The 57,792-nt window shown below is 35.0% G+C and overlaps 6 protein-coding genes across 6 annotated transcripts; 2 read left to right on the plus strand and 4 right to left on the minus strand.

The window, feature by feature from the left end:
- Nucleotides 1-21,071: 21,071 nt before the first annotated feature.
- LOC122605689 (UDP-glycosyltransferase 75C1-like) lies at nucleotides 21,072-22,573 on the minus strand. The gene has a single exon (XM_043778643.1). The coding sequence runs from the start codon at nucleotides 22,526-22,528 to the stop codon at nucleotides 21,140-21,142; it is 1,389 nt and encodes a 462-aa protein (XP_043634578.1). The 5' UTR covers nucleotides 22,529-22,573; the 3' UTR covers nucleotides 21,072-21,139.
- Nucleotides 22,574-30,997: 8,424 nt separating this feature from the next.
- LOC122602571 (cysteine-rich repeat secretory protein 38-like) lies at nucleotides 30,998-31,714 on the minus strand. The gene has a single exon (XM_043775175.1). The coding sequence runs from the start codon at nucleotides 31,673-31,675 to the stop codon at nucleotides 30,998-31,000; it is 678 nt and encodes a 225-aa protein (XP_043631110.1). The 5' UTR covers nucleotides 31,676-31,714.
- Nucleotides 31,715-35,119: 3,405 nt separating this feature from the next.
- LOC122604390 lies at nucleotides 35,120-36,216 on the plus strand. Its single transcript, XM_043777285.1, has 3 exons — nucleotides 35,120-35,582; nucleotides 35,820-36,038; nucleotides 36,119-36,216. The coding sequence occupies exons 1-3, from the start codon at nucleotides 35,120-35,122 to the stop codon at nucleotides 36,214-36,216; spliced, it is 780 nt and encodes a 259-aa protein (XP_043633220.1).
- A 6,553-nt stretch (nucleotides 36,217-42,769) lies between these two features.
- Nucleotides 42,770-43,600, minus strand: LOC122604391 (serine/threonine-protein phosphatase 7 long form homolog). The gene has a single exon (XM_043777286.1). The coding sequence runs from the start codon at nucleotides 43,598-43,600 to the stop codon at nucleotides 42,770-42,772; it is 831 nt and encodes a 276-aa protein (XP_043633221.1).
- A 6,900-nt stretch (nucleotides 43,601-50,500) lies between these two features.
- Nucleotides 50,501-52,087, minus strand: LOC122603887 (UDP-glycosyltransferase 75C1-like). The gene has a single exon (XM_043776732.1). It carries the CDS (start codon nucleotides 52,052-52,054, stop codon nucleotides 50,576-50,578), a length of 1,479 nt encoding a protein of 492 aa, XP_043632667.1. The 5' UTR covers nucleotides 52,055-52,087; the 3' UTR covers nucleotides 50,501-50,575.
- Nucleotides 52,088-55,264: 3,177 nt separating this feature from the next.
- LOC122605901 (UDP-glycosyltransferase 75C1-like) lies at nucleotides 55,265-57,012 on the plus strand. Its single transcript, XM_043778860.1, has one exon. It carries the CDS (start codon nucleotides 55,423-55,425, stop codon nucleotides 56,734-56,736), a length of 1,314 nt encoding a protein of 437 aa, XP_043634795.1. The 5' UTR covers nucleotides 55,265-55,422; the 3' UTR covers nucleotides 56,737-57,012.
- Nucleotides 57,013-57,792: the final 780 nt, after the last annotated feature.

Raw genomic sequence — 57,792 nt, forward strand, 5'->3', positions numbered from 1 at the left:
GGATACGCCATCACCCCTTAAAGTCGAACCAACAAAAAACCCGAAACCCTTTGTTGTTTGGTGTTTCGCCCGAAGCCAAGAAGAGGGGGAAGAGAGGACAGAATAATGTGTGAATAGAATGCTTAAACCTTTAGATTTAAGCCTCTATTTCTTTGTGATCAAGTCAAATTAAGGCCTCTAATTAAGCCTTCAAAACCGGCCCCCTAGTCCAATTAGAGTCCAACCCTAATTAACTTATTTCACAATTAAACCTCCTTCTAATTAATTTAATTACAATTAACCCTTGAACTTATTTAAATTAATCATATAGTGATCAAACTAAATAATATACTACTTTAATATATTAATTAATAATATAGAGTTACCGTGTCATTTTATGTGACCCCGTAGACTTAAATCATTTCCGGACATACGTTCATTTTACGTGAGCATATACTAACAGCTCCCACTTGAGCTCGTAATAAATGAAGGTTATAACATTGGTTAGCGTCTAGCAACACGTCAATGCTCCCAAAAATATTTAAGATAGTTTCTTAAAGTATATTTAAATGGTTGAGGCATTTATGACCCCTTTGTTCAGATACCGTGTTAAACATAAATATGGATCAATGTTATTTCATGATTTAACGATTATGTTTCTCATTTCATCACTACTTAAGATTACCAAAAATAATCGAGACACGTCTGGATTCATTTGGACATGGCCATCATCTTAAATAATCCCAATGAGGGGCCCAGTGGTATCATTCTGCAACTATCAGTTGAAGGAACAAATCCTGTATTGAGTACACATGTCAGTCATCATACTTCACTACACTTTCTGAAAATAACCCTTTATGTACTCCCTTATTCAGGAGAGTTAGAACTATATCAAGTAAGTGCAATCCATACATGCTAACCTGCTTGTATATCAAGTCAAATGATCAATAAAGTAACCATTTACGAATTTCACTTAATGACGTCGATCCATAAAGTGATAAATTCGTTAGTGGGGTAGTCCGATATGCATCATATCGATATCATGTGAGTTTGGTGGGACCAACCATTATATATTCAAAGAATATAACCAATCGCTCAGATTTGTCTTAGTTTAATTATATTCCCATATAATTAATTGACAATGGACAATTTAGAATATTTAAAAAAAATTTGAAGGATTAAACATGCAAATATATGACACAATTTAATATTAAATGAAATCAAACATATCAAGTACTTTATTTCATTATGGTAAATATAAATTGTTTAACATCCCTTTTCCAAATACCGAAACAACATATTTACATGAAATAACTAGCTAATTTAAGTCCTATGCCCTCGGCATGCCTTTCAAGCTTGGTCCTAGCCAAAGCTTTTATGAAAGGATCAACTAAGTTAAAATCTGTGTGAACTTTGAGTAATTTGATCTCTCCTAGATCGATTTGCTCACGAACATAGTGATATCTTCTAGCATAATGTCTGGCACCTTTCTGAGCTCCGGGCTCGTTGGCAATGATTAATGCATCAGTGTTATCACAATACATATCATTGGGTAAGTCATTCGAGGGGATCACGTCAAGCCGCTAATGAACTTCCTAATCCATATTGCTTCCATCACGGCTTCTGAGGCAACAATGTACTCAAACTCTGTTGCAGACGTGTTTAGCTTTTAGCTCCTAGCATTCCACTGTGCCTTCATTTAAATAATGAAATCCAACATCACAGTATCTATCCACTTTGAATTCCTGATCAGGATTTCTTCTATACACCAAGAATAATTCTTTAGTAGCACACGTGTACTTAAGAATATTCTTTACAGCAATTCAATGATCCTTTCCAAATATTTGCTGATAGTGGCTAACTATATTTTGCGCAAACACAATATCAGGTCTAGTGCATCTTACCGCATACATAATAGATCCCACAGCCGAAGCATAAGGGATTTTTCACATACGCTCCACCTCATTAGGTGTAGAAGCACCGTTCTTGCTAGATAAGTTAAGTATTTCTTGCATAAGTGTAAACCCACACTTAGAATTCTCCATCTTGAAACGCTTCAAGATCCTCATCAATAAGAGCACTTTGACTTAATCTAAACAACCGCTTTGATCTATCTCGGTAGATCTTGATTCCAAGAATAAATGTCGCTTCTCCTAAATCTTTCATGGCAAAACACTTTCCAAGATGGGATTTAACATCTTGTAACATTTGAATGTTCTTTCCTATGATCAATATGTCATCAACATATAAGACAAGGAAAGTAACATTACTCTCACTAGCTTTGCAATATACACACGGCTCATCGGGTGAACGAAACCAAACCTTTTGATTTATTCATCAAACCACTTGTTTCAACTTCTTGATGCTTGCTTTAGACCATAAATGGACCTTTGAAGCTTGCATACTTAGTTGGGATGTTTTTGGATCAATAAAACCTTCAGGTTGATCCATATAGACTTCTTCATCCAAGTAACCATTTAAGAAGGCAGTCTTAACATCCATTTGCCATATCTCAAAGTCATAGTACGTAGCTATGGCTAAGAGAATCCTAATAGCTCCAATGTCTGTAACTGGAGAAAAGGTCTCATCATAATCAACACCGAAACATTGAGTATAACTTTTCTCCATGAGACGAGCTTTATAGGTGTGTACATTTCCATCTATGTCCGTCTTCTTCTTGAAGATCCACTTACACCCAACAGTTTGAGCATTTGAGCATTTTGTGGAAGATCAACCAAGCTCCAGACTTGATTGTCTTTCATAGATTTCATTTTCACCTTCGTAGCTTCAAGCCATTTGTCAAATTTCGGATCTGATAATGCAGCTTTGAAATTCAGAGGCTCATCAAGATCTCCTAAAACGTTTTCTTCTACCATCAGACATAATCTGTCAGTAGGACTTCTTGTCCTTTCGGACCTACGAAGTGGAATCGCTTCATCATCATCGACTTGAGGTTCATCACTTTGAACATTCCCCCCCCCCTCAAGTTGATGATTGCTAGGAGCTTCAGAAGGTGACACATCTTCCTCTTGAGTCTTAAAAGTTCTACAACTCTCCTACTGTTCTCTTGAGCTAATTTCTTTTCAAAGAGTTCAGCATATCGAGCAACACGAACAATGTTTTTTACAGGATCATAGAATTCGTAACCCATCGTTTCCTTAGGGTATCCGACAAAGATGCACTTAGTAGTTCTGGGTTCAAGTTTGTCAGGCGTATCACGCTTCACAAGTGTCTCACATCCCCAGACTCTTAAGTAAGACAGATTAGGAACATTTCCATGCCATAATTCATATGGTGTCTTGTCAACCTTCTTGGTTGGAACCATATTGAGAATGCGTACAGCAGTCTCTAGGGCATAATCCCAAAACGAAAATGGGAGAGTCGTAAGGGTCATCATAGATCTCACCATGTCTAGCAAGGTTCGATTTCTCCTTTCAGACACTCCATTATGCTGAGGAGTGTATTGAGGAGTAAGCTGTTGGACAATTCCACACGCTTTTGGATAATCCTTAAACTCTTGGCTTATGTATTCACATTAGGAATAGCGATATCTGAGTTTCAATGACACCAGTTTTCTTTTCAACTTTTAGAACAATTCTCTATTGACAAAACAACCATTGAAATTGGTTTTAGAAAGTTTTCCCTTTCTATCATTGACCTAAAAGCCGATTAGTGTATGTTTTGTGAAGGATTTGTTGCCTGTTACAAAACAGATTCAAGTTCAATTATCAGTATTTTCGATAATAAATCCTTAAGAAATTAATTACCCAATGTTTATAAAATAAACAACTAATTTCATTAAGGCTAGGATCCAATTGACATACAACCATTTCATCAGTTGATCTGCTAGAAACGATTGCACTCAAAAGGTAAGTGACGAGCAGTAATTGCATTACATGTGCAATTCCTAGTAAATATGGGACCTACAAATGAAACTTAATTCATCAAGTGATTTGTAGTCATGTTTTGTCCCATATTTTCCCACGGGTCAAGATCTTACCGCTTAACTCGCTTTAAGTCGTCCAACCAAGAACGCACAAATTTGTCCAACACTGTGTACCAGTGAGTGAGATTCGCCATGCAACTGCCATTTCAGCACTGTCTACCAGTGAGTAAAACAACAGCCACATGTGTCATTTACGAGTTGGATGGCAAATGACTTAAGTTTATTGTGTCAATCAATTTGATGTGTGATCAAAAATTTATGTTTGAAGATTAATGCATATCTTCTAAACATAATATGTTTATAAAACTCATTTTTATTGCCTTTAAATACAAAAGAGCTCGGTAGCTCCATTTGAACTCACAAAGAAGCGCATGGGCAAAGGTTTGCGATAGACGCAATTAAAAACCCGCCCTTTAGAAGGCTAACGCACTCCGACTTATACCTCTCTTAGAGTTTGTTCAAGTAGGTGAGCCGGTGTATTTTTTGATTTTAGGGTAACAATCTTATACACAAAATCATTATTTCAATATAATTTAGTCAAGTTTAATTTTCCAAAAACAATTTTGCACACAATTTTCTTAGAGGGCAAAACTAAACTTACTAAATATAAACACGTAACAATTAGGTATCCATCCTAGGTTAGACCACTATGGTTTAAGATTGGCTCCCCTTTCTCAAGGAAAAGGAACACATACATCAAGTAAACTTGATTGCGTAAGCCAAAATTTAATAACAAATTTATCACATAAACACATAAAGTGCTGATTGGAAAATTCCAGCAGCTTCACGACCCATTTATCCCTAGAAGATGGCCGAACTGCACTTATCTCAGAACCACAAAGTTGTAGCCCTATGAGTCTAGTTTCTACAGTTCAAAGGACGAATTCTAACTCCTTAGGGATTAAAAGATATGGTCGTTTTAGTCGACTGGTGTCAAGCAGCAACATTAACAAATAATTATCACATTGTCAAACAATTAATTATTTTAATTATCCACCTAAAAAGACCTAGTGATCAAGTAATTTTATCATTATAACTAAGTAATAATCATGAATTAATTGCATGTAAAAATTCATGATTATTATTACTTATATTTAACAATTAAAATAAAGGTAATTCATAAACGCATGCAATTAACACATTAATCAAGCAATAAATCAAAACTTGCAATTAGGGTTTCCAAAAAAGAAAAATTTTTATTTATTTTTCCAGATTTCGAAATTTTATATAAAAAATTTTTTATATTTTTTATTTCATTATTTTATTACTGTTTGAGCATTAGAAATCAAGCCCAATCACGAACAAGATTTGACCATGAAAACCATTATAAATCTCCTACTACGTAGTAGTGCAAACCTATTAAATTCTTCGCGAATCTAAGGTGAATAATGGTTTTTCTAAAGAGATGTATCGATCTTTGGAGGATAAATGAATATGATATCATTCTGATGATTTTAATGATGATAATTGATTGATTGAGAGAGATATGAATGTGCGTATGAAATTATGAGGATGGAATGTTGAAAATGTATTGAATGATATTGAATTGAATTCTGAATGAATTGACATCCAATGATTACATGTATTTATAGGCATCCAATTAGAGATATATCGTATATTGGGCTGTTGTCATAAATGGGACTGACCTATGAATTAGAATGTCAGTACAAGGAATAGAACATTCTCGAATTATGATAATATACTTTTTATATTCTGTTCATATTCTTGCTCCAATCCTTGTTCCCTTGGTAATAGAATTGAGAGTATTTATGCCCGAGGCTTATTCCCAAAGGCAAGGGAATTCTTAAAGGTTGAGGAGAGTCTTTTCCAAAGGAGGGAAGAAAGTTCATCTTTAAGATAAGGGAAACACCTCCTATCCTACCTTACTCGCATAGATATATATTTATATTTATATTTATAAGCGTATCACAAAGGATAGCGTATCACTATCTAGGAAATAGCTTAGCATCGGCTGAGAATGTGACTTAGGATCGGCTGAGATATGGCTCGGATTTGGCTGGGAATCTGGCTAAGGTTTGGCTCGGATTTGGCTGGGGAACGGCTAGGATTTGGCTCGGATTTGGCTGGGGAACGGCTAGGATTTGGCTGGGTAACGGCTAGGAGGCAGCCTTTTGTCTTTTTAGAAAAATTCCTTGTGACATTTTTCCCGACAGCCAACATTTTCTCTCCTCCTTCTATCCAATCCCAAATTCTTTCTTTAGGGTAAGATCCATACCTCACCTCTTCAAGTCCCCCAAGTTTAAATTCAAGATTTTTATTCAACATCTTGTCTTTAAACTTTTAATTGCCATCTTATCCAAATTTGTTTATGAGATTTTTTCTCCTTTTTGAATCAGCCGAGTCTTTCTTTTAACTTTACCCTTTGGATAGGCAGAAATAAGATAAATATAAAGCTTTATCTTTTCTATCCTTATGGTGGATTCGTACAAAAGGAAAAAATAAAAGGTATGCAATTCTTTTGGATTTATGTTTCTTCTTGGCTGACCAAAAGCATAATCCCTTTTATTTCATATTTTTCTTTCAACAATTTTAAAGCTGAACCTTACATCTTTAATTCTATAGCCACCGGTTTGAAGTATCTCGAAGGACTTCGTTATTTATTTATTATTATTTAAAAAATTTTTTTTTTTTTGAATCAACCATCCCCAAGAAAAGAAAGGAAAAACTATAATCACTTCTCTTGAATCGGTCATCAATCGGTTATCACACAGGCAAGAAAAGGTAAACTCCATCAATTAGCAATTATCATTCTTATATACACCTTGTATATCGATATTGTAAGACCAGAAAAGCTTATTTTCCTTTAACCTGATTCCTATCTCCATATTTCTTTTCTTTGTCTTTTTGATTGTAGATAAGATCGAGTGGTACAGGCAAAGTGACTGTACGATTGGATAAATATCTAGAATCGGAAGTTCATAAAAAATTAGAGAAAAGTATCTAGTGAAGTGAGATCCTTTCAATTTTCTTGATTGTTTTCATCAATATGTGTTTCTTACTCAGTTTTTCTTTGTTTTTTCGCAGCTAAAAGAGTGCCAAAGTTGTTATTTTTCTTCTGTCTCGTATTAGTAACATTAAGGAAGGGAAAGACTTAACCTTTTCATCCTCAAAGAGGTACTTATTCTTCTTTTCTCATCTTTGACATTTTCTTCCTTTCCTTAGCTGTCGAAAAGGGATTCATATTTCAAAAATTCTTTTGATTTGCTTGATTCGACCAAAGAAAGAAGATTGGTACGGATATCCCCAGTTTTTGTTTACTTATTGAGATTGGCCATAAAAATACAACTTGATGTTTTCTTCTTATGTTGTTTGCTATTTTATTGAATACTACTTGTTCAATTTTTGTAGATTTCTCTTGTTAGAGGTACGGCTTAGCAAGGAAAGTACATAAAGAAAGAAGTAAGTTGTGGACGAGGCCGTTAATCAAGCTTTTCATAGAATTTACGGTATCTTTTGCTATTTAGCCATATCCAAAATTATGTGCGTATGTAGTACAAGCAATATGTATCTTCTTTGCTTTTCAACCATTAATCTGTTATTGTCATCTCAACATATATGAGTATATACATCTATGCATTTGTGATGCTTTATAAGTATTTTTAATCTTATGAGAACCTTTGTGAATTTTGATAGTCATAATTTGTTGATGGATTTTGTTGTCTCATGGGTATACATGAACAAATGTTCTTGATGGATTCTCGTTATATGCTTATATGTGTGTCAAGCTTTTGCTAGATTCTCTAAATGTAATCCCCTTTGGATATTTAATTGCTTTAGAAAAATATGTGACAACCAATTTCGCCTTCCCATGGATTTTCGAAAAATACGTTCATGTGTGCTAATATGAGTTGTCCAATGCTTAGTTAATGCCCAGCTAGCATCATTTATTATTGTGAATGCTTGTACAAGTTGTAACTTATACTTTCTCACTACCTTTTTTTACAGGAATTTTGCTTGCATTTCAATTGTTGCATAAACATGTGAAATATGTATGTTTTCCAAGCTTTATATAGCTTTCTAGGATAGTAGGCTTGGCTTTTTGTATGTAATCTTACTTAGGATTTCTTTCTGCTTTGCCCACAGGCCACCTGAAAGTGTTGGTGATTGCCTCTCTTGTTTGACTGATAATGATCTTTTAGGATTGATTAGCTCCTATCCATGCCTTGCTAGATATCATCCTTCCCTTCCTAATGAGGATGAGAGGGCTAATTCCCCACCTCTTGGGAAAGTCACTTTATATAAAAGTTTTCTTACCCAATCTAATCTTAGGCTTCCCCTTACACTTTTCTTTGCTAAAGTCTTATCCCACTATAAGATAGGTTTTGCTCAGTTGAATCCCTCTGGTGTTTGGAGGATTGTTGCCTTTAAGATGCTTTCCAAAGCTTTAGGACATATCCCATCCTTATATTTATTTAGGAAGTTCTTCATCTTGACTAGAAAAGGTGATTGGTTTATTTTTACCTATCGAGACAATAATCATAAGTTTATAGCCAATCTTCCTAAGCCTAATCAGTGGCGTTTTGACTATTTTTATGTCGATGACACGTTCATTTCTGAGGAGTTGAAGGATATGTTTCGTCTCGGTAGGAAAGTCGATGATAGATTGATGAATAAGTCTGTTAATGAAAAGGTTGCGGATGCTTTAATTAATAAAGCTCACTGCAGAGCGCTTCAGGATAGGTCAATTCCATATAGAACCTATCCCGAAGGGATGTTGGCCATGGCTGAGATTAGCCCGGATTGGAATTGGACTAGGATCCCCGTTCTTAGGAAGAAATCCTCCGGAGAATGTAAAATCCCTATCCTTACCTTTGATTATATGCATGTTTGTTATATTTTGTCTTGAGTTTCTAACTTTTTGTTTTTATTTTTCAGATTTGAGACTGATGGAGGCATTAGATATCGATTTAGCTGACTTAGATATTCCTGATATTCAAGCAACTATGGCTTTGGCTATTCGTGAGCAGGTTAATGAGGTTGTTCCTCTTAGGCCTAACACATGGCAGGATGGTTATGATTGTGGGGATGTTTTTAATGAAGGTATTCAACCTTCTTTACATGATGACTCATAGCCTGAGGGTACTACCTGTTTTGACTTTACATCCCTCACTTCAGCTAATCAAGATGATGCTGGTCCACCTTTTACTAGTCCTCATCACGAAGGTAAATGTTATCTTCTAAGTCATATATATACTTTTGTTTATATGATCTCAAGTATAGTATATGAACTAATTTATATTTGTTTTATGTAGACCTTTGTGGAGATACTCCCGTTGAGGGAGATGCTCTCTTAGATATCGAAGAAGAGGATGAGCATGTTTCCTCCCTAGGCAGGAAGAGACAACGGGAGACTCTTGTTGGTGATTCTACCAAGTGTCAGAAGATTTCTGCTTTCTCCTCAGCTTTAGCCACTTGTTCACTTGATCTTAGCCTTTCTTTGCCCTCTACTTTTGCCAGTGACCTTCCTCACAGTGGTCCAGATGGTAGTCGTGTGGTTCTTCTAACACTTGGTAGAATCACCTAGCTAGCTCCTGATGATCCATATTACTCCGGTGGGGTTTGCTGAGGTGGAGTTGGCCTTAAGGTGGAAGAGAGCTGAGAAAACTAATCGGTTGGATGAGGTGGTGGAGTCTGTACTTGCCTCTGGCAGCTAACTTTAACAATTCTAACAAATGACTCTCCTGAATGGTTACAGATTGAGAGGAGCTAGCCATTGTTTGCAAGGATGTCTGACCCCCAGTCATGGTTGAGCTAGCCATGCTAGCTATGTGAGAACCTAGTTGACTAGGTCCAGAAGAGAGCATAGCGATAGGAGATGAACTAGTTGGGGGGGGGGGTTGAAAATAAAGATACCAAAGGGGATATAAAAGGTGAAGGTGTGGAAAATAGTGATCCAACGCTAGCACTACCACTCCCAAGGTTAGATCTAAAGCTCGCCCTTGGTGGTAGCCTAGACTCATTACCAAAAACAACATTGGGTGCACTTGTCACCACTTCACTGGATCTAGAAGCATGATCTGACACTTTTTCACCAAAAAAGTTTTGAACATTAGAGATTTCAGAGGTTTCCAGATTTAATGGAAAATCATCTTCATCAACATCAACACCCTTCCCCAACCTAGAAGGCACAACTTGAGAAATAGGAGTGAATTCGTCTCCCATTTAAGCAGAGAAACAAACAACAATTGAAATGAACAAAGATGATTTGTGTTTGGCAACAGCAAAGAACCGTCTAGTTATCAGTAAATTAACGGATGGCGCCAATGTTTAAGCATTAGAAATCAAGCCCAATCACGAACAAGATTTAACCATGAAAACCATTATAAATCTCCTACTACGTAGTAGTGCAAACCTATTAAATTCTTCGCGAATCTAAGGTGAATAATGGTTTTCCCAAAGAGATGTATCGATCTTTGGAGGATAAATGAATATGATATGATTCTGATGATTTTAATGATGAGAATTGATTGATTAAGAGAGATATGAATGTGCGTATGAAATTATGAGGATGGAATGTTGAAAATGTATTGAATGATATTGAATTGAATTCTAAATGAATTGACATCCAATGATTACATGTATTTATAGGCATCCATTAGGGTTATATCGTATATTGAGCCGTTGTCATAAATGGGTCTGACCTATGAATTAGAATGTCAGTACGAGGAATAGAACATTCTCGAATTATGATAATATACTTTTTATATTCTGTTCATATTCTTGCTCCAATCCTTGTTCCCTTGGTAATAGAACTGAGAGTATTTATGCTTGAGGCTTATTCCCAAAGGCAAGGGAATTCTTAAAGGTTGAGGAGAGTCTTTTCCAAAGGAGGGAAGAAAATTCGTCTTTAAGATAAGGGAAACACCTCCTATCCTACCTTACTCGCATAGATATATATTTATATTTATATTTATAAGCGTATCACTAAGGAAGGCGTATCACTAGCTAGGAAATAGCTTAGGATCGGCTGAGAATGTGACTTAGGATCGGCTGAGATATGGCTCGGATTTGGCTGGGAATCTGGCTAAGGTTTGGCTCGGATTTGGCTGGGGAACGACTAGGATTTGGCTAGGATTGGCTGGGTAATGGCTAGGAGGCAGCCTTTTGTCTTTTTAGAAAAATTCCTTGTGACATTTTTCCCGACAGCCAACATTTTCTCTCCTTCTTCTATCCAATCCCAAATTCTTTCTTTAGGGTGAGATCCATACCTCACCTCTTCAAGTCCCCCAAGTTTAAATTCAAGATTTTCATTCAACATCTTGTCTTTAAACTTTTAATTGCCATCTTATCCAAATTTGTTTATGAGTTTTTTTCTCCTTTTTGAATCAGCCGAGTCTTTCTTTTAACTTTACCCTTTGGATAGGCAAAAATAAGAGAAATATAAAGCTTTATCTTTTCTATCCTTATGGTGGATTCGTACAAAAGGAAAAAATAAAAGGTATGCAATTCTTTTGGATTTATGTTTCTTCTTGGCTGACCAAAAGCATAATTCCTTTTATTTCATATTTTTCTTTCAGCAATTTTAAAGTTGAACCTTAGGGTGAAAAATTCCTTGTTACATATTTCCCGACAGCCAACATTTTCTCTCCTCCTTCTATCCAATCCCAAATTCTTTCTTTAGGGTGAGATCCATACCTCACCTCTTCAATTACAATTAAATCAATTATTTAATAAAATAACCAAGATAATTATATAAAATTCTCGAAAAATATGAAACCCTAACCCCCCTTCAAGTTTTGATTTTTAGGTAATTAAAAATTACATTGGTGGCTCGTGATACCACTGTTGGAATATATAACTAAATATCATTATTCACGAGTACGCAACGGAAGCAAATCAAGCCATGTAATCAAATAATTAACCTTGAAATAGGATTAAGGATTACCCTAAAAAGTAGATGAATAAAGTGAAGAACTTTAAGGGATTTGAAGTAAATCCCTCTACGATCGCACACTAGACACCTCTTATATCGTATGCTAATACCTTGATCACAAACCGAACAACCCTTTCTTACTACCCTTTAAAGTTGAACCAACCAAAAACCTGAAACCCTTTGTTGTTTGGTGTTTCGCCCGAAGCCAAGAAGAAGGGGAAGAGAGGAGAGAATAATGTGTGAATAAAATGCTTAAACCCTTAGATTTAAGCCTCTATTTATAGGGAGATATTAGGGCCTAATTATTTGGTGATCAAGTCAAATTAAGGCCTCTAATTAAGCCTTCAAAACCGCCCCCCTTAGTCCAATTAGAGTCCAACCCTAATTAACTTATTTCACAATTAAACCCCCTTCTAATTAATTTAAATACAAATAACCCTTTAACTTATTTAAATTAATCATATAGTGATCAAACTAATTAATATACTACTTTAATATATTAATTTATAATAATATAGAGTTACCGTGTCATTTTGTGTGACCCTGTAGGCTTAAATCAATTCCGGACATACGTTTATTTTACGTAATCATATATTAACATGTTTAACATTACTTTTAGCTATATTACGTAAAAGACATTCTAAATTTTACTCAGAAAGTTTATTGAATGATATAATTTTTTTTAAATTTAAATATAATTTACCGATAATAAAAATTGAACTGTAAGTAGCCAAAGTCAAGGGTAGGCGTTTTTCGTTCTAGAAACAATTAGATATGTAAAACTGCAGCGATGGCATAATGTACATGTTGAGTCCGGTTGGGTGGACTATTATAAGTCAAAAGTCAAAACAAGAGGCATGAACAGAGCTTAAAACCCTAAAATTACCAACATAATATAACACAAAACCCTAAAATGGCCCAACACTGGTTTAATGGAATAATGGGTCCAATTTGCCGACTATAAAATTTTGAAAAGATTAATAGAATGAGAGAGGGAAATTTTAAGAAGCAAGTCATACAAATCAGTTTTTATAAATATTCCAAATTCCTTTTTCTCTTGAATAAAATAGATAATTATTAGGAGTGGTTTTTATGATAAAATCAACCCTCCCAAAATCCTACAATAACATTCATCCAATTCATTCATGGGTCACGGGTTGAACTAACGGGCCAGGTCACGGGTCACGTCTTTAGTGGGGTCGGGCTGGGCCCGGTCATGGTTCCATTTTTATGCTCTCGCGGGTCGTGGGTCTTCGCGGTTCGGTCTAGGTTTCGACCTGTGCACATTCTACATACAACTACTATACAAATCAACATCTTTTTTGCTTTACCCATGGCATCATGTCTTCCTCATTAGGCTCAGGTAAACTTTTTTTTTTTGAGTTAAATGCAAGAATGTACCCCGTGGTTGTCAAATTTTGCAACCGTAGTCCCTGTCCTGATTTTTTAACAAGGGTGGTCCCTGAAGACATGTATCGGTTGCATCAGCAGTCCCTCTCTAACAGATCCCTTAACTAGTACCGTTAAGTTAGTAGCACGTAAAGGGTATTAATGCCCTTTTACTTACACAAACATAAGGTGTTCAAAAGTATAAGTATCCGACCCTGTAATATGAAAACCTGATCTAATTTTATCTGAAAAGTCGGATATTCGAACTTTGGATATCCTAAGTTTCAAATCCGGATAATGATTTTTGAAAATCTTGGGCATTAGAAAATATCCAGGAATTTTCAAAAAGTTTGGATATTGAAATTCAATATGCGAAAGTTCGAATATACAAAAATTGGATAGCTGGAAGTTGGATATCACCCAAAATTCCGAATATTCAAATTTCGGATAAAAGTTTTTAATATCCTAATATATTCGAAATTTTGAATATTCAAAGTTTTAGGATATCCGAAATATTCAAATTTTAGAAAAAAAAAAACATCCTACATGTTTTCGTATTGAGACTAAGTTTCAGATATTTTTGTAAAGTTTAGAATATTTTCAGATACTAAAAATAATCTTTTCGATATTTTTTTTTGACATTTTCGGATAATTTAAAATTTTAGAAAAAAATATTGGAATTCTTAAACTTTTTCAAAAGTCACTCTCCGAATTTAATTCTGAAATATAAGATATCCGACTTTTTAAAGAAAATCGGATCAGATTTTCGAATACAAGTTTAGATATGGATAGGTTTGATCATCCCTAGGTTTGTGTAGCTGGAAAAACATTAATACCCCTCACGTGCTACTCACATGAGAAACTTAACGACATTAGTTAACGGTTCCATTAGAGAGGGACTGCCGTTGCAACTGAAACATGTCTTTAAGGACCATCGTTGCTAAAATTTCAAGAAAAGGACTGCCTTTGCAAAACTGAAAAACCACATGGACCATTATTGCATTTAACTCTTTTTTTTTGAAAACCTTAAAAGTGCATATCTAGCCGTTTTTATTTTAACCGTACAAAAGCCACGCTCCTCTCCACATTTTTTATTTTATGGCCGGCAGTTTCACATACCTCCCACCAACCTGATGAACCATAAAATCGATACCGGCGGTGGTGTTACCGTATGGACCATAAAACTTTCAACCGCCGCTCCACTCCTTACCTCCTTTGGGTAATATGACTTACCCACTTTGCCACCTTTAGATTTGTACTAATATTTGAGACCTTTTGCATCATCCTTTTTGATCGTTGCTTCCTTGTACCACTGCTTGTACTGCGACTCCCCGAGATATATCAAAAGCACATAGTCCCGAAGACATGTTAAATTAAAGTAGATATGAGATTTGCAAATTAAAATCAGGGCAACCTAGTGCTGCTGCTCCTGAAGAGAAGATTGCTAGTGCTCAGGATAGTGAGTCGATCAAAACCAACTCAATCTCTAGTACATCTACAGATTCTCCGTTACATCCAGCAATTGTTGCTAGATTGGAGATGTCTGAGGGATATAGCCGTGGAGCTCATGAACAGTTGAGAGCTGAGATGAGAGACATGGAGGATCCAGGATCATTGCGGGATCAAGAGAAGAGACGATTAGGATTAACTCATACTCCTTCAGAGTCAGAGTCAGATTCTGATTATGAGACTGAGACTGAGAAAGAGCAAAATAAGAGCAAGAAAAGGAAGTAGAAGAAGTATCTTGATGACAAAGACGAGACGGAGACTTTCATTTTAACGCCTAGAAGCTATTGCCAAGGGGGAGTCTGTAAGTGGACGTCTATGTCAATAGCAGTCTAGATTGTTTAGACATATATTGTAATATTTCTTTGTCATTGTAATTGTCATTAATGAACTTCATATTATGCATAGAATACTAGATTAAGTTTGAGTATTAAATGTGTAATTAATCTGCTAAGTAAGAAATGCGACCTCGCAATTGCAGGGTCAATTGCGAGGTGACTTATAGGATTACGACCCCGTAATTGCAGGGCCAATTACAAACCAATCAACAATTACGACCTCGTAATTGTGACGGGCTGGGCTAGATTTGCGAGGTCGACTCGCTAAAGACTTTGGGAGGTTTTCCTATAAATACCAGAACCCTAACAGAGATTAGGGTCTAACATTTGTCGAATTTTCAAGCATTCTTGTGCCGGTTAATAGGTCAAAGGTCGTTCCGCTAGCCCGAAGAAGATCTGCGAGACAACAGGTGATTTAGGGGCTTTTGTTGTGAATCACCACGTTATAGAGAGGGATTCCGCACCTCTGGATAATGGGATCAAACTATTAACGATCCGCGTCAAGGGGACTTACAAATAGACGGTGTGCAGTATTTGGAGATGAACGCAGAAGCCATCAACTCTCTTACTGATGTTGATTTCTGGTGTTTATCTAGGCTAGAACTGATAAACCCTAGTGGTTATAAAGTGGCTAATCATGTTGCTAGGTCTATTGCAAATGATTTAAAGATCAAGGATGAATCAAAGAGAAAATATCATCAAGTGTAAGGCAAGATGGTAAAGGATAAATCTAATATAGATCCAAAGACAAAAAAGCCTGTCGTTACTTTGAAGTATGAGCCGACCAAGTTTGCCAAAGAAGTTCCGTTGAAGAAGTTTAAGAAGGACTTGTTGAATAAAATGGAGGGTTGATACTTTGATAGTAACACATATGAAGTTATGATGTATGAAAATCATCACTATGAGATTTTGAGGCTTTACGAGCCTTTACATCTAGTAAACTTCTATAGGAAAGATCTGCTGAAGCTGAATAGTGTTAATATTTGGATTCCGAAAGATTTCTAGGGTCTAGTGTTGCGATATAGGAATGCAGTGAGTTTGTGCTCAAAGATTGGTCTACATTTAGGTTTTTGTGATTTCTATAAGGCTGCAGATGATTCAGAGTAAGTTCACAAGAAGAAGAAGGCTAATGCTAGAAAGTAGAGGAAGTAGATTGATGACAAAGACAAGACGAAGACATAGTTATTTTAACGTCTAGAAACTATTGCCAAGGGGGAGTCTGTAAGTGCACGTCTATGCCAATAGCAGTCTAGATTTTTTAATATGTCTTTGTAATGTGATTATCATTAATGGACTTTGTATTATGCATAGAATACTAGATTAAGTTTAAGTATTGAATGTATAAATCTGCTTAAGGATGAACTACGACCTCGTAATTCATAAAGGGAAATACAACCTCGTAATTGCAGGGTCAATTACGAGCTGGGACATCAATTACGACTTCGTAATTGTGTCGAGCTGGGCAACAAATACGAGGTCGACTCACTGAAGCCCAGATCGTATATCCTCTATATATATCGAACTCTAACAGAGATTAGGGTCAAACATTTGATGAAATTTTGAACATATACTGCAGGTTAAGTCGTCAAAGGATTGTTCCGCTAGTCCGAAGAAATTTGCGAGGCAACAGATAATCTAGGGACTTTGTTGTGAATCACCAAGTTATAGAGAGTGATTCTGCACCTTTAGATAACTAGAGCAAACTATTAACGATCCGTTTCAAGGGGACTTACAAGGTCCAAAGGTCTCGGCGCAAGAAAAAGCTCTGATCAACAATGCACAAAACTCGCGGCGCGAGCCATCCTCCTCGCAGCGCGACTGTGCAGGTCAATATGCCATCTAAAACCCAAACACAACTCAAGACACACCCAAACACCATTTTTGATATCTAATCCGACTTTTGGAGCTAAATTACTCAGTTTTGAACCTAACCAACATTGCTTAGACCCAAATGAACTTAATTCCATATCACAAACTTGAATCAAACCATCATTTTTATGCCTAAATTCGGCCATAGCAACTCTAGAACACCTAAAATCCGATTTTGACTTCGAATCAACAATAGGAAGATTCCAAACCATTTTTGAACATAAGTGGATGAAACCCATATCAAAACTCATTACATAACACTACTCTTTGCTCAAAATCGTTCGAGACTTTCACAAACCTTAAATTTAACCTAAATCCTGAATTCGACCAAGAACACTTAGATTTGATAAAAGGAGATGTTTAACAACTTGAAATGATAAATTTGAGTCAAATTTGGCTTACCAAAACTCCCACAATTGATGAAATCTGAATTTTGACCTAGTTGACCTAGTTGAAGAATTTTCTTGCACCTTGAACGTTGATTTTTGATATAATATATAAATGATGATACACCACCAATCTTAACTAATTTACATTAAATGAGACATGAATTTAGAGAGTGTGTGTGTGTGTAAGAATTTGTTATTGCATTCATGATAGAGAGTGATAGAAATGAATGATTAGGAAGTGAGATGGAAAGGAATGGATAGAGTTGGGAATGGGTTTTGGGTCATGGGTTGGGCATAACCCATGGATAAGACCCATTTACATTTACTAGTTAATTTAAATGTCATAAAAAAGGTAAGAATCAATTACACTAACTAATGACCATGACTAGCACATAAGTGCCATATTAAATGATGAATTGATCCACATGAACATATTGCACTTAATTGAACTCCAATTTCCTATCAATATACTAATTAACTAAATAATTAGTTAAAGTATAGCTGAAGTCAAAGAGTCAAGAATCACGGTTGTTACACATTATCATGTTGATTTGTAAACTCCAAAAAAAAAAAAGAATAACACCTATTTACTTAAAAACAACAACTGAAATAGATAAAAGTAAACATTCATAGGGACATTTTTTTATTATGTCAGTGTATAACTTCGTAAGGGCCACTATAGCACAATTGACACTTCATTTACATGGATGCTTTCTCTTGGATTCAAATACTAGTTGCATTTACCAACAACGAATTAGCCTAGTGGTAAGGCAAACATTTGGTGATTTTAAGGTCTTAGGTTTGATCCCTGCTTGGCACAAAAAATAATTCATTTAAGGTACTTGTTACCAATGAAGCTTAGACCCATATGTGAAGTTTAATTACGCGGGTTCGATCCTTCGGGGTGCCCAAATCATGTGGGGATTAGGATGGAGGTATTTTACCGGCATTATATGGCTCATACGGGGTGGGTCGATGGGTATCCAATTGTAGTACCGGGGCTAGGGTTCCTCCTATTATTTATTTTTTTAACAGATAGGTGATGTTTGGTTCGTAGAATATTTTTGAAAGATTGGAATCTGTTAAAGGAATTGGAATCTGAAAGTTTTAAAATATGTAATGTGTTTGGTTGACAGAATTCAACGGAATTCAGTTAACAGTATTTATAGTAAATGAGAATATTACCCTTTATTAAACTTTATGAACTCTTTTTTTATATTTTACAATAATAATAATAACAAAAAATAAATAAAAATAAAAAGATTATAATAATGATAATATAGATCAATAACTTTTTTTTTTTTTTGAAAAGTAAACTTCTATTCATATATACCCCGGCAAAACACCAGCGGTAGTTATATACAATATTTACACGAAATTGAAATTACACCAATTGTTCCAAAGATAAATTCCTATGTCTCGATCTATGTTTGAACCAAAGAAAACCAAGTGTTTTAATGTTCTGAATGATCCCAGTAGTGTTGACCTCCATATTATTGAAGATCTTCGCGTTCCGGGCTTTCCAAATACACCAACAACTAATAATTATAATACCTTTGATAACCATTGCCTCTGTCTTCCCTCTTCCTTGCTGTTTGTATAGTTCCACTCGGCTACATCGAACACAAAGAAAGGAGCAGACTTGCTCCAGCAGCTTATGAAGTACCATACCCGGGCAGAAATTTCACACTCGCAAAAAATATGTTTCGTGGTTTCTGATCCCTCCCCACAAAGTGCACAGGAAGTATCCCCATTCCAACAATTGCGATTCTTCAACGCCTCCTTTGTTGGGATCCTGTCAATCGCGGCTCGCCAAACTATCACCCATCTCTCCCAAAATCCCATTTGCTTTTCTGCAACTTTTTTCTTATATCATTTCATCGATGATATTCTTTTAACAAAATTCTAATCTCATATTTCCCAACAACTATGAATCACAAACAAACTATTGTTTTAAAGAAAAGACTTGATGGAGATAACATTCTAATCAACAGCGGTCGGAAATAATAAGTAGTGACGGCGGTGGTGGCCGGAAATACAAGCGACGACGACGCTCAATGGTGGATGGTGATGGTCGTTCACGTCCGGTGGTTAATCGCATCAGGTTCAAATGAGGAAAACTTTTTTAATTTGATGTTTAGTTGTGCTTGTGAGAGGGCATTTTGGTAACATGGATGAATTCCATGGAATGTTTGAACATTCCATCAATATAATGAAGGAATTGTAAATTCCATAAATTTTATGGAATTTGAAACAAGTGAAAGGAATGAAATTTAGATTCCAATTCCTTAGAATTCCAAAAAAATCTATGAACCAAATACCCCTAAGATAATCCAACTTATCTCTAGATCCTTCAAGTTTACATGGTCAGTAATTGTTACTTTATCAATGCATCTACGACATGTGGCAATTTGGACCCAGCTAACTACAAATGGGTTGATTAGAACTATGTTTTATCTCTAATGGGTCAAAGGGTATAATAACACAAAAGATGGGTGACAAGGATCAAAGTGTTAAATGTCGCCTAAAATATATGATAAGTTCATAAAACTTTTAAATTCATTTTTTTCTTCAGTAAATTAGATTGTAAATATTGTTTTTCTCGTTAAATCTGATACTTTATTAAGTGTTTTTTTCCAAAACGGGCATATCTCCCTTCAGTTTTTCAAAACAAGTTTTGGCCCAAAATATTTTGGAAAACAATTATACCTGGTAGTGTTAGTCCCGGGTTCGTCCCAGCTCAAAACGGCAACAGTAACACCGCTTACAGCCAACATGTCCATTCTTCTTGTAAAACTCTACAACTTATTACGGAACACAACACAATATTCCGCATTTTCTGCATAAAACCGGCATTGCAACTGCCGTTTTGAGCTGGTTTGGACAAAGTCAACACTAAGAGGGCCGAGTATACTTGTTTTGCAAAATATTCTCGGCCAAAACTTATTTAGAAAAACTGAAATGAGATACACCCGTTTTGGAAAAAAAAATTCTAGCAATATCACACTTTTTTTTTTCTTTTTGATCAACTCTGGCAATGACTTACCCACTTTGCTACCTTTAGATCTGTGTAGAGCTGTAAACGAACTCAACAGTTCATGAACCGTTCGACGGGAAGTTCGTTCGTGTTCGTTCGTTTAGTTAAATAAACGAACATGAACAAAGCTCTCGTTCGTTGATTTACGTTCGTTAACATTCGATAATTTCGTTTGTTTATGTTCATGAACCGTCGTTCGTGAACAATAGTTTGTTTATGTTCGTGAATATTTGTTCGTTATGTTCATTTACAAATATAAATATTTGCTTTATATAATATATATATATATTATTAATACCTAACAATTTAAGAAAGATTTAAATAAAAATACTTACTTTATAAATATTTCGTTCAACTGTGTTTGTTCATTAGTGTTCGTTCGCTTGTGTTCATGAACGGTGAACAGTCGTTCATGAACACAAACGAACGAACATGAACAAGTCATTTTGTTCATTAATTTGTTCGTGAACCGTTCGTTAAGTTAAACGAACGAACATAAACAAGTCATTTTGTTCGTTAATTTGTTCGTGAACCATTCGTTAAGTTAAACAAACGAACAAAAACAAGGTCCCGTTCGTGTTCGTTCGGTTCGTTTACCGCCCCTAGATCTGTGTAATTGAATCTACTACTAAAGAACTTTGTAAATGAGTCATCATTGGAAAACCAAGTTATGCAACCACATACATTTAGTACACCAAGCTCATATGCAACTACTAATAAATGATTTAGCAGAAATATTTCCGGATTCAATTTTATTGATGGAAACAATTAGCACTTCGTCTAGTGTCTATGTTATATTAACTCGAGAAAAGATTTGAGATTTGTATTAGAGGATCCGGTTTCTTTCACAGCCGCCGATGCCAAATCCTTCCACTTGTTAGCATTATTTCGCATTGCTATTCCTTTTTCATCATCTGCCATCACCATTTCGATACATTTTCTTATCTCCTCCCCTTCGACCGCTCCATCTTCATTAGGTGCGACCCTCACCCCTGTCTCCCATACATCCGCCAGAAGCTTCGCGTTCATTGGCTGATCATTCCAATGAGGAAATGCCACTACTGGAACCCCACAAACTATACTCTCCAACGTTGAGTTCCAGCCACAATGTGTCACAAAACAGCCCAAAGATGGGTGCGATAACACCTCTAGTTGACTGCACCAAGGAACAATCAAACCTAATTTTTCTAATTCCTCCATACAACTCAGCTTTTCTTTGTTCTCTTCACCTTCCTCACCTTTCAGGTTAGCATCTTCATCTCTGATCACCCACAAAAACGGCCTCTCACTTCCTAACAGACCTTGTGCTATCGCATCTTTTTGTTTCTTTGTTAGCACTAAGAGGCTCCCAAAAGCTACGTACACAATAGACCCTTTGGGCTTTGTTGTCATCCATTCCATTATGTCGTCGTCGTCTTTTGATTTTTCAAAAACTAAATCTCCCCGTGGAACCAAGGGTCCTATAGCAATCATGCTTAGCTTGCCATCATCAATCTCTTTGAGCGCCTCTTCTTCCAACGCATCAAAGCTGTTGACAAATATTATCGGCTTCTCTTCGGAAGCCACCATATCAAGTTGCTCTTTGACTGCATCCAAAATAAATCCGTAAGGATTTGATGGAAAACAAAAGGAAGGGAGATCGCGACTTTTAAGTGATGGTAGCCCCGGTAATTCAATAGACCATGAAGGTTCGTTACAACAGTCTCTAATGAGTTTATCGTACCCGTTGAAGTAATAGTAATACACACGTAAAATTGAAGCTGGTTGAATCCAGAGAAGTGCTGATGGCACATTAAGGCCACGCGCCACCTCTGCGGCCCATGGAAGTAGCGGGGTATAAACCAAGCAAGTAATCGGAGTACTGCCATTATTTTGAGCACTATTAGAAAGAATAGTTTCTTTTAGAGTCTCTGATCCGCGTCTCTTCATCTGAGTCATGAAAAGCATATGATCATTGGTGTTAGAGTTGAAACCGTCATCGAAGCCATCTGAAAATACAACAAAGTTGAAACCTTCTGGAACCCGACCAGCTTTGATCATTTTGCGATAGGCAGAGACTGGGATGGTGAAGGTAACTTTAACACCTAAAATGATGAGTCGTTTAGAAAACTCGAGAGCTGGGTTAATGTGACCTTGAACTGGATAGGTTACTAACAGGAAGTGATGTTGAGTTTGAGCCATAATATATATCGGCCGGTATTTGTTCAATACTTTTTATCTCTATATAAGAAGTGAAGATATAGGCTTTATATATTGTTTTTTGAGCAAAAAAAAGTGATGTATGTGGTGACGAAATGGAGGTAGATAGAAGGCATGTAGTGTACTGTGTGGTCGTGGTGTTTCGCATTGTCCTTAAGGAAAATTTGATAGAAGAGTTAAATTAACAAAACAATGGAGTCAAAGATGGGTAGTAATATATTCTGAGTTTCAAAAACTCTATTATTTGTGCATGTTTGTAGACCCGAGTTCCAGAGACTCGGGTTGTGTTTTGACCGGCTGGTAGAGATCCGTGAACTAATGAGAGTAAAGCATTTTTTCTATTTTTCCATGTTAGTTAGAAAACTTCAATGAAGAATTTTGATTATATATATGTTTGTTTTTGCCAGTTTGGTGTTTAAGAATAATAGGTAGTGATTATTGCATAAATAATCAACAAATTTTGGTCATTTTATAGAATCTAAACAACCAAGCATCATTTTTATCCATTATAAGAAATATATTGTAAAATATGGAGTATCAAAACTAACAATTTGTTACTTGTAACTTGAAACAGTGAAACCTATTGAGTATATGTTATAATTGAGATTGTTTTACATAAAATAGCAACGAAAATGGATCATTTTAGTAATTCCCGAAATCAAATTACTCCGTAATTAATAGGACAAAGGAAGTAAAGTAGAAGTTTGAGAAAAATGATACGAGTACTATACTACAGCCAATGTGATCCACATGCGCACGTGAGGATAAGTAAATAGAATTTTTTTTTTTTTTTTTTGGAACATAAGTAAATAGAATTCAATACTAATACAACAACTGTAATGAATCATTGTTTGCTGACATGGACAATGTTTTATCATCTAACTGCCTAAAGTCGTCGCAGCTGAGTAAACATGAGAGTCCACATCGTAGAAGACTCGACCCACTTGGCATGTCACACTGTTTGTTTGGACTTTTGTTAAGCAAAGCGACCAGGACGTTGGAGAAATATCTATTATGAATAAATTTTGTTAGATGATTTCTAGATTCGGTAATACGACTAGAGCTCGTGCATATTTTATGCTATAACCCTAAACATGACCTGTTGAATCGGTTTTTCAGCTTAGATATTTATAAAGATTGATCAATAATTTTGCTTCAAAGACGGCTCGAAGAAAGGCATTAATTATTCAACCAAGAATGAAATCAATCGTAAGTTCTAACTACTTTTATGATATGAACATTTTGTTAGAATATGAGCACATAAACATAAATATAATCACGAGTAAGCTCAACGGAAAAATCGAATATGCAATAAAATTAATTAACAAAGAAAGGAATTAAAACGTGTCCCTTATGCAAAGCTCCAATAAATAATGATATTATTATGATTTAGGGTTTAAAGAAAAACCTCTCTACGATCGCATACTAGACACCCCTTATACCGTATCCTAGTACCCCGATCACAAACAAACAACCTTTTGCTTATACCATCTAAAGTCGAACCAAAGCAAAACCCAAAACCCCTTGACTTGCTACCTACGGCCGAACCAATAAGAGAGGGAGAAAGAGGAGAGAATTTCTTATGTGAAGGAATAAGAAAACCCTTGATATAAGCCCTCTATATATGGAGATATATTTAGGGTTTAATAACTTGGTGATCAAGTTAATCAAGGCCCTAAAAAAGCCCCTCAAAATCCCCCCCCCCCCCCCCCTTCCATTAGGTAATTAGGGTCCAACACTAATTTTCTAATTTCACATTTAATCTTCCTCTTTAATTAATTAAATACAATTAACCCTTTAATTTAGTTTGATTAATCATTCTGTGATCAAACTAATTAATATATTACTTTAATATATACTAATTAATAATATCGAGTTACTATGTCATTTCGTGTGACCCTGTAGGCTTAAATTATTTCCGAACATGCATTTATTATAATATGATCACATACCAACACATTTCGTGTTTAAAGAATCATATAAGCAATTAATACTTTTTTTGTACACTTATAGTAATTATCATAATAGAAAAGATATATATATATATATAAATATATATATATAGTGAAAAGTTATTTTGAGAACCTTTTTTTTTGCGAGAACCTTTGAGAACTTTTCAAATCAAGCCCAACCGATAATTATTCTTTACATGAAAATTGTTTTTGAATAACTTATGTGTAATTTTGAAGTTTATAATTGTGTGGAGCCATGGATTATCATCCGTTATACAATTATGTGGAGATTTGGATTCTTGATCACATGTGCACGAATATTGCTATGATTACATGTGATCGACTTGCATACATGTAATCATAGCAATATTCGTGCACATGTAATCAAGAATCCAAATCTCCACATAATTGTATAACGGATGATAATCCATGCCTCTACACAATTATAAACTTCAAAATTACACATAAGTTATTCAGAAAACAGTCAAAAAACAATTTTAATGTAAAGAACAATCATCGGTTGGGTTTGATTTGAAAATTTCTCACAAGTTCTCGCAAAAAAAAGGTTCTCAAAATAACTTTACCCTATATATATATATATATATATATCTTTTTTTTATATGGGCCTCATTTTTGAAATTCGATCTCGCACAAGGACATTGAAATTCACTTGCCGTCCATGCCTGTGCTATTGCATCCTTTTGTTTATTTTGTTAACACTATAATGCTACCAAGGGTAAGGTTAATGTAAGAACCACAAATATGGAGAGAACCGTGAGAACCACTAGTTTTCCTCCCTCTTTTTTTTGTGTGGTTTTTTTTTTTTTTAATTTTAATTATTCATTTTTTGAAAATTTTTTTTGTTTTTTATTTTCTTTTAACAAAAACCCATTCAAAAAAAAAATTAAAAAAATTTTTTTTTTGTAAAAAATCATATGGGTTACGTGTTAGAAAAACGTATAGATTCGGTACAGGCGTTGCCCTACATCTGTTCTAAAGGGGTTGTCACCGGACGCATATGAGAATGGTATGGATTTGATGGGAGGCGATCCAAGAGATGGTGACGGTTGTTACGGTACGGGGGTAGCCCTTAATTCTAAGGACAAAGCCCTTAGAGATGATTTTTCAATGCTTCTCACGATTCTCACTATATATGTTGGTTCTCACTTGATTCACACACACACACACACACACACACATATATATATATAGTGGGGTGTTACAAATATGAACACCTGTGTGTACGAAGACTTCGTGTGTTTACAAAAAATCAAACATTTTAAATCAATTAAATCTAAAAAGTGGCTTCATGTGTAAACTATAAATCAATTAAATTTGATCGGTTATCTGTTTGTTTTATCGCTCTGTCTTTGTGCTCCTACCAAAGTAAACAACAACAATTAAAGAAAGCCCTAATCAAGAGCCTGTGTTTTGGGGTAAAAGATACCTCTTTTCATATCGATGATGTAACACCCGACATTGAAAAATATGGATTTTCAAAAACTTTTGTATAAATAACTAAAATGCGGAAACGTCCCAGTAAAAACTTAACCATTTCCTAACGGAATGGTCAACAAAACATTTGGTGTTACTTCATTGCATCACATCAATAGTTCAAGAAAACCCATAATCATAGATTTGATAATAAAAGACTAATAAATGCCAACTAATAAATGAGGCTAAGACTAATAATGTTATCGCTATATCAAACATCTACCTAGTTTCACTCTAAGCAAATTTCAATGTCCAACCTGAGGAAACACAACATTTTCAACAAAACAAGTGTTAGCTTTAAAAGCTAAGTAAGATAACCATAGGTTGTATAAAACAGTTGCTAGTTAAAAACATCATTCCAAAATATCATACGTATGTCAAGCAAAAAACAACAACAATGACAATAAGCATTAGGAATATCATATCCCTAAATGTGCCTAGCAACCTCATCAGTCGACAATAAGCATCTCAACAAATTAACATCAACATGATGGGTAGACCATTCGGTGGTCCATCGGCGTCGTTATGGATGGCATAACCAATCCACGAGTTAACCGGCATCAACAACAATGGTCAGCCCACACCATCCGGTAAACCCCAACAACAGACTGAGTCGAATGGGGGTTATCATGTTACCCCAAATGATAGCGACGATAGCATACTAGCCAAGGCTAGCATGGGTTAAGCTTAACACTTTCAACCATAATTATACTCGAGTATCATCCACAACAACAAAAACAACACAACTTTTAGGGCCCTTAACGTGCGCGTAATATGGCAATCCTATCAAGTCTAGTGTACTAGATGTACAAGCCAAAATGTATCCAACTAAACATCAATCTCAATCATTTTCAACATCTAAGCATGCGTATCAAGTATAACGATAAATAACAGATCATTGGCATGCATAATAACACCCAAGTGATCTCCCGTGAGTTCCCATACCCAACATACGTACGAAAGGGCTTTAACAAACATTTATTATGAAAACTAAGTTTTCATTGTGTCCCTCGTGTCAAAAGGTAGTTATCTTACCTCAATAAGCACGTAAAAACAAACCATCATCAACACGCAACAATGAAAATTCAAACCTGTGAAACCTACGATATACAAAGAAACCTAATTAATTTCTAATTAATTAAATTCCTTATAATAAATACTCACTATCATTGTCCTCCTAATGAAGACTCAACATCACATCTTAATATTTCATAGACCAATTTCAACTACAATTCTTGCTATATAATAGTTTTAGAAGACAAAAATACAATATAATAATTTTATCACATATTAAACTATGAGGAACAAAATGGAAATTCTGATTTTTAAACTATAATGACGAAGACTGAAAAATCTGAAACTATAGGGACCTGAAATATCAGATTTGAAACTGCAAAGACTAACAATGTCATTTTTAAAACTTCAGGGACCAATAGTGTGAAGCTGCAAAACATCAGGGGTCAAAATTGACAAGTTTCAAACATCAGGGACCTAAAATGTTATCTTCAAAACTTTAGGGACCGAAACTGTCAAGTATGAAACGTTAGGGACTGTAAACATTAACTTTAAAACTACAAGGACTAAAACTGAAAATTTTGATAGGCGCTGACATCAGCACATGATGTCATCGGATGGGACAGGTTCATCGACGGGGCTTGAGCTGCTGTTCCTATTTTCTTGCTTATATTTTCCAATCAATATGCTTAATCTATATGAACTTGCAAAACGTTCATTTTTCATCAAAGAATATATTCCCAGAAAGTATTTTATTTTACTTATCTTTTGTTTAGATAAAACGACAAAAACGTTATAATACATACATAAATCTTTAAAACGAGATTCCCGATTCGTTATTCAATCAAATCAAGTGATTCTTTTTGATAAATTCATGTTTTTCAGTAGAGAATCTAATTCCAGTAAAAAATTCCATTTTAAATGTTTTTTTCTCCAGATCCAATAAAAAGACGTTAAATACGCTTACAAATCGCATTGAAATCTATATGTATGAATCAGGATCAATTCAAATAACTAAACAACGTTAAAATACATCCAAAATAAACTATTTTACAGAACTCAACTCTGCTTGTATGATAGTCATCATTGAGATCTCAAATTAGCTCAAAAACGTTAATTTTCGGTATGAAAATCTCTAGACACAAGCAAAGATAACTGTAATAAATCATGTATTGAATGAAAATACATTTACTCCAGAGTATAGCCATGAATTTTGAGACAGGAAGATGAAGAGATAAGAAAGAAATAGTAAAAACTCCCGTAAGGAATCTTATAATGTGATACTCCTTTCGTCCCATATTAAATGTCCAATTTTGATTTGTCAAGTCTTCTGTTTGCAACTTTGACCATAAATATTTTTGTTTGTGAAATGTAATAGTTGATGAAAGTTATATCAATGAAAAGTATATTGAAAACTCAATCCGTTCGTATATTTTATATGAAGTGTTATGATAACCCATAAAAGCATGGAAATATTTAATGTGGGTTTATAAACATACGTAGGCAAGGAAAGAAATACTATGGCTGTTGGAAAGGAAATCCAATAAGGTTTGTGGATAAATCACAAGCAATCCTTATTTAAGTCCCAGTTGAGATTCCCAGCCAATCTCAGCCAAATCCGAGCCAGTTCCCAGCCGGATAAAGGGCTGCTTCTCAGCCAAATCGGAGCCAGATCCTAGCTGAATTGGAGCCACCCTCCCAGCCGAAATGGAGCCGTTTGCCAGCCAATTCCTAGCCGATCCTAGCCCCTTCCTTGTCGCTTTCTTTCTTTTTCCTAAAGCATCAGGAGCGCTCACACACACACACACACACACACACACATATATATATATATTATTACTTATTTATTAATAATGTACAAGTCTCCTTACTTAAAGAGAAGAAAGGACTTGGGCATGAGGTTTTTATCCTTGGTGCTCACTTGAATGCTAGGAAAGGTAATAAAAGATAATGTCATGATACATCTTCTCCCCGGAAAACCTCAAAGAAGGGAATAAGGATTGAAAGACATCTATCTTACATTCCTAATTGAACAAGAAAAAGATATATAAAAAATATATATATCGGATGTTCTATACCTCGTACTACATTTAAAATTCTGGGGCCAAGCCCATATCTGAAAAAGCCCAAAATACGAGATGCCCTAATTGTCGGCCTATAAATACCCAATGATTGGATGTCAGATTGAATTAACTAAACATCATTCAATTCATTCAACATTCATTCATCATATTTTTCATACACATATATTCTCTCTCTAAATTTATCAATCAATCATCATCAAAATCATCAGAATCATCAACATTTAATATCCTCCAAAGATCGAAACATCTCTTTGGGAAAACCATTATTCACCTAAGATTCGCGAAGAATTTAGTAGGTTTGCGCTACGTAGTAGGAGATTATAATGGTTTTCGTGGTTAAATCTCTTCTGTGATTAAGTTTGACATTTCATGCTCAAACATGTTATATAATATAAATAAATATTTTTACAGTTAAAGTTTAAAGCAGAAGACTTGACAAGTCAAAACTGGACATTTAATATGGGACGGAGGGAGTATATGTTAATTGTGAGTTTATGGTAACTTAACATTGGAGGTTACGAGACTTGAAAACCCTAATGAAGCAGATTTAATGTCTAATTTTCGTCCATATGGGCTGGGCTTGGCTAAAGTCCACACAAACAACTCCAAAAAGTCATATTAGCCTAAAAACTAAGGCGCGAAGCTAATATGTATACTAACGGATGACCAATTAACGTCTTAGGCACATAATGGTGAACCATCACACCATATTAACATCTCATAACTCAATAACATATTCACATATAGGCACATTAATCATCTCTTAACAACACAAAATATTAGTTAACGCTTAAAGAAATTAACGACACAACAAACGGTTAACGTTTGACTAACGGGAAGGTCAACATAAAATATTTAAGATGTTACAGATGATATTCTTATCTTCTATATATACTTGAAATAGCCACTTACGAGATCCCGGATTGTTAGTTCCTCACAAAATTTTCATGGATTTCTGCTTCAAATAGTGATTTGGTTTTGATTGTTGTGACCCGAATTGAATCTTCATAGATCTATTTCGAAAGGTTATAGGCTTTATTTTGTTGAGAGAAATATCTGATTATGATAATTGAGAGGATGTATGTGTTTTAATAATTTATTTAGCTAATATATTCTAGTTTTATTATACCGGTTATACCCTTTTTGCATGACCCATGTGTATAATTGAGTGCCATTATTTACAAAACTGCTATTGTTAATTCTTAACCATTAATTATCTTAATCTAATGGCTGCAATTAGTTCCCGCGGTTCTCGACAAATTCTTGGTTCTCACAACAACTTCACTCATGCTACCAAAAGCTATGTATACAATAGACCCTTTGGGCTTTGTGTTCATCCATTCCATGTAGTCTTTTGATGTTTCAAAAAGATCTCCCCCTAAATATATATCAGATGGAATCAAGGGTCCTATAGCAATTATGCTTAGCTTGCCATCAATCTGTTAAAGCACGTCTTCCTCCAACGCATCAAAGCTGTTAACAAGTATTATCGGCTTCTCTTCCGAAGCCACCATATCAAGTTGTTCTTTTGATTGAATCCAATATAAATTCATAAGGGTTTGAAGGGAGACTTAGGGAAGGGAGGTCACAGTTTTAAGCGATGGTAACCCTGGTAAATCGATAGACCATGAAGGTTCGTTACTACAGTCTCTAATGAGTTTATCGTACCCATTGAAATAATAATAATAGATACGGAATATTGAAGCTGGTTCAATATTAGTAATTTATAATAAATTACTAAATTGAAATTTCATTATAGACTATAGATTATGAAGAATGCTATATAGACGGCATACAATTTAACAAGGGACAACACCAGCTTTGATTTCAGAACTTAACAAATAATGAATAAATCAATTAGATATAAGAATTAAGCGACAAATTTTTAAGAAGCTATAACTGAGCTTTTACGACACACTTGTAAATGGATATATCTCATATCTAATGTTACAACTTCCACTAATAACTCTCCCACCTTGCTTCCCATCACAACAGCTCGGAAGTTCACTGATTGCAGATTCCAAACAAATCTTGCACTCATCTGGTGACAGGTCCCTAGTGCACTGAACCAGTCCATAAATCTTCTGTGAACCTTTTAGTTCAGTATCACCAGCAGCGTACATTAACTTTGGGTCAGTGTAAGCCGTGACTGACAAGTTGCTCAACAAGTTCTTGGTTGCCAAGTTAAATGACGTCGGATCACTAACATTGTTTAAGTTCCACATGTATAACTTAACCCGATTATCTATTTGACCAAAGAAGTCAGTATTGGAATATTTCAATTGACATTCGTCGTACCATATAGTCGCAGCCTTGTTGTTTGGACAACGCTTGCGAATTTCAGCACTGGCATTAACAACGCAATCCATGCAGTCTTTGCTTGATACGTCACCCCGACACATAGAAAGACCAAAGGTTTGAGCTTGGTATTGACCCACTGAGCCCATTCCAAAGCCGTTTGAAGGGGTTTTGTAGTACAAGTCACCAAGGAGTTTGTTTAGACTTTGATCATATGGACTATAACGCGTAAAATTACCAGAATCATTATAACACAAATGGTAAAGAGGGTCAGCCCCTATAACCATTTGGATAAAAAGAAAGAAGTACAGGACACAGATGGTGAAAGATGACATGTTAATTGGCTTGTTTGGATGGAGATTGAGTATGATTTGTGAGTATGGTATTTGATACCATGGTGGTTATATTTGTGCTATTTATAGGTATATGGGGAGGTAGAAAAGAACCTATAAGCCCATACATGGTCAAATGTTACAGGTCTGACTTTTTCATATTATGAAGCTTTCAGCCTTCTTTTGGTTCCATTTAAAATTATAAAATTATATGAATTAATCCTGAAGATTAAGTCAATTAGGTTAAATAGTTTGACGTAGGTAACGCTATATATTATTGCCATAGTTAGGTTTGAAATTTACCAATAAAGGAATATTTTTAGATAAATTGGTAAATGGAGTGTGACAAAATATTTTTAGTGTGGAGAAATTTCGACACACTTTTAATTCAATATATTTTTACACACTAAAAAGTGTGACAAAATTTTTAATTTGTTCATACTCACCTAAAAGTGTGAACAAATGCCTAAAAGTGTGAACAAATGCAATATGATTTGTAGTGAAACTTTCCAAAGTGTAATGCGTTATGATAATAGTATCTGAAATTTAGAAACATTAAACTAAGAAAACATTAAACATCCCAAATAATTATATTACTGCTTAAAATTCATAAGCTAAGTGCTGATGGCAGATTAGCTCCACGAGCCACCTCTGCATGCAGCCCAAGGAAGTAGTAAAGTATAAACCCAAAAAGTGACCGGGGTGCCATATTTCCAGCATTAAAAAGAATAGTTTTTTTTCAAACTCTTTGATCCGTGTCTCTTTAATTAACGTAACTCTTTCAAGTTTCAAGAAAAGCATATAACCGGTATTGAAGTTGAAACCGTCATCAAAGCCATCTGAAAACACAACAAAGTCGAAACATTCTGGTACCCGCCCATCAGCTTTGTTCATTTTGCGATAGGCAGAGACATTGATGGTGAAAGTAACTTTAACACCTAATTGGATGCTGCGTTTGAGCCATGATATAATTGGTTATTTGTTCAACACTTTTATCTATTAAGAAGTAAAGAGATAGGCTTAATATATTTAGTGTTTTAGAGCAAAAGAAGTGATGTATATATGTGATGTCGAAATGAGGTAAGATAGGAGGCATGCACGGTGCGGTGGTGGTGTCTCGTGTTGTCCTAAAACTGCGAGGAGTAGCTCGTTCCCTCTCAAAAATCTCGCCGGGAACGCCTTTGCATTTCGAACGCGCCCGATAGGCATCCAATTATTTTGTTTTTTTCGTTTTTGACCGTTTCTTTTGTTTTTTTTTTAAATCAATAGAATTTGCCTATATATATACTGCGCATAACCATTTCCTCATTTTTATACCTCTTCTTCTTTTTCTTCTTATTTTCTTCATTCTTCTCAAACAACAAATGGCTAGAGTTTGGACAGCAGATGAGACTAAGAATTTAACAAGAACTTGGCTTCAGGTAGCCGAAGATCCAAACGTAGAGAGTTACCAACAACAAAGAACATTTTGGAGCCGTGTAAGGGAAGTCTTTATTAATCTATAAAATCATCAAGGCGAGCAAAGGAGCGTTGAGAGTGTGCAAGGAAAATGGCGGAAGATGCACCACTCAATTCACGAGTTCGAGCACATCTATGCTCGTTTGCACAAAGTATTAAACGAGATGCGTGTCGAAGTTGCGTTAGACGAGTATCATATGACGCATCCTGATTTTCTCTACATACCGGAGTGGGCATTGCTACGAGCTAGTCCAAGATTTATGATGTGATTTTATCGAATATGTTTTAGTTTCTTATCTATTTATGTTATTCGGTTTTATGTTTTTGTTATTTTGTGTGTGTTTAAAATAAATGTATATTTTATCATATTTTATGTATGTTTAAAATAAATGTGTGTTTAATGTATTTATGTTTTACTTGTTAATGTTAATGTATTTATGTTTTACTTGTTTTATTTAATATATCACACAAAATTAAACACAAAACATAAAACATTACATTTATTCTTTACCAACATTACATTTATTCTTCACCAACATTACATTTATGTTAAACACATCACATGAAATTAAAATAGTACATAATACTTAACATAAATACATTTAATAAAAATTAAACACTAACACGAATTAAGGGCTGGAACGCCAACCATAAAGGAAATCGATCGATGAAATGTCACTGTCACCGTCATTACGGCGCTGGTATTCATAGTGATAATCTTCCTCTTCCAAGGGAAAATCATTGACATATTCTTCACAAGGGTCGGTCTCGTATCCTTCAGGTCTCCCATCATCGTGAATTCGGTTCTAGCCACAAGTAACTGGCCGAAGTTCTCTGCTTTCAATTCGAGCCATGGTATCATCAAATGCCTTGTTGAACTCTTCATCAGTGAAGTTGTTCGTTGCTTGCAAGTTTGGTCGTACAGAAATTTCCGTCATCAGAGTGAATTGAGGGTGTTGTGTGTGTAGCCCATGAGGTTCGGGTTGAGGCTGAATGGGTGACTGAATGGGAGTACGAATTGCGTCTCCTCGTGCCCTTCCTTGCTCTATTTGCCCTCGTGCTCTGCCGCGTCATCTGCCTCGTGTGGGTTGCGGTTGTCCGATAGGACGGGTTGGTTCATTTCGTGCTATCCCTCCCCTAAAGTTCATGGTTATATGTGTGTGTGTGGTATGTGGATTTTTTTGAAATTTTTAGTTTTGTTTTTGGAATGAGAGGGTGAAGGTTTTTATAGGTGAAAAAGTATAAATTTGAAAACTAACAGTTACTGTTCAATCTATCCGTTAATATTCAAATTCTGTATTTATTTTTACATTTATTTACATTAAATTAATTTAAAAAAAAAAAAAACAAAAAAAGGAATGCCCTTGGAGGGAATGCCCCAAAAAAAAGGGAATGCCTCTAATCATTATAAAATGCCACATGTTGTTTTGTGAGTGGCGGAGGAGCATTCCCAAAGAAAGTGGAATGCCTCCACTCTTCTTAATCTAAGACTCTTAGTCTAAGACTAAGAGGAATGGAGGGTTATGGGAATGCCCCTCCTCCACTCTTTCGTTGACACTTGTCCACTACTAATCATAAGAGGAATTTCCCTCATTCCTTTAGACTATTCTCACTCTTGATTTTCTTGTGGAACGCCTGAGAACGCCCCCGGAACGCCCTGTCTCGGCCCCGGGGGACGTTCCGGCTAGTTAAAATGCGAGCCCCATCCGAATTCGAACACGTCTATTTCTTTGGAGTTTTGTGGCCATATGGCCGTTGTTTTCTTGCACCAACAAAAATTTTGATTTAATTTTTTTAATATTTTCCCACTTCACATTATATATATACATATACATGCACATATCAATATACATATCTATTTATCTATCCATCTTCATCCTTTCTTCAAGTTTTTCTTTCAACAAAATTACATACATATACCTTCTCCTCTAAAATCACCATATGGATTTCGATGAATCATCTGGATCTTCTAACGAGTCTGCCGATTACGAAGAGCGTGTACAGAACGTGATTCTTCGAGTCGTCGAACTAGTTAGACGGCGGGAAGAACAACCTGCCCCAATCATTCACCGAAGAGTACCAGTTGATCGTGATCGTATTCAAGCACACACTCGTTTGATGCATGACTACTTTGCTGATGAACCGCGATACAACACGAGACTTTTTAAGCGAAGGTTTCCTATGTCAAAAAATTTATTTGAGCGGATAGACGGTGATTTGGAGGCTAGGTACCCTTATTTTCAGACGAGATATGATCGTGCTGGGAGAAGAGGGTTCACCGGAGTACAAAAGTATACATCTGCAATTCGTCAATTAGCATACGGCTTTAATAGTGATTTTCTTTACAAGTATTTGCAGATGTCTGAGCGAACATCATGGGAAGCTTGCCTACAACTTTGTGTTGGTAATGATATTTTTACAATATATACTTATATATAGTTAATTATTAATACTACGTATATATATATATATATTTAAATATTAATAGTACATATATATATATAGTTAACATTTATCATTAAAAGGTCTATGGGAAATTTATGGAGCAAGATACCTATGGAGACCAACTCCGACTGATCTGCATCGTATATACGATGTTCATGAACAAGTTCTTGATTTTCCCGGTATGACGGTAGTATAGATTATATGCATTGGCCATGGGAGATGTGCCCGGCGGCGTGGCTAGGTAGTTACACAAGCGGGCATGTGGGTAGACCATTATTGATCCTTCAGGCTGTAGCATCCAACGATCTATGGATTTGGAATGCGTACTTTGGACAGCAAGGTTCTCACAACGATATCAATGTGTTCAAAGCATCACCGATTCTTGAAGAAATTGTGAATGGATTCACACCCAGCAGTAAGTGTTTATTTTCAGTTTTAGATGTTTATTGAAAAATGTTAAATTTAAGTTTTTAATTCTAAATGTTTTATTCGCAGCTTCGTTTTGGGCAAACGGAAACCATTACGAGAAGGGATACTATTTGGGCGACGGCATCTATCCCGAATATGCTACATTTGTGAAGAAGACATTTTAAGAAGAAACAAGAGTCGGCACGAAAGGGTATTGAGCGGGATTTCGGTGTGCTTAAAAAACGATGGAAGGTTCTAAAACATCCGACACTATATTGGGACAAAAAAGCTATCCAGGATGTTTGTTATGTTTGTATCATTTTACATAACATGATCCTGGAGGACGAAAACAAGGCCGTATGTCAAAACTACAACGCCCAAGAACCAAGCCTAAATCCAGATTATTGGAGGCACCTAACTCCAATGGAAGTTCGTATCCAAAATTTGCATGCTGTAAAAAACCGTGAGACCCACAACATGCTAACGGCATATTTGGTTGACCATCTTTGGGCAAACACACCACATGACTTCGAGCCTCCAGCCGATCCCTTCGCCGATCTTCGAGATTATGTTAGCACCGACGACGAGGACTCTGATTAGTTTGATTTCGAGTTTTTATGTAATGTTTTTTAGTGTGATGTTATATTTTTATTTAATAATAAGTATGTTTTTTTTATTTAGTAAAAAGTAGTATTTTTTTTTTATTTAATAAAAAGTAGTATTTTTTTTTTAATTTAAGAAAAAGTAGTATTTTTTTTTGTTTAATAAAAGTAGTATGTTTTTTTTTAATTTAATAAAAAGTAGTATGTTTCATTTAATTGATTTAAAAATCAAAACTTAAAAAAAAAAAAAAAAGAATGCCCCTAAAGGTAATTCCTCCACCCCAAAAGAATAGGGGGAATACCCCTTATGATTAGTGAGTGTCATGTATCAACATAAGGATGGAGGAGGGGCATTTCAAAGATGCTCTATATCTCATAGTCTTAGGGTGGAGTAATACTCTCAAGGCATTCCTTTTTTTTTCATAAATAATTGTTATATGTATTTTTTTTATATTATATATAATTATTTATATATAGAATTAAGTTTAAACTTTGTAAATAAAAGTTAACTTAATTAAAACGTCTTACTAAAAATTAAAACTAAAAATACAATACAAATTTAAACTAAAAGTACTTAATAAAAAGTTAAAAACCAAAAGGGTACAATAAAACATACTAAAACTACTGAAATCTATATTCGGCGCAAATTCTAGCCTTTTCCTCCTCCAAAATAGTTGTGTTAATCGGACCGAGGTGAGACAAGTCCCTAGCCAATAAACTCATATCTTTGATTCGGATTTTTTTGGACTTGAGTCGAAGCTTCTAAAGTTCGATCTCTTGGCGTTGCTTACCCACTTCTTACAAATTCAACATGTCCACCACTATGTTATACGCCTTCTTATCCACCGCCGCCGCCTTCCCCTTCCGTGAGCCCCCCACACGTCCGGCTTTTTTAGCCGTATCTCTTCCCACAAGACTGCTCAGCCTAGATAGTTGAGGTTGCGATTCCTCCTCATCAGAATCATTAAGGTCAAATGCAGCCCTCGCAGATGACCCCACACTTTATTGACCCGAACTTTCCGATGTTGTCTTAGACCTTTTTGAACTCGGCTCACCCTGACTATTCATCGCCTCCCAATTGTTACCTCCCACTTCGAGCTTCGCCTCAAACACTGTCATTCTGTTAAAAAAATAAAACTCGAGTTTAAAGCATTATACTCGCTAACAGCATTACTAATGAAATCCTCTTGGCTTGAACCACTTTGATAACCCGGACCAGTAAGTCGAGTTATAATATCGTTGAACTTAGTGACGCTAGTCCGAATTTTCCGCCACTTCCCCTGTAACGATTCAATGCCTCGATACGTCGACCTATTCAAGCTTTTATTCTTGAACCTTCAACCAAAAAGTCCAAGTCTTTTGATAATTTGCTAAAACAAAATATATATATATACACGGTTTAAAAAATATATATATACGGCACTTATATATATGTACATATATGGTATTTATAAATATAAATATATATACGGTTTATATATATATATAAATATACGGTATTTATATATATAATTATATATACGGTATTTATATGTAAAAGTAATGATTTTATACCGCATTTGGGGTCCTCGGATACATTAACCCAAACTCAACATAACGCCAAGCTTTCCGCTTTAGTCCAAGTAATTTGGGAGGAGTTTTTCTTCATATCCTCTATGTTATCACTCCTCCGATGTTTTCGTTTTTCAATTTGCGGAGAAGAAACACTACTTTCGGGTGGTGTCTCTTAAACCGCCTCCACATCTTCTTAAAAGGTTCCTGTAGCCTGCGGTGTATTAATCATCTGTTGTGAATCTTTAAAAAAAAAAACATATATATATATATATATATAACCGAAATATATAAAAATATATTTATATATATATTCAGTTTAAAATATATATATATAACCGAAAAACAAACTATATATATATATAACCAAAAAAAGGGTAACACTCCGGTGAGAACACTCTTAAAATAAGAACGGTGAGAACACCTTAAATACATCATTTTGATGCATTAAAAGTCCATAAAACTAACATAGTGCATAACTAATTATCATTATTTAAGTGTTTAACAACACATTCATCCGTCAAAATCGAAATAATCATGTTTTTTGTTCTGTGCATCCATCTTGGATGCATATTCATCAAAATGATGCATCCAACAAAAAACGTGATTTTTTCGATTTTGATGAATTAATGTGTTGTTAAACACTTAAATAATAATAATTAGTTATGCACTATGTCAGTTTTATGGACTTTTAATGCATCAAAATGATGATTTTAAGGTGTTCTTATCGTTCTTATTTTAAAACTGTTCTTATTTGATTGTCCCCCACCAAATATATATATATATAGGGAAAAGTGAAGGTGTGAGATAACACCACCCAACTTGGGTGAAATCCCTCTTACATGCTAATTTTTTAATCTATAAATATATAATGCATAAATAATGGGCCCCCATGATTTTTCCCATATTAAAAAATTAGCATGTGAGACGGATTTTACCAAACTTAGGTACCTAACAGCACCACCTTCACTTCTATATTACCAAACATGGCGACGGGTGTTTGACCGAAACCCGACAGAGAAGATGCAAAACCGAAATTATCTTGTCGAATCCACGGTGTTCTTTGTCCCGGTGGAGTCACTGTGATTCAATGTTCATTGTACCAAGTGATTGAATAAACTCCGAGTTTTTTGATTGTTATTATAAAGATTAGGGTCATCAAAATCGGGTTGGATGGGTGCTTTTTGATTGTTACCTGCGTTTTGATTCGAAAAAAGGTTCAAACCCCCTTGATTGAGATACATTTTCGGTTGTAATGGAGAAAAAAACAGGTAGAGAAGATAGATAGAAGTTGATAGATAGATTTATGTGTATATGTATAATGTATGTATATATATATAATGCATATATTTAAAAAAAATTAATTTTTTTTCCGGTTTCCAAGGGGTTTTGACCCCATAAATGCCAACTGCCCGGACGCGTTTGAAATTTAAAGGGGCACAATTTTTAAGTAAGCGAAACGCCCCCGGGACCGAGATAGGGCATTCCGAGGGAGTTCCGGGGCATTCCGCACGAAACAAAATGGAGGTAACGGGCTACTCCTCTAAGTCAAATGAAACAAATTTAAAATGGCAAATTGATAACCAACTTGTAAAAGTTCACATAAGTTAAATGGATTGAAAAAATGTACCGATCTACATATAACTAAAACAAATGGAACTATTCCTCTATCCACATATGACATTATAAGTTACAGAGATGATGATATAATATAACGGAAAAAACATTATAAGTTTTACTTAAAACGTCTATTGAATGATATAACTTCCTTTTTATGTTAAATATTATGGATAATGAATTTGAACTAGGCAAAGTCAAGGGTAGAAGTTTATCTTTCTAATCAATGATGAGTTGGTGTTGTGGTTTGGAGTTCCCTTGATAATTTATAGGTCTCAGGTTAGAATCTCCATTCCACCAACTTTGAGATATAGGTAGTCCTTCTATGAGGACTTGGCTTGGGTATACTCAGGTACAAGTCTGAGAGGGCAGGGTTACCCCTATTAATCGTCGTGCCTCCGGGCGGATTAGTAGGGGGTCCCCCCCATTGGGTATTTGAAATAGGCATTTCTACTTCGAGGTAGCTCTCTACCGCGGACCCGGTTAAGACAACATATACTAGACCTCTCCCTGTCGAATCGCGACACGAAGTTTCAAGCGAAATTCACCTAAAAAAAAGAGTTTATCGTTCTGAAAATATATACTCCCTCCGTCCCATATTAAATATCCAATTTTGACTTGTCAAATCCCTTGCTTGCAACTTTGACCATAAATATCTTTGTTTGTGTTATATAACAGTTGATGAAAGTTATATCAATGAAAAGTATATTAAAAATTCAATTCATCCATATAATTTATATAAATTTTTTAAAATGGTCGTTTTTCAAGGGTGTTTTGTCACACAAGTTTTTGAAATTTTTTTTAAAAGTGGGTAAACCGGTAATGCAAATACCGGTTTCGAATTTTTGGCTCGAAACCGGTATTTGCATTACTAGTTTCGGGAAAAGTACATTCGAAAATGGTATTTCAATTACCGGTTTTAGACATTGCAGAATGATGTGACTTACCATAGTACGACTGATGAATGCTACAGTTCCCCTTCGCACGTATTTCGAAACCGGTATTAGAATTACTGGTTTCGAATCTAATATATATATATATATATAATTTGGATGTTTATTTAAGCATTTGTAACATAGACATCAAATAACTTATAAAACTATATCAGTATAAGTTATTTTTTAAAACAAACCTTATGGCTTCTTCATCGTTATCTGACCCATCATTACCTCTACGGTAACATTTCATGCATTGAAAGCGCAATGTAAAGAGAATATAGACGACGGGTAAAAACTTTACCACAAAATTAATGATTGCAAGCTTCTTATGGAACAAAGAAAACTCGAACATAAAAAGAAAATCAAAGAAATAAGGAAAAGGGGCAGCGGAATCATTATAAGTGAAGAAATGCATAGCGAATATCTTGATACGGCATTACCAAGTATCGACGAGATAATTTCTGAACTTGATAAATTGCTAAAGTTGATTGACAAAAAAACCGACTTTGTGACATATTATAGATTTCAAGCTGAAGATTGTTTCCGTTAAAAAGTTTATGTAGTATTTTGAATATGTATTATTTTTATCTAAAGTTTATATCATTATTTTGAGTATGTATTATTTTGATGTAAATTATATATATACTTTCTTTTTTTTATAAATAAAATATCAACTAAAAAACATTATAAAAAACATAATATCTATGTTATTGACAAACAGATATATATTAATAAAAACATTTAAAAAAAATACATAATAAAATCTATCTATCTAGCGAACTCGACGACTTCTCCTCGGCAACACATGTTGTTGTTGTTGTTGTTGTTGTTCTTCTTCTTCTTCTTCTTCTTCTTCTTCGTTATTTTCCAGATTTGTAACTGGGTGTTGAGAAGAACTTGGAAAAGGAGAGAAGTTTTGCATCGGAAAAAGAGATATATCGTGCCAGTTAACCACTTCCATAAAAATCAGGTGCAAAACAATTTGGAAGGGCATCGAACATATTAAGTGGTGGTGCATTTGGGGAATAACAACCCGGGATTTCAGAGGTACCCGTGAAAAACTGTTGGTTACCCGGGAACATTTGTTGGGTTCCTGAACTTGAGGGTCCAGCTTGTGAATTAGCTGGTTGGTAACTTTGAAATCCCGAATTTGGTGACGGCCTAAACACAGTTTGGATATTAAAACTGGACCAGCACCCCAATTGGAAGGACCAGCATCCGAACTGGAAGGACCAACACCCCATGAAGTCCCACCTTGATCATTTTGTGAGGGAGGCATTTGAAATTGCTATGACTCAGATGACTGAAAATTTTGGGACGTATAGTTCATACGTTCTTCCTGTTGACCGAAAGAAAATACATCTCTCGATATTGTTCTAAAATCCCCAAACAACTGACTTATTTGCGGATATGATTCTTGCTGCAGACGAGCTTGCTCGTCTACCTGTAACAAACTCTCATGCTGCGCATATTTAAATATTAGTAAAACAATTTAGTATTTATTAGTAGCAAGTTTTTATCTAAAAAGAGTATACTTACCAACAATTTAATATTTATTAGTAGTAAGTTTTTATTTTAAAAAAAAATATACTTACCAACAATTGTTGAGTAGACCCCCATTCAGGGTATTGGCCTAGAGGTTGGGTCTGACCAGGTTTACCGACTGTTAAGACGGTACGAGCATGATACCACTGCATATAGCCATCCGCAGTGGTGGTCCCTGGCTCTCCTTGGTGGAGCCGCTGGCATCGGTTCTCCCACTGGTTGACATAGACGGCATGTTTTACACCCCAATCGACCACAGCAGGTCTCCGTTTCTGGATTTTGAAGAGGTTACTAAACTCGACTGGTTCCAACAAACCATAATTAGCTGGAATGGTTTGTATCATGCCAAATTGTCTAGCAACTCTATGTGGTAGATGAACCTCCAGCTCATCCCAAAAGATCAAGGGACCCATATACCTCCATATGCGTTGACCAGGCCAACAACTCACGGGGAGTTGGTAGATGAACTCTGTATACGGAGTATTTTATACCTGCTCATTCGTGAGTGCATTGAAAAAAGACCGGTAAGAAGTAAGAACGTGTGTCGGTGTCTTAAGATTTAAGTGGTCTCTATTCCACCTGTTTGCCAAACAAGACTGATAAGCATACGGTCTCTCTCTTTCTTCTTTGCGTGTCATGACGCGTGAGGCAATCCGTGGCATTCTTTCCCACGCCCAAAACTGCAGCAACAAAAAAGGCCCATCAATGCCTTTTCTTGTAGGCGTAGTCCCCTTAGATAGGTTTCTATACAAATACGCAAGAGTTGCTGAACCCCAGCTCTTTCGACCTTCTCTGCTCAAGTCTCTTAGGTTCCTAAAAAAAAAAAGAATAACATCATAGGTCTTAGGATCAAGAAAAAGCTCCGAACCAATAATAGCTAGAATAATCCTTCTAGCCATGAATATGCACATCTCAGCATCTGAACTGTCGAAATTGGTAAAATGAATGTACGAAGCTAAGGTTTGAAATTTGATACACCCGTTTTTCAAGTTATTGTGATCTGTTTCATCTATAGGGAAAAAACCCAGATACTCCAAACATAGATCGTTCCAGTAATCAACATTTTTGGTTTCAGAAACCCACTCATCAGTCATCGGTGGTCCATCTATGGGTAAACACCATATCACCTGCACATCTTGCAAGGTCACAGTTGCTTCACCAATAGGCAAGTGAAACGTGTTGGCTTCTAGACGCCATCTCTCCACCAACGCGTTGATCAAAGAATGATCAAGTTGGCAAATCGCCGCCTTGAAGATTTGGAAAATCCCAGCATCCTTGATATGCTGAAGGACTTCAATAGGCACACCATTCTTCATGACTCCAGCCAGCCCCCCATCACCTTTTCTACATCTTGGAAATGTCACTTCATGCTCATGAAAAATGTTGTATGAGCGATGGATATCTGAAGCTTGTAACCACAACAACGTTGGGTTTCTTGGTACACAGCTAACATTACAGAGACCATTTTTTATTTTGAAAACACTTGTTTTGTAGATGATAAATGAATGAGAGATTGCCTATTGCTTATAAGTGCAAATTTGCTTGTTTTAGCGGGTGACTGTCTGATCAAAAATTTGCATGTATATATACTACTGATTAGTAAGAATTGCATTGCATGGCTGCCATTTTTGTCGTTATATTTGAAACCGGTATTTCAAAAATCGTGTTCGCCCCATGTCACATCAAGCTGCCACATCAACCTGCAATGTACTGTTCGACCTGCAAAGTTTACGACCTCTGAAACTGGTAATTGAAATACCGGTTTCATTTTGCTTTTTCTGAACCCGGTAATGCAAATACCTGTTTCAAGCCAAAAATCCGAAACCGGTATTTGAAAAACCGGTTTACCCACTTTCATAATATTTTTTTTTTCGAAAATTTATTTGACAAAACATCCTTGAAAAACGACCGTTTCAAAAAAAAAAATTCATAATTTATATGAAGTTTTGTATAATATATTAGACAAATATTTTTACGGTCAAAATTTAAAGCAGAAAACTTGACAAATCAAAATTAGACATTGTATAGGTCGGTTGCGGTTGGGCTAAATTATAAGTCAAAACAAGTGCCATGACACTACAAGAAATCCTGCTTTTAGCGATGCCTAATGTCGTCACCAATAGTCACTATTGTCGTCGCAAAATGGATTAGCGACGCTCTTTGCGACGACAACGCAACGTCGCTGAAACTTCGTCTCCTATGATCTTTAGCGATCAAATTTTGCGACGCCAGAAAGTGGGACCCGACTGAAAAAAATAGAGATAAAAGAAAATGATTTTTTAGCTAGCGACGCTTTTGTCGTCGCTAACATTTTTTTATATTTTATTACAAATACATTAATAAATATAAAAAAATTAATTAAAAATATTGTGCGACGACTTTAGCAACCACATGGTCGTCGCTAAAAATAATTTTTTAATAAAAAAATACAGTAATTTTTTTATAAAATACTTTAATTAACAAAATTAATTAACAAAGTTGAATAAACAAATTATATTCAATAAAAACTGCAAAAACTATACAAATCTTCATACCCAAATATAAAATCATACAAACAATACAAAATTTAGAATTCAATAAATAAAATTAAAAAATACTTCAAATTACAATGAAACAAAATCACACACAAACATTATACATATTAACAAAATTTCATTAACAAAACAATAAAAACTATACAAATTTATAAGTAACAAAAAAAAAACCTTGAAAATCTAAAACTCATTGGTGGTGGCGGATAAGCGGCGACGGCGTTGGAGGGTTAAGCGGTGGCGGCTGCGGTTGGACGTGGTGGTGGATGTGGGTGGCCAACGGCTCTTGTTACTACAAATATAACAAAGGATAGAGATTTAGTAACAAAACTAACTAAAATTACATATTTATATCATTACTAGGATTTTTTTACCCGCACGATGTGCGGCTGCTTTAAAAAGGTGCTCAATAAAGTGAGATTTGAGTTAAACTTGCTTAAAAAAACATTTAATGAAACACTTAATATGTGAACAAATGAGTTAATGGAATGGATCAATAATGATCATAAAAAAACATATGGACGAACAATCTATTTAGTTTCACTTAATTAAATTAGCAATAACGTATTCATTATCCAATCATTAAACTAATTGTTAAATACACTTGTTTTGAACTAACTCTTCGTTTACCATCATAATATTTTTCTCATCATCACAATGAAAAATGGTATTGTTAAAAAACAAAAGAAAAAAGAGATTATATTAACCATTATCATAAAATTCAAAAAAAGATAAAAGAATTAAACCAAAAACTGTACATAATTTCCATGGTGATATGAACGAAAGAATTAACAAACTCTTTCAGAAAGTTATGATATTATACAAAGCTCTTAACTCATATAAGATGAATATAATTTAGTGGTGATAAAAAAGCTTATAAACTTTAAATATTGCCACTAATGATTAATGCAATGAGAGTTCCAACTAACCAACGGCCTGAGCAAACTTTTATATAATCACCATTAAAAAAACGAAAGGAACCTCATATAACTGTTGAATAAAAAAGATAATAAAATATCATTAGGTATAGACGTGATTTTTTAAACTAAAGAGAAGTTATCATTTTATCTAATGAAAAGATCTTAAATTCTTACAATATATATATTTATTTATTTTAACATATATAGGTTTATTTGTTTTCTAAATATATAGTTTATTTTTTAAAGAAAAATATGGAGTTGACACATAGGATAAAATCTTATGTGGCAATTTTTCAAATTAGTTTTAGATTGCAAGAGGGCTTTAAAATGCTTGGTTAACTATTATTTTATAAAAGTTATAGATATAAGAAACCCTTTCAAAGAAAAAGAAACTTACATTGATAACAATTTAAGGTGGTGGTGGATGTGGTGGCCGACAACGACGATGGTGGTGTTGATGATGGAGGTCAGCGGGTGATGTGGGTGGAGTTTGGGGTTTTCCTGCGGACGAAAAAAGGAAAGAAGAAAAAGGGGTAGTGGAATAAAGAAGAGACATAAGGTTTCGGTGGTGGAGGCTTTGGCGGCAGGTGAAGTTTTCCGGCGGTGGAGGTTTGGGGTTTTCAAAGAGGGGAGGGTGATATAGAAAGAGAAAGAAGAAGATAAAAGGATGAATTTTGGGAGGCTTTTTAAAATTTTTGAGGTGAAAGTGAGGGATGTATAATTTTGATGTGTGTTTTAATTTAAATGGTTTTACGATTGAATTATATTTATGCTTGTTATATTAGTTTAACTAAATAAATTGTATTTACTTGTTTCTTGTTCAATCACTTTATTATTAGTATTATTATATTTTGTTTAGTTTATTTTCATTTTTTTATATATAAAAAACTATTGATTAAATTTTAATTTATTAGATTTGTATTTAAATATATACTTTTAATTTTTCAAATAAAAGTAAATTGTACATGTCATGAAAAAACTTCAGTATTTAATTTGTATATTTGTATTTAATACTTAATTTATACTTTATATGTAACAAATTGTTATACGTGAGGCCCGATAATATAGACACCACAAATAAAGAACAAAGCTATTAAAAAAGAACCCTTGAATGCTTAAAAAAAGCAAGAACTCTTATAAGTAAAACTAAGATGGCAGCGACTAATTATTTCTAATATATGTTAAAAAAAATTATATAACATCAATAATTGTTGGTTTACACAGGCCTTGTTTCTTTTCTACTTAATAAACTTAATAGTTCAGAACTTAATCATTTAGTCACATTTCATGTTTTTTTTTTACTTAATAAGCAAAAGTAACCGTCAATTACCTATATTTTACTTAATACGTACAGACATTCTTAATGCATTCAGTCACTTAATACACTCAGCACTTAATAATTAAAAAAGGAAACGACCCCTATTAAACAAAGCTGCCATTATCAATATATTATCAATAATTTGAAAGTAGAAGAAGCAAATCAGAAATAAATGATGAAAGTAAAATTAAAAATAAAATTAATCATTTCACCTAATAAGACAATAGTGAAAGGGAGATGAGTTAAGATAATGTGAAAACTGAATTTTGTTGATATTACTTGTTTACAGGTAGGGCTTTCAATGGGTTCGGGTTGACAGGTTCGGGTTGGCGGGTTGGTGGGTTGAAAAACTCCGACCCTAACCCAACCCACTAAAAGTTTCAAGTCAGAAATTTCAACCCTGACCCACAACCTGCCAACCCATGTGACCCGAGAAGCAAATATATATAAATATAAAATGGAATAAATCAACCAATATAAAGCTTTATCATTGATGGTGTAAGCCGAAAACGAATGGTACAAAAAAGAAAGAAATACAAGGGTATTGTTAATACGCTTAATGGGCCCAATACGCTTCTTTTGGATACAATTGGGACTAATATGTCTCTTTCGAATTCATTCGGGACGAATATGCATATCTATTTGGGACGATCGAGCCTAATATGACTCTTTTTCACCTATTAGAGCTTAATAGGCCCAATACGTTTCTTTTGGAATCAATCGGGACAAATATGTTTCTTTCGAATCTATATGGGCTTGATGGGCCCAAAATGATTCTTTCTCATCATTCACGACTAATATATTTCTTACTCGTTTATTCAAACTTAATATCTTTCTTTCGAACTGAATTGGGACTAATATGTTTCTTTCGTATTCATTTGGGCCTGATGGGCCCAATATGATTCTTTTCTCATATGTTCGTACTTAATGGGTCTGATACGATCCTTTTATATTGAATCAAGACTAATATGTTTCTTTCATATCTATTTGGGCCCAATATGATTTTTTCTCTCATCTGTTTGTGCTTAATGGGCCCGATATGATCCTTTCATATTGAATCAAGACTAATATGTTTCTTTCGTATCTATTTAGGCCAGGTGGGCCAAATATGATAATTTTCTCATCTGTTTGTGGTTAATGGACTCGATAGAATCCTTTCATATTGAATCAAGACTAATATGTTTTTTTCGTATCTATTTGGGTCGGGTGGGCCCAATATGATACTTTTCTTATCTGTCTGTGCTTAATGGGTCCATACAATCCTTTCGAATTGAATCAGGACTTATACAATCCTTACGTTTCTTTCTCATTCATTAAGGCCTATAACGTTTCTTTCTCATTCAATGACCAAATGGATAATGTGTGCTCGTCTTCCAAACAAAGAATTTTGTGACGACTATGTCGTTGCCAATGGCATCGCAAAAAGAAGCGGGAAAATTTTTGGGTGGAAGGAAAAAACGAAAAACAAAAAAAAATAAAAAGAAATTTTTTTGCGATGCTTTTAGCGACGCCTTTAGCGACGTTTTTTCTATTTTTTTTTATATAAAAGCATTTAATAACTTACCTAAAATTATAAAAGTGAAGAAAAATATTTGTGACGCCTTTGTCGTCGCTAAGATCGTCGCAAAAAAATTGGCGGAAAATATTTTTGTTGGAGGGAAAATGAAAAAAGAAAAAATTTAATTAAAATCAGTTAGCGACGATTTTTAGCGACGTCGTTAGCGACGCTTATGTTATTTCTTTGACCAATGCAGAATTTAATTCGAAATTAAAATCAAAAATTCGTTAGCGACGCCATTAGCGACGATTTTAGCGACGACACTTTGAAGTTTGACTTTCAAAGTCTTCCGGCCGATTGTTTTGTCGTTTTGTGGCCATTGTCGACGAAATTTTTGGCGTCGCTAAATCTTTTGGTCGCCAAAACTAGTATTTCTTGTAGTGTGAACAGAACTTACGTAACTATATTAAAATAAAAGCCTAAATTGGCCCAATTTTAGTTTAACGTGTACAATTTACCGACCATAAGATTTTGAAAAAGATGAATGGAACGATGAGATGGGTGAATTATAAGAACCAAGTGCAGATTGGTTTGTATGTAAGAAAGAGTTAAGTTGGACTATGGGTGTGTTTGGCAAGGAGCTTTTAGGGGCTTCAAGCTTCAAGCTTTTAGGAAAAAGCTCCATATTAATAAAAAGTCTCGTTTGTTAAAGGAGCTTCAAGCTTTTAAATTTGATGAAAAAGCTAGTTTTCTCAACGCTACTATCCTTAGCATTTAACAAAGCTGGAAGCTTTTGAGTTACAAAATTACTTATATATCCATCAATATTTATTAGCCAAGTTATATTGATGATGCTTGACCGTGATCAGCTAGCCTTCAAGATTTATTAATATATATTTTATTGTTAGATATATTAGGATTGTAAGAATGTAAATGGGAAGTAGGGTCGAGTGCGTAACACGTACAAGATTCAAGCTTAAACATGCTATCATTGTATATGTTAAAAATCATGCTTTTTTTCTTAAGTATAAATCATTATACAGAGAGTATAATTTATCAGTATGATATAAAATATTAACAGCACAATATTACTATAAGTATTTTATACTTGATGTTTATTTTTGTCATTTTATATATATTGGTAAAAGTTACAGCTATTTTACCAAACATGAAAATATATACAAAAAGCTTTAACTACTAGCTTTCAACTACAGCTACCAGCTATCAGTTATCAGCTTCCAGCTATCATCTAGTTTTGCCAAACATACCTTATATCTGATTTTCACATGGAGACCAACTTGTTACTAATCTATCCGTCTTTTATCTTTATAATTTCTAAAGTGTACGTTTGTACGTAGTGTACAATAAATCAATGATCGAAAGCAATTGGATAGAGTATGGAGTAATTTACAAGGGAAAAGGGAATATAAGGCTGTCTGGTACCTAAGCTTAGGTGTGGAACCCCTCACATATTAATATTTTATTATTTCTTGTTTAATGAATAGATGCATGGGCCCCCATGATTTTTATGGATTAAAAAAACAATATGTGAGTGTTCGACACCTAAACTTAAATACCCAACAGCCTTATATTCTCATCCCCAATTTACAATTATGATATACTTTTCACTGTATCATTAATCGAGGATAAAAATCAAACTTTTGTTAAGGTCAAACATGAATGAAAAAACCTAAATTCATTCTTTTACTAGAATAGAGGTGACCAAAAGTCAAACCTAAAGCAAAGACCTAAAATTTATACCGAATTCAACACCTAAAATTACAATTACTTTACAAAGAAATTAATAGTATTTTTTGTGTTTCTTCATCTGAATGTTTTATTTTAAACTTGATAAGATTAAATTGTCATTAAGGTAAAAAAAAAAAAACCAAAAATTGAAACTACAAACCGAACAATACCCAACCTTTTTTTTTTTTTTTTGGTTTTCGAAAACCGAATTTTTAGTTCAATTTTCAGTTTTAGCAAAAACAGAACAAAAAAAAAACCATGGTCATCACCCCTAACTATAGTAGACTCAAATTCGGGTTTGAATCCTTTATTCGATCTTCCATCGATTGATCGACTTCTTCAACAAAATTCTTTAGATTCGTGTAAGAAGATCCATTTTCTTCCACGGCCTCTCTAGCTAAATCCTTATACCTTTTGGCATTCCTTCTCATTGTTGCCCCATTTTCATCACCGCCCATCACAATTTCTATGCACTTCTTTATCTCCTTGCCAGGAACAACTCCGTCTTCATTCGCGGTAACCCTCACCCCTGTTCCCCATACGTCTTCTAGAAGCTTTGCGTTTGTTGTCTGATCCGTCCACTGAGGAAATGCAACCACAGGAACCCCACAGGCTATACTCTCCAACGTCGAGTTCCAACCACAATGTGTCACAAAACATCCTAAAGACGGGTGCGATAACACCTCTAGTTGACTGCACCATGGAACTATCAATCCTAATTGCTCCAATTCCTCCATACAACTTAGTTCCTCTTCTTCTTCGTCTTCCGCCTTTTCGTCTTTGACCATGTTGCTATCTTTTTCTCTAATAACCCACAAAAAAGACCTATTGCTTTCCAATAGCCCATGAGCCATTTCCTCCTTTTCCTTCTTTGACAACATTATGATGCTACCAAAAGATATGTAAACAATGGATCCTTCAGGCTTTGTGTTCATCCACTCCATATAGTCTTTTGATGTTTTAAACAAGTCTCCCCCAAAATATTTGTCAGATGGATCTTTTCCATCCAAGAAAGCCGAAGGAATCAACGGTCCTACAGCGATCAACTTTAGCTTGCCATCGATTTCTTTCAACGCCTCTTTTTCCAAATCATCAAAGCTATTTATAAGTATTTTTGGGTTATCTTCCAAATCCAACATATCTAGTTGCTCTTTAAATAAACGCAATGCATGCTCATATGGGTTTGAAGGGAGACAAAAGGAAGGAAGGTCACGGCTTTTGAGTGAGGGTAACCCTGGTAATTCAACAGACCACGAGGGTTCGTTACAATCGTCGCCAATTAATTCTTTGTACCCGTTGAAATAATAGTAATATACTCGTAATACAGAAGCGGGTTGAATCCAAAGAAGTGCCGTGGGAACGTTTAGGCCACGAGCCAGCTCTGCGGCCCAAGGAAGTAGTAAAGTGTAAACCAAGCAAGTAACAGGAGACCCATTTTCGGCACTAGAAAGAATTGTTTCTTTCAGGATCCGTGTTCCCTGGCTCTTTAACTGAGTCATAAACACTGCCCGGTCATGGATCTTCGGATTGAAACCATCATCAAAACCATCTGAAAACACCGTAAATTTGAAACCGTCAGGAATCGTGCCAGCTTTGCGCATCTTACGGTATGCAGAGATAGAGGTGGCAAAGGTTATATTGGCTCCTAATTGGACGAGACGTTTTGCGAACTGAATTGCCGGGTTAATGTGACCTTGGGCTGGAAAGGTGACTAAGAGGAAATGAGGCTGATTTTGATTAATAAGTTTTGTCATTTTTGTTTGTTATAGTGTGAGCGTTAACTTAGGTTGCAAGTGTGTTTATAAAACATGCATTACAATGGGTTATATATATTATTTTAATTAAATGATGATGTTTGCAATGACGAATTGAAATGTAGATGGTTAAAAAAGATTTTTTTAATGGAATGGTATGTTTTTGGAAGAGTGTTGTAGAACTCTTTTCTCGCCTCTATGCAAAATAACTAGTTAAACTCGGAATTGTGAACGCCATATATAGGTGAAGTCGTCCCACATAGTAAATTTCAGGGGTTAAGTATCCGAAAGTGTATGTAACTTTTATATTTTTTTTATTGTGTGAATGTAACTTTCATTTGGTTCATTGTATGTAACTAACCCGTTAAACTTGAACGATTAATGTAAAATTTTTACATTAACCAATCAAAACCTTCAACGTGGCAGCTCATATGGTGTGCCATGTATACACTTTTACATTAATCGTTCAATTTAGCTGGTTAGTTACATACAATGAATCAAATAAAAGTTACATTCACACAATAGAAAAAATGTAAAAGTTACTTACACCCCCAAATACTAAACCCTAAATTTCAGATTTAACTTTATTTGGCACATTTTGGACTGCGAATTTCGGGTATACTGATTTCACAACACTCAAACATACGTGTTCTACAACAAAGGTCCAAACACTATCATCCAATAAAAAAAATCGATATAATAAGATAATAGCAGTGGTGGTTATTGTTTGTCTCGGCACAAACAAACAGGAAAAAGTACAGATAAAATTGAAAAAATAATACAAATAACAATTGAAAAAAGAATACATATAACTTCTACATTTATAGGAAATGCCTGCAATCAGATAACCAGCTAAAACTTTGGATTTATTGTAGAAGTCGATCATAACAAGAAGATAAAAACCTGTAAAGAAATAACTTCACTGTCAGTTCTCGGCTTATTAGAATATTATATCCATTTATATCTTTTAAAATACTCGTATATTGAACGTTTGCAGCGACGCCATTGTATCTTTATGTTTTGCTTTTTCCTCGAATACCGATTAAAACAAAGATCCACCACATGTACCAACTTTGTTAGTCTGACAAAACTAATCTACTAGATCGATCTGCATTTACATTTACTCACGCTTTTTAACTAATTATAAAAATAATAAATAAAAAAAATTATAAGACTATAATGAGTTATTCAGATGCTTCTATACTCCGAAAATAACACCCCTCTCATAATTGTTAAAACTACACATAGCCAAATTACACTTATCCCCTCCTTATTTTCTACCCTTTGAACAAATACAATCCATTTCTTTCACACACACAACTCACCCCTTGTTATTATATATATAACATTGCGATTTAAATATGTTCCATTTGAAGGGAAAATAGGTGTCGGAAAAAATGACTTTTCGTGTTTTAAAAAACAAGATTATACTAATTATGGGTTATTAGATATATGTGACCAAACGTTTATAATTGTGTATATTGTATAATCACATGGATCATTCAATTCAAACTAAAGACCCAACATGAATAATGCATACAAAATTCAACTAAATGCATCAATCCACATCTATAAGACTATAACATAACAACATGAATAATGCATACAAAGTTCACTAAGTGCATCAATCGACATCTATAACAACATGAAAAATGCATACAAATTTCAAGTAAGTGTTTAAGAGTTAGAGATATATATAATCTCCACCATGTTTTATGCTGGATAAATAGAATATATGGTTTACATGACTTCATATAACAGATATATTTTAAGAAATTATTACTAGTAAAGCAGGGTTACTCTCAACTTCCATATCACATTTTACGCACAATTCATACACTACTCAATTCCACCATTAATTCACTCACCTACATTCTAGCCTAGCGGAATGAATTTATTTTAGATTACTTGTAATTTTTGGAGTGGATTTATATATATACTGGCTGTGTTTGGTACGGATTATGTAATTCCACCATTGATATTGAGTTACCAAGCTTCCGAAGGGGAACTACATCAAGATTACAGCTTCACTGATATCGACTCATATTCGATGCATTAGTTTCGGTTTGTTCATCCTACATTTCTTCTTGTAATTTCGGTAATATCGATTTCTACATATGAATGCTTGTATTGATTTAATTATTTAACCGCATATATGTGAATCAATTGCTGCTATGTTGCTGTAAATTCTAGTTTGATTGAAGATGGCGTTTAACTGAATTAGATGGATTCATCATATCTTTTAGCATATTTGAATTACGTCTGAAAATTTAGGTTGCACACTAACTGTTTGTCAAATTGCCTGAATGAATATAATTACTAGCTCAGTTGAAATTTGATCGGTCTAATTCTTACGGAGTATAATTCTTACAAGATGGTAGTTTGCTTGTATAGCTCAATGTTACGCTCAGTTTATGCTAATATTTGGCTGGAATTCATGATCGATATGTATTTTTTTGGATAGTGTTTGTTTGTGAACTTGCTTGATATTTGCTTAGTATAGTAAGCAACTTGCTGCTAGATTTTTCATTAGACAATAGTCAAGTATCTTTCCGGTAGCACCTTATTTTGCTTGGCTTGTTTAGTAGTGTGTTAGACATCTTGTTTGTTTATTTGACAAGATATTGTGCTTGGTGTTTACGTAAACTAACTTCCCAAATTTGCTCAGTATAGACAACTCTTTTGTTGTTTTTGCTCGGTTTTTCCCTTGAATACTTTACCATTATGGTCGGCTTTCAACCTAGATAAGTTTGCTCGGTGTTTATGTTATGCTCAATACTTGTTCTGTACTTAGGTTGCTTGGTATAGTATTATTTTGCCTGAACTGATCACCTTCAAACCGAGCCAAAGATTAATATCAAGAATTAATATCTACCACTTCAGCAAGATTAATTTGAGGTTCAGTATCAGTATGTTCAGTTCTGAACTCTAATGCCTCTAAGGATGATGTGAGAACATGATTCGGGTGACTTCACACACTATTCGGCTCTTCACAAATTTCAGATCTCATCTGATAGATAAATACAATCTTAAATAACACATTAATAAGTAATCATCACATAATATTAAAATGAGAAAAGAATATAATAAATATTCCTTACTAAAATTTTAAACTTATAGAAGACCCTAAGAAAGAGACGTTGAGGGTATCATCCAATTCTAAAGACACATGGTCATTAAAATAATTGTATTTGCAATCTGATAAGTGTCCTTAGTCATTAAATAATCTGAATACAAATTGATCTTCAATTGAAAATGTCATTCATTCATATGTAAATAAATATTGCATCTGGATTTAAACTCCACATAGCCAAACTTCCATTGTCAACATCAATCACCACCACCACCACCACCACCATCCTTCCACAATGACATGCCACCGGAAAATCTTGATTGTCGCTTATCCAGGCCAAGGCCACATCAACCCATCCCTCAGCTTAGCCAACAGCCTTGTCAAAATGGGTGTCGATGTCACCTTTTGCACCAGTGTTTTCATAATAAAACGCATCGACAAAGAAACCATCCCTCATGGATTAACCTTTGCTTCATTCTCTGATGGCCACGACAATGGAAAACAACCAACTACCACCATGCAACAATATACTTCAGATATTGCAACCAATGGTGCTGTTGCAGTTGCAGAAATCATGACCTCTGCCGCGGCTGCAAGCAAACCTTTTGACCATTTAGTGTACACCACTGTCCTAAATTGGGCGGCTAGGGTGGCAAACGAACAAGGTGTCAAGTCCACTCTTATGTGGTGCCAACCAGCCACTGTCATGGCTATTTACTATTACTACTTCAATGGTTATGATGGCTTGATATCCGGTAACAAGAACAACATAACATTTCCAATCAATTTACCTGGCTTGCCAACATTCATCATGGCTGATTTGCCTTCCTTTTTCTTGCTGCCAAATTCAGAGGAAAATGACTTTCTTCTAGAACTCACGAAGAATCATCTTGATCTACTCAAAGTATCCCCAAGATTACTAGTTAACACTTTTGATGAATTGGAAATCGAGTCCATTAAAGCTATGACGAAACTTGAGTTTGTTGCAATTGGACCTTTAACCCCGACGGAATTCTTCTACAAACCAAGAGCTGATTGCATCCAATGGTTAAACACCAAGGAACAATCTTCTGTGGTGTATGTTTCATTTGGAACGATTGCGAGTTTATCTATTGATCAACTCGACGAGATAGCAAAAGGGTTACTCGAGAGTGGCATGCCATTTTTATGGGTGATACGAGATAGTAACCAAGCAGAAAAATTGAACAAGATAGAGGACTTGCGAAAACAAGGGATGATAGTGGATTGGTGTTCCCAGATGGAGGTATTGAGCCATCAAGCAATTGGTTGTTTTGTGATGCACGGTGGATGGAATTCGACACTAGAGGCTTTGGTTGCTGGTGTTCCTTTGATGGTATTTCCACAATGGTTGGATCAGGAGACGAATGGCAAAATGATTGAAGATGTGTGGAAAACAGGGGTTAGAATGAGAAGAAGGGACAGAGATGGAGTTGTAGAAGGGATGGAAATTGTGAGGTGTGTGAAAATGGTGATGGGAAATGAAGAGATGAGAAGAAATGCACAGAAATGGAGGGAGTTGTCTAAAAAAGCTGTTAGCCATGGTGGATCATCCATCACCAATCTCCAAGCTTTCTTGGCCCATGCTTGAAACTGATTAACGAAAAATGCTAAAATCACTTCACCAAACCAGATCTCGTCGCTTTATAACCAAAGGTCATCACGAATGATCTTATGTGATGACATGTCCTCACAAATAGTCATCAGTTTATACACAAATCTAGTATTCTATTGTATGTATGGGTGTATCAATGTTTCAAGAGAAAGATGAAATAAAATCCTTTTACCTACAAAACATCTACGTGCACGAACTTGAATGTTTGTAGCCATAGAGGCAAAGACCTTTTAGTACAAAGTAGAACTTTTATAGAGCCAACTAGTCTTGCTTTACAAAAAGCACATATAAAACGTTATAGAAGTTCATATTGTAAATGATCAAGTGGTTTATAAGACTCAACATGGCATGATGCGAAAGAGTTTGTTGTAACAGTGTATGTATTTAAATAACTATGTTCTAACTTGACGTTCTTAGAAAATTTAGGGGAAGCGATCCGTGTAACACTAAAACAGAATTCGATCAATTGGCTTTAACGAACCCCCCAGATCAATCGCGTTGAAGATGCAATGGAAAAAATAGCATTTCAGGGGGAGAGAGAGACCTGGTTGGAATAGCAATGGGCGAGAAAAACTCGTGAACCATGGATATCCATCTATCATGAACGAACAGGTAATTTCAATAAATTTTACATGGCCGGATACGATATGGGTATAAATATGTACCGTTCGCGGGTCTCATGAACCAAACAACCCTTAAGTAATCGAACTCGGGATCAAATAATCTCGTTTATGACCATGAATAAGTTAATCATATTATTAAATGATTCTTCTTTTTTTAATAAAAGTCATTTTAACTAAGCTGATGGAGCTCGAATAGTTTGCTCAAGTCGAGTAACTAAATGAAATTTAGAACGAGTCGAACCAAATGTTTGTTTAATAAGTTGGAGTTAGGAGACTAATGGAGTATTATGTTTGCGTTCGAACTTGAATACCACTTTGCACGAATTCGACTTAAACGAACATGAACTCGAGAACCTTTCCTTATTGACTAGTTTAGAGCACTAATTACTGCAGGCTAGGTTTAAATTTG

The sequence above is a fragment of the Erigeron canadensis genome, chromosome 6 (assembly GCF_010389155.1).
Source record: "Erigeron canadensis isolate Cc75 chromosome 6, C_canadensis_v1, whole genome shotgun sequence".
In the NCBI taxonomy this organism is placed as follows: Eukaryota; Viridiplantae; Streptophyta; class Magnoliopsida; order Asterales; family Asteraceae; genus Erigeron; species Erigeron canadensis.

Bases quoted from the DNA above. Each gene is read 5' to 3' on its own strand.
- LOC122605689 (XM_043778643.1), bottom strand. From the start codon at position 22,528: ATGGCTCAAACTCAACATCACTTCCTGTTAGTAACCTATCCAGTTCAA.
- LOC122602571 (XM_043775175.1), bottom strand. From the start codon at position 31,675: ATGGTTATAGGGGCTGACCCTCTTTACCATTTGTGTTATAATGATTCT.
- LOC122604390 (XM_043777285.1), top strand. From the start codon at position 35,120: ATGGATTTCGATGAATCATCTGGATCTTCTAACGAGTCTGCCGATTAC. The intron at 35,583-35,819 runs GTAATGATATTT...ACGGTAGTATAG, and splicing joins TTGCCTACAACTTTGTGTTG to ATTATATGCATTGGCCATGG. The intron at 36,039-36,118 runs GTAAGTGTTTAT...TTTTATTCGCAG, and splicing joins GAATGGATTCACACCCAGCA to CTTCGTTTTGGGCAAACGGA.
- LOC122604391 (XM_043777286.1), bottom strand. From the start codon at position 43,600: ATGAAGAATGGTGTGCCTATTGAAGTCCTTCAGCATATCAAGGATGCT.
- LOC122603887 (XM_043776732.1), bottom strand. From the start codon at position 52,054: ATGACAAAACTTATTAATCAAAATCAGCCTCATTTCCTCTTAGTCACC.
- LOC122605901 (XM_043778860.1), top strand. From the start codon at position 55,423: ATGACATGCCACCGGAAAATCTTGATTGTCGCTTATCCAGGCCAAGGC.